The 72,089-nt window shown below is 41.0% G+C and overlaps 2 protein-coding genes across 2 annotated transcripts; both read right to left on the bottom strand.

The window, feature by feature from the left end:
- Positions 1-23,133: 23,133 nt before the first annotated feature.
- Positions 23,134-37,657, bottom strand: LOC142445032 (stromelysin-2-like). The gene is made up of 10 exons (XM_075546523.1): positions 37,511-37,657; positions 36,561-36,805; positions 36,318-36,466; positions 36,063-36,188; positions 33,615-33,779; positions 33,274-33,418; positions 32,289-32,422; positions 28,748-28,907; positions 27,097-27,200; positions 23,134-25,883 (listed from the first exon to the last, which is right to left on the bottom strand). Exons 1-10 carry the CDS (start codon positions 37,610-37,612, stop codon positions 25,783-25,785), a joined length of 1,431 nt encoding a protein of 476 aa, XP_075402638.1. The 5' UTR covers positions 37,613-37,657; the 3' UTR covers positions 23,134-25,782.
- A 22,341-nt stretch (positions 37,658-59,998) lies between these two features.
- Positions 59,999-68,568, bottom strand: MMP1 (matrix metallopeptidase 1). The gene is made up of 10 exons (XM_075548732.1): positions 68,390-68,568; positions 67,676-67,920; positions 66,288-66,436; positions 65,934-66,059; positions 64,918-65,073; positions 64,660-64,777; positions 64,045-64,178; positions 61,444-61,606; positions 60,810-60,913; positions 59,999-60,611 (listed from the first exon to the last, which is right to left on the bottom strand). Exons 1-10 carry the CDS (start codon positions 68,504-68,506, stop codon positions 60,502-60,504), a joined length of 1,422 nt encoding a protein of 473 aa, XP_075404847.1. The 5' UTR covers positions 68,507-68,568; the 3' UTR covers positions 59,999-60,501.
- Positions 68,569-72,089: the final 3,521 nt, after the last annotated feature.

Consider the following 72,089-nt stretch of genomic DNA (forward strand, 5'->3'; position numbering starts at 1 on the left):
GGGGCTGATACAATTCTTTTCACAGTTCATACATATACATACATCAATTGTATAAAGCACATCTGTACAGTCTTTGCCCTAATCATTTTTTTCTCTTTTCTTCTTTTACATTTTATTAGGGACTCCAGCAACTCTTATCACCATCCATACATATACATACATCAATTGTATAAAGCACATCCATACATTCCCTGCCCCAATCATTCTCAAAGCATTTGCTCTCCACTTAAGCCCCTTGCATCAGGTCCTCTTTTTTTTCCCCCCCTCCCTCCCTATTCCCCCCTCCCTCATATGCCCTTGGTAATTTATACATCGTTATTTTGTCATATCTTGCCCTATCCGGAGTCTCCCTTCCTCCCCTTCTCTGCTGTCCCTCTCCCAGGGAAGAGGTCACATGTGGATCCTTGTAATCAGTTCCCCCTTTCCAACCCACTCACCCTCCACTCTCCCAGCATCGCCCCTCATGCCCTTGGTCCTGAAGGTATCATCCACCCTGGATTCCCTGTACCTCCAACCCTCATATGTACCAGTGAAAAAACCATTTTATTAGGAGCTCTTAGAAATGTGATTATAAGCCATCGCTCCTTTAGATCGAGCATAGTTGCACCATTGCTGCCATCATCATTTTCAATACATTTTCTTTCTTCTTGAGCTCCTTGATATCAGCTCTCCTTTATTTTATCCTCCCCCACCCTACCACGCCTCCTGACCCCATTAATATAGTATATAATATTATTATCGTTGTCGTTCCATAAGTTACACCATCCAATGTATCCATTCACCTTAAAATCCTGGTGTTTGTCCCCTCGATTAGGGTTATACAGTCATCGTTGCTATCAGTTCCCTCTTGTCCTCTCCCCCGCCCCTCTCTTCCCATACTTTCTTTAGTCCACATCTTAGGTGAGGTTTTTAAAAAAAATCATTTTATTAGGGTTCAAACAACTCTTATCACAATCCATACATACATCAATTGTGCAAACCACACCTATACATTCTCAAAATTCGCCTTCCGCCTGGGTTCCTGAAATCAGCTCCTTATTTTCCTTTCTTCCCTCCCCCTCCTTCCCAGCTCCCCCTTCCCTCATGAACCCTCAATAACTTATAAATTAATTTATCTTATCTTACACTGCCCTGGTGTCTCCCTTCACCCAATTTTCCGTTGCCCACCCCCCAGAGAGGATGTTATATGTAGATTACCATGATCGGTTCCCCCTTTCTACCCCCTCTTCCCTCCCGGTATCGTCACTCTCACCGTTGGTCCTGTGGGGTTCATAGGTGTTAGATTCCCTTTGTTTCCAGATCCCATCTGTACCGCTGTACATCCTCTGATCTGACCAGGTTTGCAAGGTAGAATTGAGATCATGATAGTTGGGGGGAGGAAGCGTTTAAGAACTAGAGAGAGGTTGTGAGTTTCATTATTGTTACACTGAACCCTTGAGTGACTCATCTCCTCCCCACTACCCCCTGCAAGGGATGTCCAGTTGTCTACAGGTGGGCATTGGGTCCCCATCACGCGTTCCCCTCATTCACGATGATATGATTCCCTCCCCCCCACCTTTGCCCTTTGGTGCTTGAAACCTGGTCCCCTCGGCCCTTCATGATCACACATGTTGGTGTGCTGCTTCCATGTGGGCTTTGTTGCTTCTGGGCTAGATGGTCACTTGTTTACTTTCAAGCCTTTAAGACCCCAGACGCTATATCTCTCAATAGCTGGGCACCATCAGCCTTATTCACCACTTACTTATGTACACATTCGTCTTCAGCGCTTATGTGGGGAAGGGGACCACACAATGATGGTTTTTGTTCTTTGGTATCTGGTACCTGATCCCTTCAACACCTCATGTTCACTTAAGCTTATGTGCTTCTTTTCTATGGGCTTTGTTACTTCCAAGCTAGATAGCCGCTTGTTTGCCTTCAAGCCTTTAAGACCCCAGACTCTATATCTTTTGATAGCCGGGTACCATCAGCTTTCTTCACCACATTTGCTTATGCACACGTCTGTTTTCAGCGATCATGTCGGGAAGGTAGGTATCGTGAAATGACTGTTTAGCTGAGCAAGGTGCTATTGTATTGAGGGAATACATATGAGGAGGCCCAACTACTAACCTATAAATATATGCACATAGGTCTATTTCCCCCATAATCATAAATATATTTACATATGTACATGTATTTAGGTTTCTATGTATGCCCTTTGCCTCCTACTCCTTACATTTTCCTCCTGTCCCACTGCCATATTCAACCTTCATTCTGGTTTCAGTAATTTCTCTCAGTTACCTTGCCCTTGGTCACTCCCTACTAGTCCTCCGATCCCCTCCCTGGCACTGGTTTTGAACCACTCGTTGTTCCCTGGTCCCTGGGTTGGCTAACACCTCCTCACTTCCCCTACCTCCCACATTTTCATGTACCTTTGGGACTGTTGGTCTCTTTATTTTCTTCTCATATTTTTTGTCCAGACTATCTTATCTAGGTGGACCTGCAGATATATTAATATGTGCATAAAATTGGGGATGGCTTTGACAGCACCAAAGTGGCACATAAGAACATGGCAATGATGGCAGCAACACCGACACGCTAACAAACAAAAAAGCCACTAATGTACAATATTTAAAAGAAGAAAAAAAAAGAAAAAAGCATAACAAAAAGACAGAAGAAAAGAAGCTTGTTAGTAGTTTAAGGTCTGTTTTTGACCTTTAGGCATGTTCTCCAGATGAATATCATGGGGTGCCACGTCCAGATCCCAAAGTCTATCCTTTATACTCCCTCGGGACCTCCTTGCTCTGCTCCCCCGCTGCTCCATTGCACGCCCCCAGTGTTTTGCCTTAGTGTGGTGGGGGAAGCTCAGTCGCACACCCCCACTGTGTCTCTGGTTCTGTCCCGTGTAGGGCCATGGGTCAGTGCAGGATGTTGCATCTCGCCATGGGGCCGGCTATATGGTCCTCTCTGTACATTGGGCCCTCCTAGTCGGACTATTGTCCTCTGAGCTTGGTGGGCCAGGAGTGCACTGCTCCGTTCTTCTTCCTTCCTTTGCTTCAGCTTCCTTCTGGGTGTGACGTGGTAGGTCAGTTCCTTTCCCACACCAGACGATCTATTTTCATTTTCTGTGGTACTCCCTTTGATGGTGGGGGTTGGGCTAATTCTGGTTAGGGCCAGCATATGGTTCAGTCTCTTTGTGAATTACTCCACATGTTACATTGCTTTCCTGGTTTGGCATGTCATGGTGGGGTCCGTATGCATGTTCCAGTTCTGTGGGGACACAACCAATACTCTCCCCCGGGTGGGTTAGTACCCTATTCACCCTGTGCCATCAAATCAGTTTCCCCCCACCCCGCTTCTCCCCCTCCACCTGCCCCACTTCCCTGTCTTTATGTTGGACTCTCATGTACCTTCCTACGTGTGGCCTGTCTCCCTCCAACTATCTATGCTTCCACCTATTTATTGCGAGATAGGTGTTTATTCTTCTATTCCTGGCATGCTGATTATACTTACCTCAAGGGACTCATGTTATACCTGTCCTTTTGAGTTTGGCTTACCTCACTTAACCTGATTCCTTCCAGCTTTTCCCACGAAACAACCTGTTTCATGTGATCATCCATGCTTTTCAGTGCTGCATAGTACTCCATTGTATGTGTCAAAGTTTACTAATCCACTCCTCTATCGATGGAAACTTAGGCTGTTTCCAAGTCTTTGCGATTGTGAATTGTGCCACAATAAACATTGGCGCGCAGATGACTGGTCACATTTTGTTTGTTGCTTCCACCGGGTATATGCCCAGTAGAGGGATGACTGAGTCATAAGGTAGATCAATTTCCATTTTCTTTAAGTATCGCCAGATTGCTTTCTACAGTGGCTGTACAAATCTACACGACCACCAGCAGTGGAGGAGGGTTCCTACTTCACCACAGCCCCTCCAACACTTGTTGCTCTCTGATTTGCTGATTTGGGCTAGCCTGAGGGGTGTTAGGTGGTATCTCATGGTTGTTTTGATTTGAATTTCTCTTATAGCTAACGACCTGGAACACTTTCTCATATGCTTATTGGCCATATGGGTCTCCTCCCTAGTGAAAGTTCTTTTCAGTCCTTTTGCCCACTTCCTTAGGGTTTAACTGTTTTCCTCTTTTTGCAGGTCATGATGGTGTTGTAGATTTTAGTAATGAGCCCTTTGCCGATGTGTCATTATTAAAAATCCTCTCCCAGTTTGTGGGTTGTCTTGTCACCCTTTTGGTGAAGTCTTTCGAGGTGCACAGGTGCTTTATTCTTATTAGATCCCATTTGTTGATTTCTAGCTCACCTGTGTGTGTACCCTACCCTATTGCAGTGAGCCAGTGAGTGCCCTGGGCCAGTGCTCTGAGGTTAGTCCCAATTCCCTCCTTGATGGTCCTGACGTTTTGGGGTTTAACTTCTAGGTCTGTGATCCACCTTGAGTTTATTCTGGTGCATTCCGGTGAGGTAAACGTGTTGTTTCATCTTTCTACATGTGGATATCCATTGTTTCCAGCACTACCTGTTAAAAAGGGCATCCACTTCCCACTTGATGGTTTTGGGACCCTTGTTGAAGATCAGTTGTCTATATGCTGGTTTTATTCTTGGGCTTTCTATTCTTTTCCACTGGTCTGAGTGTCTGTTGTTGTGCCAGTACCATGCTGTTTTGACCACTGTAGCTGTGTAATAGGCATTAAAATCGAGTAAGGTGAGTCCTCCAACTGTATCCTTCTTCTTGAGGAGTTCTCTACTAATTCTGGGTTTCTTCCCTCTCCATATGAAATTGGTGGTCAGTTTTTCCAATTCATTGAAGAAGGTTGATGGTATTTGAATCAGTATAGCATTGAACTTGTAAAGTGCTTTAGGTAGGACTGTCATCCTTATTATGTTAAGCCTTCCAATCCATGAGCAGAGCATGTTTTTCCATTTGTGGAGGTCGTTTTTTGGTTTCCTGTAGTAGGGTCTTATAGTTTTCCTTGTATAGGTCTTTAGTATTTTTTGTTAAATATATTCCTAGATATTTCAGTTTGTTCTTAGCTACTGTGAAGGGTAATTCCGTCTTAATCCCCTCTTCCATGGTCCTGTCTGATGTGTATAGAAAACCTACTGACTTCTGTTTATTGATCTTTATCCTGCTACTCTTCCATATTCCTCTATGGCTATAAGTACTCCAGCTGTGGAGCTTTGGGGGTTTTCAATGTACAGGATCATGCCATCAGAAAACAGCAATAGTTTCACCTCATCCTCTCCCATTTGGATCCCTTTGATATCCTTCTGCTGTCTTACGTTGTTAGCCAGAACCTCCAAAACGATAATGAATAGAAGAGGGGACAGGGGGCATCCTTGTCTTGTACCCTTTTTCAGTAGGATTGTTTTTGTCTTTTCTCCATTGACTATGATGTTGGCCATTGGTGTTTCATAGATAGTTTGTATCAGCTTGAGGAACTTACCTTCCAGTCCTATCTTCATGAGTGTCTTGATTAGGAATGGGTGTTGGATGTTGTCAAATGCTTTTTCTGCATCTATGGATATTATCATATGATCTTTATCCTTTTTCTTCTCGATGTGGTGTTTAATATTGATGGATTTTCACATGTTAAACCATCCCTGCATCCCTGGGTTGAATCCTACCTGGTTGTAGTGGATAATATGTTTTATATACTTTTGTATTCTATTGACCAATATTTTGTTAAGGATTTTTGCATCTATGTTCATTAGAGAAATTGGTCTGTAATTCTCTATACCTGTGGGGTCTTTGCCCTGTTTGGGTATCAAAGTAATTCTGGCTTCGTAAAATGAGTTTGGGAGTTTGCCATCCTCTTCTATGTTATGGAATACTTTGTGGAGGATCAGTGTCAACTCTTCCCTGAATGCTTGGTAGAATTCTGCTGTGAAACCATCTGGCCCTGGGCCTTTTTATTTTCTTGGTAGGTTTTTGATGACCCTCTCTATTTCTTCTTTCACTATGGGTTTGTTGAGTTTCTTGATCTCTGTCTGAGATATTCTAGGAAGAGACTGTTTTTCCAAATATTCATCCATGTCTTCCAGGTTTCTGAATTCATTAGGATACAAACCTTCATAGTACTTTGTGATTATCCTTTTGATCTCATTGGGGTCTGTTGTTATTGCCCTTGATTCATCCCTCATCCTGCCTATTGATGTTTTCTCCTTTCTATCCTTGGTAAGCTATGCCAGAGGACTGTCAATTTTGTTAATTCTTTGGTAGAACCAGCTTTTAGTTGCATTTATCTTTTTGCATTGTTCTCTTGTCTTCCCACTAGTTTAAGTCTGCCCTGATTTTTATTATTTATTTTATCTTGCTATTGGAGGGGTTGTTCTGCTGACTCTGTTCTAGTTGTTGGAGGTTTTGTGTTAATGTATCTGTCATATGACTCTCTTATTTTTTCATATATGCATTTAATGATATCAAGCTACCTCTGATAACTGCCTTCGCAGTGTCCCATAAGTTTTGATACGTTGTATTCTCATTCTCATTAGTTTCTAGAAGCTTCTTAATTTCCTCTCTGATCTGGGCTGTACCCATTCATCAAGACCTCTTTAAGTATTGAAAAGCAAGGCCATTACTTTGAAGATTAAAGTGCACATGACCCAAGTCATGGTATTTTCAATTGCCTCATAAGCATGTGAACATTGGATATTGGAAAAGAAGACTAATAAAGAATGCATGCATGATTGTATAACCCCACTTGAAGGGACTGACCAACAATTGTGAGTGGATATATTGAATTGTGTAAGATATGGCAAAAAAACCCCAAAAACCTATTATAGGAAAAGAAAGCCAGAATAAGGGTATCTGGGAGATATGGTGGGGGAGGGAGGGAGGCGATAAAGGGGAACAGATATCAAGGAGTTCAAGATGGAAGAGGTTTTGAAACTGTTGTAGCAATTGTACAATATGGCTTGATGAGATTAAACTCTGGAATGTTGTTTCATCTGTTAAAGATCCCAATAAATTGATTCAATATAATAATAACAAAAGATTTGATGTGCTTGAATTATGGTGTTGGCAAAAACTATTGAAAGCAATCTAAACTGCCAAAAGAACAAATAAATTTGTCTTGGAAGAAGTACCGCCAGAATGCTCCTTAGAGGTAAGCATGGAGAGACTTCATCCCCTGTACTTTGGATGTGTTGTTGGGAGAGACCACTGCTGAAGAAGGACAACATGCTTGGTAAAGTCAAGGGAAAGAGAAAATGGAAACACCCTCGATGACGAGATGGTTGCTGAGAGGGATTGACACAGCGTCTGCGCCAATGGGCTCCAGCATAGGAATGTTTATGAGGATGGGGCCATACCATGTGCAGCCTGGTTCTGTGGGACATAAGTCCTCTATGAGTCAGAACGCACCCCATGGCACCAAACAACAATGATATGGAAATAATGCAACACACAAAGTTATCCTATGTACCACAGGGGATTGGTGTTTCACTTTTTGGGTAGGGCAGGGGAGGCGGGGGAAAGCTCTTCCCTATCGGCTACTTCTCCTTTGCTTCACGAACCTTTTTCCTCGAGAGCATGAATTTGTTACTCAGAGTAATGGGAGTATTCTTTCAAGTTTTCAACCCCCTCTTCTTTGACAGGTATTTCTCATTTTTCCACTAAGTAATTTGATTTCACAGAATCCCGGGGGCCTCTTAGAGTGATCTCTTCTCCGAAAAGCCACCCCGACATGATTTCTGCACAATGGAGAAGCTCATATGTACTTCCAACTTAGGATAGATATGAACTCATTGGGTCTCTGTCAATTTATTGTTTAACCACAACTTCTCCATGGAAATGAAGTAATACATATGGGAAAGCAGAATAAGAGAAGTGAATGAAATTCACTGGAAAATAAAACATTTCCCTTTTCACACAGGACTCTTGGCTGTTAATTGAAGCAAAGAAAGTTAGAAAAGGAGGCATACTCTAGGATTGGTTGCAGACAGCTCATATTTCCTTGACAAAGTGAGATAGAAATTGCGTGATTATTAGGGAAGATCCTGGGTGGGTGTGGAGAGGCTGTCACCTCGGCTCTACTGCTCTTTCCACCCAGGGGATAATCCGGCTCATTCAGTGCCCACAGCCACAGGAAAGGGGCACCATCAACTCCAAAGACCACCACTGTAAGCACTGGAATGAAACAAGCAATCATAGATCATTTTCCAGCATATCTAAAAGTGAAAGAACTCAAGGAAAAACTCAACCTCCAAAATACTGATGTCCAAGTCTATTCCCATATTAATTTAAGCAATATTGAAATATCATATGGGCAAAATAGTGAATGATGCAGGAAGGATCAAAAGAAGGTGGGAAAAATAGAGTCATTGTATGAAATAGAATTAGTTGACATTCAGCCATTTCAGGAGGTAGCAAAGAATCTATGGCAAACAGGGATGTTGTATGGATTTCCCAATAAATGTAAATAAGACCATTGTAGGTCAGCACTTTAGAAATTTTCAAGATAATCTGTCATATCTTTCAGGTAATTATTCTTATTTTACAAAATAGCTTTAGGCTTGCTACTGGTTCTTAGGTGAGACCAGACAACTCCATGGGATAGCAGTGGTCTGGAGGTGCTAACTTTTAGGGTGGGTATGTGCAGCAGAAATGTATTCCCAAATAAAGATGATATCTAAAGAATCAAGCTTAGATCTGTCAGCTGTCTATGTGTCTTCTTCTAATCCCAGCTCCTGTTGCATGTATACAGGATACCACCTGTAGTAGTTATATAATCATTTGTCAATTTGAGGATTAAGAGTGTAGAGGTGGAGTCTAGCCTGTCAATCAGAACACAGCCAATGAGGCCTCTATGGGCATGTCCTCCCACTGAGGATTCTGGGGACTGCTGTATTTTTCCTCCTTTGAGGTGGGAGACAGTCTCTCTCTGCACAGTCCCTATAAGACATCCTAGCTGACAAGGATGCTCTACTGACAAGACACATGGCACTGTGCCCTGGGAGCTGGAGAAGCCACATAGAGACCCCTTCCCATGCTGAGAATTTGTTTCTCTAGTCTTCCTGGACTAACAAACCACCTAAATCCTGCAGCTTGTGACAGCAACATTGCTCTGTTACATCCCATGACATCCTTCAGGATTTGTAGTGGGCTGACTTCCAGAGGTGCCTCGGTATAGTGTCCCATGACACACCCATGCACAGTTTGATAGAAAGCCCAACTGGTGCAGTACCCAGCTCCCTTTCCACCATCCAGGGAGCTGCAGTCAGTCCTCGACAATGAGGTTTGGATCTACGCCTGGGAGTAGCTCTAGCTCAATCCTAACAGAAGATCAGATCTGCTACTTCTGTGTTACTTAGGATTCTCTTTACTTATTACTGGCTAGCCCCTCATGAGTTCAGTCATATTTTGAACTTAATCACTCTTTATAGTAAACATTGTCTCACCTAATGTCTCTGTGGTTTCTCCTGTTTGAATCCTGACTTCTAAAATATGTCTGTGTTTTCCAGGTAAATGTTGCAAGAATGTACAAGAGGGCTTCAAACCCTTCTTGGAAAAGGTAAAACTAAAAGAGAATAATTTTCCCCATGAGCATTTGAAGTCCCTCATAGTAATGAAAATGACACAATCAATCTCTAGAGTACTGATTTCCCATATTAAATTAAGCATGCCAATCTGGACTACTGTAACTTGACCACTAGTATCTTATTACCAATTTTGGTAAAGTGGACATAAGTCTTATCCATTGGGAATCGTTTAGCGACATAAGTATAAAAAACCTACACAAGTTGCATTTTTATACAGCTGTTTAGCTTTGAGGAATCTCTACTTGTTCATAGATTTTGTGCCTTCCCTGTCTGAATCTTGTGCTGGGCTCTGAAAAAATAATGAAATTGAACAATCTGAAGTTTCATTCACACACTGAGACCTGACCTAATATGGGATGGAGGCAGGAATACAGAGGTTTGTTTTAGTTCTATTCCTTACATTGTATAGAAAGTTTTAGAGATGAATGCATTCTCAGGAAGTGGGCAAGTAAGCTCTTTGAGTTTCCCATTGGATGATTTTATCTCTGAGTTCAGTTCAAAAGAAAACGTGTTCATTTTCACATGGCAGTTGAGAAACACAGGGCATTGTGGCATTCTTTCTATGAAAATGATTTTCATGTAAACGTACATAAAAAAGAATATTTGCTATTGCTTTAAAATTATTTTTTATAAATTTGACACTCTACTAGTTATTTAGTTCAGCTGTAAACAGAAATTAATTTTTACACAGTTTAGGAGACTAGAAGTTCAAATTTATGGTGCCAGCCATAGGGGAAGACTCTCTGTTTTTTAGTTCACAGTTTTGAGGGAAAGCCTTGTCTTCTTTCAACGTCTGTAGGTCTGGCATTCCATTAAGATCTCCATGTGTCATTGAAGGCTTCCATCTTCCCCTTGTTATAGGAGGTCCTTAGATCCAGGAAGTTCCTAGCACAAGGACCTGGGTCAAAGAATTTGCTCCACTCCAAGTTCTTCATTCTTGGTAGTAGTAAGTCTCCCCCACCCCCACTCTCTCCTCATGTCTCTCTTCTTTTTATCTCTTGTAAGATAGCATGTTTTATAGGCTACAACAAGGAAAACCTCTTAGATCAAATCAGGTTGATGTCTAATGGGAAAAAGGACTTTGAGGCGAATGGAACCTGATTGTGGTGAGACTCAGAAATAAATCTGAGTCTTGACTCAACCCCTTATAAAACTGATAAAATTAGGCAAGTTGAGTCCTCTACCATTAGATTCCTTTGACTACAAATGCAATGATGAAAACTGAGTCTCCCAAAAGAGTTTTTTCAGGAGAGTAGAATGAGCTAGAGTATGTAATAGATATATCTACCTCAATATTTGCGCAATGGGATTGCAATAAATGTTCCAAAACAAACTATGTATGAATTGTTGAGTGAAAAGTCAATGTGCTCTGTAAACTCATTCTACATTGTTCAATGAATGTGATTCTTCTATTAACTGGGAATTATCTTTTTAAAAAATCACTGAGTGCAATCCTCTTATATGAGATGGGAACAGTGTAATCCAGAAATATTGAGATGTTTTATTTCTTAATGTAGCATGTTGCTTGGCACATAATCAATAATGCTATTTTATGAAAGATAAAGGGGACAATGATTCCTGGGATAGATGTGATCATTTGATGTGGATTTAATTTTTTTTAATTTATTATTAATTGAGAGTTAATGCATTTATATTATTCCATAGCTCAATCACATCAAGCAGAATTGTACAATTGTTCCCACAGTCAGCTTCCAAGCATTCTTTTACTTCCTGGACTCCATGACATCATCGGCCTTCCACCCTTGTACCCTCCCCACCAAAATCCTTATTCCACTTACTGTCTCTATAGGCTCATCAATCCTGGGTTTCATACACTGAAACACAGAAAAGCATGTAACACAACTTCAAGAGGGTGACCCCCCAAAGACATAACACCTCTGAGATACACCCTAATATGAACAAACAAAAATACCGAAATATTTAAAACCAGATCAGGTCCAGCATGCATCAGAGGGGGATCAACGGACAGGTTTAACTAGTGGAGTCAGAGGTACGCTTTTGGTCTTCTCTACTCAACTCTCCAATGCTCTCTCTTTAGTAACCGCTTCCTCCCCTCTCTCAACTGTGTGTACATGGAGATCACTGGAGGCTTATGTGGTAGTCTGGGTTGACTAGAGAAACAAATTTATAGACACTCATGTGTATAAGAAAGAGTTTTATAGCAAAGAGCAATTGAATATTGAGAAAACATCCCAGCCCAGTGCAGATCAAGTCCATAAGTCCAATACCAGTCTATAAATTCCTCTTCAGACTCATGAAACACATACCGTGATGCCAAACGCAGGAAAATCACAGGTCAGTGGGTGGAAAGTTTTGTGGATCCAGTGGCGGTGTGAACATTTCAGTGCTGGCAGGGGTCTCCACGTGGCGTCTCCAGATCCAGGGCTCTAGCATAGCTCCATGGGTGTTGTTAGCAGGAAAATGAAGCGGAGAGTGCATCTGTATCTGGCCTCCAGTGAGTTATTTATCTCCGTGGCTCCTCCAAATGAGGTAATCAAGCTATGCCCTGATTGACAGGCTAGATGCCACCCCTTCGCAATTTGACAGGAGATTATGTGACTACCACAGCTTATTTCCTATGTAGTTCCCACAAATGTATCTTGGGCTCTCACTGTCATCCATAGCTATGTTCTGCAAACTGGATCCTCACAATATAGGCTCTGATACTAATCCATCTTTTTTTGACTTTGGATTATATGATTTACAATCTTCAGTGACTGATGGTGTGCTTCTTTCATGTGGAGTTAGTTGACATCTCACTTAGATGGACTTAGTTGACATCTTGTTTGGGGACAAGACTTTGAGACTCCAGACACTATTGGAAATGCAGCTCTCGAGGAAATTGCTGTGTGGTGAGATAAGACAAAGAAAAGAGAAGTATTTGGGGCTGAATTCACATTTATAACATTGAGTCATCTCCTTAAAATATCTGCATGGTTTGTCTGAGAGACAGACATATTATCAGGTGCTCTTGCATCACTATTTCCATGAAATAATTATTTTAAGAATTTTTGTCAAGATGGCACATTTCCAAGACACGTCATCCAGGTCCTAATGTCAGGACTCATGCATAAGTGTAGGTTCAGCCTATGGCAAAGCAGTCTTTGACACTTGCTGTCCAATTCGCTCTGACTTGGGGCAAGCCAGTGTACAAGGAACAGAATGTTACAGTCCTGCTCCACTTATATATTCATGGGCTTCCTTGAATCTATTATTATGATTATTGTGTATTTTGAGCATCTTCAAATTTAATGGGATCATCTTCCAGGACTAAATTGGATACTATTCCCTTGTGGTCCATAAAGCTTTCACTAGCTAATTTTCAGAAGCAGATTCATATATTGTTCTACTTTGTCTTAATCTGGAAGCATGATGAAACCTGCCAACTGTAAATCTTGCTTGCATATAATATCAATGATGGCTCTATAACTTGCACATTCTATAGGATCATCTTTCTTTGGAATGGGAACAAATATGCATCTCTTCCAGTAAGTTAGCCAAGTGGCTGTCTCCAAAATATCCTGGCAGAGATGAACGAATGCTTCTAATGCTTCATCAGCTTATTGAAACATTTCCATTAGTATTAGGTCAATTCATGGAGCTTTTTTTTTTTTTTAACAATTTATTGGGGCTGATACAATTCTTTTCACAGTTCATACATATACGTACATCAATTGTATAGAGCACATCTGTACAGTCTTTGCCCTAATCATTTTTTTCTCTTTTCTTCTTTTACATTTTATTAGGGACTCATACGACTCTTACCACAATCCATACATATACATACATCAATTGTATAAAGCACATCCATACATTCCCTGCCCCAATCATTCTCAAGGCATTTGCTCTCCACTTAAGCCCCTTGCATCAGGTCCTCTTTTTTTCCCCCCCCTCCCCATTCCCCCCTCCCTCATATGCCCTTGGTAATTTATACCTCGTTATTTTGTCATATCTTGCCCTATCCGGAGTCTCCCTTCCCCCCTTCTCTGCTGTCCCTCTCCTAGGGAAGAGGTCACATGTAGATCCTTGTAATCAGTTCCCCCTTTCCAACCCACTCACCCTCCACTCTCCCAGCATCGTCCCTCACACCCTTGGTCCTGAAGGTATCATCCACCCTGGATTCCCTGTATCTCCAACCCTCATATGCACCAGTGTACAGCCTCTGTCCTATCCAGCCCTGCAAGGTAGAATTCGGATCATGGTAGTTGGGGGGAGGAAGCATCCAGGATCTGGGGGAAAGCTGTGTTCTTCATCGATACTACCTCACACCCTAATTAACCCATCTCCTCTCCTAAACCCCTCTATGAGGGGATCTCCATTGGTCGACACTTGGGCTTTGGGTCTCCACTCTGCACTTCCCCCTTCATTTAATATGATATATATACATATATACACATACATATATACATGTACATATATACACATACATACACACACTTATATCTTTTTTTTTTTGCATGATGCCTTATACCTGGTCCCTTGGGCACCTCGTGATCGCACTGGCCGGTGTGCTTCTTCCATGTGGGCTTATTTGCTTCTGAGCTAGATGGCCACTTGTTCACCTTCAAGCCTTTAAGACCCCAGACACTATCTCTTTTGATAGCCGGGCACTATCAGCTTTCTTCACCACATTTGCTTATGCACCCATTTGTCTTCAGCAATCCTATCATGGAGGTGTGCAGTCAATGATATGATTTTTTGTTCTTTGATGCCTGGTAACTGATCCCTTTGGGACCACTCGATCACACAGGCTGGTGTGTTCTTCCATGTGGACTTTGTTGCTTCTGAGCTAGATGGCCGCTTGTTTATCTTCAAGCCTTTAAGACCCCAGTCACTATCTCTTTTGATAGCCGGGCACCATCAGCTTTCTTCACCACATTTACTTGTTCACCCACTTTGGCTCCAGCCGTTGTGTCGGGAGAGTGAGCATCATGGAGTTCCAATTTAATAAAAGAAGTTATTCATGCATTGAGGGAGTGTTTGAGTAGAGGCCCAAGGTCCTTCCGCCACCTTAATACTTGACCTATAAATATAGACACATAGATCTATTTCCCCATCCTCCTATATATATTTGCATGTACATGTCTTTGTCTAGACCTCCATGAATGCCCTTTGACTCCTAGCTCTTTCCTCCATCTCCCTTGACTTTCCTCCTGCCCTACTACCATGCTTCATCGCCACCTGGGCTAGAGTATACCTCTTCTCTAAGCAACCTTACCCTTGATCATTTCCCACCAGGCCTGTCACTCCCCCTTCTCTACCATTTGGGGTCCCATGTTTTTCCCTTGTCCCTGGGGTTGTTAACACCACTTCCTTACCCCCCCACCCCAAGTTCCCCCAGAACTGTCGGTCCCGTTGTTTTTCCTCCAGATAGTTCATCCAGCCTGTCCTATTCAGACAGACCTGTGGAGTCACTAACATGCACGAAAACTAGACAGAGGAAAACAAAGCAACAGTATATTGCTAACTCATTTAGTTTAGCTTGGACTTTTTCCTTCAGTACAAGTGATTCTTGATCATTCGACCTCTTGAAAAGATTGGATGTTGACCAGTTCTTGTTGGTAGCGCTGCTCCGTGTATTGCTCTCATCTTCTTCGGATGCTTTATTGCATCCGTGAATACTGTGTCCATGAAGTCATTCTCTATTGCAACTTGAACTTTTTCTTTAGTTCTTTCACCTTGAGGTATTCTAAGTGTTTTCTTAGTTTACTTTCTAGCTTCACGTCTCTGCACATTTCATTACAATACTTTTTTTTGTCTTCTTGAATTTTCATGTGAATTTCTGTTCAGCTCTTCCACTTCATCATTTTTTTCCCCATTTGGTAGGATCCAGTTTCTTCATCACCAGTATTAGTGGTTGGTGCATAATTTAAACAGTAGTTGTATTAACTGGTTTCCTTTTCAGGTGTATAGATATTATCCTATCACAGACAGCATTCACAGATATGACAGATACGTTTTGAAATGTTGTGTTAATGATGACTGTGAAACCATTCCTCTTGAACTGATCATTCCTAACAGATTAAACCATCTGGGTGCCTGATTCAAATTGACCCAAAACCCATCCATTTCAGCTCACTAATGTCTGTGGTATCAATTATGTGTTCCATTTAATTTTGATGACTTCTAATTTTTCTACTAATTTTCATACTTCATACATTCCAAGTTCTGATTAATAGATATTTACAGGTGTTTCTTCTCATCTTGAGTTGCACGCCATCAGCAAATAAGGGTTGACTTCATCCATGTCATCATAGGACACTCTTCTTTGAGCAGGCCGTTCTTCCTGCTCAGTTGTACTTTGCATGCCTTCCAATCTGAGGGGCTAATCATTGGGCACTGGGTCTGACCATGTTTAGCTACTATTCATAAGAGTGGACATTCCTAAAAAGTGGGCAATGAATTCCTCATTCCTATTACCCTATTCTTAATCTGTAAGCTCCACTAAAACTTGCTGACCTTGGGTGATGTCATTGAAATTTTGATGAAATAGCTTCCAGCATCACGGCAACACATAAGGCACCAACCACGTCATGATGAACTGACAGACAAATGTTGGTTGGGTGATACAAATGCCAAATTCATTAAATTTCTAACCCCAAAATTGGAATTTTGAATTCATACAATTTGCCTGGGAAGAAAGGTTTTGTAATATATACTTCTGAACAAAATAAGCTATTACAACCTGTGCAGCACCGGTCTCATAGGTGAAGTTGCCACGGGTCAGGGTTCGCTAGATGACAGTTGGTTATGGATTCTCATTGGTCTATGGGAAACATTTTTTAAAACTTCAAGGTTTAGACCCCCAGCCTATCCCCCACCCCATCAGCTTTTGGCAAGTTAGATGTGTCTGTGTAATTTCTTTTCAAATCTATATAAACTCTGTGACTGTTTGAACAATTAGAAATACATAAAATTACATAGCACCTTCATAGATGAATAGTCTTCCTTTCTTAGAACACTTAAAAAATTTATTATTAATTGGGAGCTAACACTTTTATCATATCATTCCATATTTCAATCATGTCAAGCAGAATCGTACAATTGCTACTACGGTTTCCAAACATTCTTTTTCTTCCTGGATTCTTTGACATTGTCTCCATTTTATACCATTCCCCCCCACACCACTGAGCCCCTCATTCTGAATCTTTATTTTACTCACTGTCCCTATAGTTTCATCAATTCTAGATTTCATACACTGAAGCACATAAAAACATACAACTCAACTTTCAGAAGGTGACCTCCAATGACATAACACCTCTGAGATACATCCTAATATGAACAAACAAAAACAAAACTGAACAAAAATACAGAAAATGTTGAGAACCAAATCAAGTCCAGCCTATATCAGAGGAGGTATCAAAGTTGTAACTGTTCCAGTCAGATTTATACCTTTGACCTTCTCTGCTTATCTCTCCAATGCACTTTGTTTAATAGGCAGTTTCCTCCCATTCCTCAATAGTGGTAGAGGGAGTTCACCAGAGGGTTATTTCCTGTGTAAGAACACCTGCCTTGCAGCCCAGAGGTAGCTTGTAAGAATTTTGACTTTCCTGAGGACACACCATGTGAGGAAGCACAAGATAGCCACCTGGAGAAGGTAGAGAGTGGGTCAACTCTGAGACTGAAGGAGGTTTAAGTGACCCCACTCCTTGTATTTTGACCGTAACCACATAAAGTACTGCTCAGAGTCAGTGCCAGAACCACGAGGGATTGCTGTTTGTTTGTTTTTAGGTAGCAACAACGTGGGATGATCTTTCCTGACTAACTCTTTGGGAACCTACGGAAACCCCCACCCTGTACTGATGTTCTTACTTAAAGCTTGTCTACTTTGAAGTTAGTGCCTGGTTGTCACAAATGGTTAAGCACTTGACTACTAGGAGAAAGGTGGGCAATTCAAACCCAGAGGCCTGGAAATTTGCTTGCAAAAGTGCCAGCCTACAAAACCCTATGGAGCACGTTTCTCCAATGCACATGCGGTAGTCATAAGTCAGAATTGCCTCAAAAGCAACACCCCCCGCTCTGAAGCTGCTGGACAAATGTGGTATCCATATAGTAGAGTACTTTGGTCTACTTAGTAGCTGAGCGAGTACATTATTTTTAATTTTCATCCTTCCACCTCAAAACTGGATTTGAATTCAAATTCCACCAAACATGAATAGATGCTCAACATTATATCCATTTCAAATTAAATCCACTGCCATCAATAGTTGATTTCAACCCATAGCCACTCTGCTCAGTGTTTCCAAGGCTTTAATCTGTACAGTAGCAGATAGCCTCATCTTTCTCTCTTGGACCAGCTGGTGTGCTTGAACTGGTGACCTTGTGTTGGCAGTCCAATTCTTACATAACTTCATCATCTGGGTTCTTTCTGTTAGCCATCAAAGAGGTGCAAATCAAAACCACAATAAGATACAATTTCACTGCTGTTAGAGGAGTTAAGATTAAAATATGTAAGTAGAAAAGAAAGAAAATAAAAAAATATTGGACAATTTGATACATACTTTGAGATGGATGGAGCTTCAATTCATTAAGCTCAGTTAAATAAATCCATCACAAAACAGACAAGAATTGTATAAACTCCCTTATATTAAAAGACAAGAAAGTTGGTCATTGAATAAGGAAGACCAAAGAAGAATGAATGGATTTGAATTATGGTGCTGGGGAAGCATATTGAAAATACCACAGACTGCCAAAAGGACCAAGAAGTGCAGCCAGAATGCTCCTTGACAAGGATGATGAGATTTCATCCCACACACCTGGAAGACGTAAAGGCTCCTTGATGCCTGGATAAGAAAGGTGAACTGAAACGTAGAATGGGAAAAATTTCGCAAAAACACATGAGAACATTGATGGTCAATTTTCCTACTTCAAATATTTTTCCTTTGCATCTACTCTAGAAAGTCACATGTCTGTTCATGTCAAGGGCATCATTTTCAGGCTGTGACCTCCAAAGAACTAGACATTTCGGTCTCCGGATCTTCTTGGACAGAGCTAGATTTTGGCCTAAATGATCTGGATAATTGCTGGATATAATCATTCACAGCTACCTTTGAGTGTGTGACCAATTATTAGAAACTTAATGGTTTAAAACAGCACATGTTTAATATTTCAGTTTCTGTGGGTTGGAAGTTTGTTTTGACTTGGTTGGGTGGTTCACATAGGGTCTCCAAAGTTGTAGTGCATGTGTCTGCTGGGCTGCGCTCTCATCTGAAGGCTCGGCTGAGGAAGAATCCACACCCAGGCTCGCTAGGGTTGTGTTTACACATATAGATGTATTTTCATTTCCATTGCACAGCCATTTGTTGACAAGAATCCGTCTGTTTGCAACTTTAGCATCCCTTTATTTTCTGTAAAGGTAAAGCCACTCGATACTTTCCCACAAGGGCAAATATACTCCCAATTTATTGAACCCCAAATGACTAGAGGTCAGAAGCACTGAAATGTCCACTTCACTTTTTTTCCCCTGAGGAATCATATCAATTTGCATCAGTGCTGGTCCTGCCCTGCTCCTCTTGCTGGTCTTATTCCAAGTCAGTTGAATAATCCTTGTGTACACCGTTGGGTAACTTCTCTTTTGTTACCATCTCTTCTTAGAGACTCTTATTCTGACGGTAGACAAGCTATGATGTGTCTCCTCAGATGTACACTTTATCACCTCCTCCTTGCCTGGAATACCCAATGCGGCTCACCTCAGATTACTTGGTGTATTTTTCCTCCCTCCTGGGATTTTCACTGATTTCATCTTCAGACCACATCTACTTGCTTAGTTGATGGCTGCGCGCTGTTTTATACCCTTTGGACTTGCCTTTGCCTGCTATGGCGTAACACCAGCGATCGGTTCTTGATGTGTGTCTGGCCCCATTCCCAGACTCCGGACAGATTTTGATTCGACAAGCTCTACTTTAAGAAGTTGGTTATGCCAAGATCAATCCGCACACTTGCCACATTCATGTGAAAAATGAATCTTACGTGTGAAGATAGCACAAGCAAAGTAAAAGAAAACTGATCTGGTTTTGAGGGGCAGTTGGTTTTTCATAGGTAAAAAGGGACATGGAGGCGTATGACAGTCAGAGGCAACATGAGCAGAGGCGTATTCTTAGAAAACAGCAAGGGCCCAGTGTCATCTTTCCTCTGTGCCCCTTTGTTCCTTCTGCCCCTCCCCTACAGGAGTCCTGTATTTTGCCCTCTCTAAGCATACTTTGGACACGAGATCAAGAACAATAAGTCCTTTGAGGAGGACATCATCCTTGGCAAAATAAGGGGTCAGAGAAACGGAGAAAGACCCTCAACAAGATAGAGGGACACCTGGACACCTTGCAACAGCGGGCTCAAGCCTGAGGATGGGGGTAAAGAAATTAGAACTATTTCTTCTATGGTCAGCAAGGTCAGTCCAAGTTGGAGCCTCAGCAGCAGCAGGCTTGGCACCAGCTGAATTCATGGGATATGACAACTGGGGAAATATTCCCTGTGAACAAAATCAAGAACTCATGATGGCTGAGCCTTCAAGACTAAGATGAGTTGGCGATGCTGTAATAGGAAGCATTCTGGAACACTGAAGAAGCAATAACAAAGAGGAGTCACATTATACTTGCAGAGATAGAGTTTTCCTATCTTCAGGGAACTAGGTGCTTCTGTGTCCAAGTAAAGGATTCTTTTAATATTCTTGAACTCATAGTTCCCAAAGGGCAAGAATTCTAATGAAGTATCTTCCCAGAAGGAGGAGGCAGAAGAAGGGGTGAAGTGAGTAAAGGCTCACTCACTGTCAGAGGGTGGTTTGCAGCTTGGAGCTGCCCTATGGAGCTGCCCCACGGAGCTTCCCCGGTGGGTTTCCAAGACCGTAACTCTCCAAGAGTCGAAAGTCTGGTGGTTTCAAATGGAAAATCTTGCCGTTAGTAGCCCAACACATAACACACTCACCACCAGGTCTCCTGATAATATGATACAGAACAGTAGGAAGTTGAACTGGTCCAGATAACCTAGGAAGCAACTTGGAGACCCGGGACAGCACCCTGTCAGGGGAGCCAGCCCCTAACAAATCATCACAGGCCCTGCAGGCACCATTGTACAGTGATAATAAGTAAAGATTATAGTAAAGTCATAGAGAATATGAGAGATAGAAGAGAGAGTGAAATGAAGGAATCAGACACATTTCATGGTAGCATGCTTACCTCAACCCTGCTTGGTGGGCCATGTGAGAATGTGGAAGGTGGGAATTGCAGGAGTGACTGAGGGGAAGGAGGACAGGGAGAAAGGCAACAGGGGAAAGAGCAACCAGGGGAGAGGGGACCAGAGGAGAGAGTGGGATTTATTACTAACCAAGGCTTATATATCTTTTGGGGGTGTGCAAGCCCCCTGATTACAGGTAAAGACATATGTCACAGGAAGGGGTTGTACTATAGGAAATATAGGGGGATGAGAGGGGGATGATCTAGGGGTACACATGCAATAGGAAGAGGAGGGATTGGGGTATGCATGTGACAAGATGGGCAGATCCTAGATTAAGGATGGCAGCCTAACTTTGGATGTCACTGAGCCGGTTTGACCATTCCTCTGGATCTCCATGGAAACAATTACTACCCTTATCAGTAGGGTGTGAGCCCTACCTACAGTGGATCAGACAGGAGTCTGATGGCTGAAAGCCTTCAGGGAGAATATCTCTAAGCATCAGACCTCCCACCATATGCTGGTATATGTTTTGGGGAGACAAAGCTGGGGAAAAGCCTTTTTATATCCCATAGCACCCAAAGTCTCAATTATGATTGATAGAGACCTTATAGGACAAAGTAGCACTCTCTCTGTGGATTTCTGAGACAGTACATGCTTATGGGAGTGGAGAGCCTCATCTTTCTTCTTCAGAGCAGTTTCCAACTGCTGACCTTGTGGCGAGTAGCATAACACCACCCTAACCCATTATACAACCTAGCATCCAATCAAAATGGATTTCTTCTAGTTTCTTGACATAACACAATCTTTTCCTCCACATCTCTATCCTGTTTTTTGGAGTTTCCCCCTTCTTTCTTTATAGAATATTCTGTCTCCACTATACACAATGGTTAATATAATTGAAACTCTTTTTCATTATTGCCTTTTAAATCACTACTTATAAATCCTACACAAGATTATTATTTTTTAATTGTTTTATTGTGAATTAGATGAAGGTTTACAAGGAAGGCTATCAGTTTTGCAGTCAGTAGTTCATACACATTTTGTTCCATCTCATCCACTGCAATCTTCTCAACGTACCATCACTTATCCCACTTCCCGCTCTGTTCACTATTTCTGTCCTCCTTCTTTCTTGGCCCTCGGAACTTTATTGTTGGATAAATACTGCCTTTTGGATGTGAAGTGGTTGGTTATTCCAACACAGGCGTGATTTCAGCTCAAAAACTGAAGGGTGATTAAAGGTCACAATATCAGGAATGCCGCCAGTCTCTATTCTATAATGTCTATTCTCTTTTTATGATTCTTGGGTTTTATTCTACTTTTTTTCTCCCACTTATCCAGGACCTTCTAATGTGATCATTTTCAAAGAAGTTGGTAGTAATATCCAGGTAACATTTATTTCTTCTGGTCTCGGGGTCGTGGAGGCTATTGTTTGCATGGTCTATTCATCCCTCAGACTAAATGTGTCCATAAATATTTCAAATTTCATCATTTGTCTTTCCTCCAAATGAGAAGAGACCAAGAGTTGTGCTTTAGAAGGCACTATAAAGCAAAATAGGATGCAGAATATTGTCTTCATAAACTATGCTATATCAATTGACTTCGATGTCCCCAAGACTATGATCCTGAGCCTCCAGGCCCCTCAACTCACTACCTCAAAGTTTTGGTATGTCTAAGACATTTTAGTAACCCCCCTTCCCCCATATGCCTCACTGTATTCATGGATCTATTTGCAGCAAAGTTAAATACTGCATGAATACAGATATCTTCTTGTGAAACTGACATAACTGTATTTATGAGCTGGACATGTTATCAGAGGAATCAGTCCTTGGAGGAGGAGATGGTACTTGGCAAAGTAGAGTCAGTGAAAAGGAGGAAGACCTACAACAAGCTCGATGGATATATGGCGATAAGGGTGGTCTCAAACACAGGGATGATTGTGCGAATGATGCAATAATTGGTACTACTTGTTCATTGTAAGTAGAGTCGGAGCCTCAAGAATAGCAGACACGGCACATGTCCTCGACTTCCCACTCTTCTTCCCACACTTCTTCAGTCTTCATGTCCATGCCACATCTCCTTGGTGACCACTACCATTGCAGGATTAGATATAAAAGGATTCTCATCTACCATTGTGCCATGTAATTAATAGCACACTTACCATTTGTATCTACCTATTTTGTTGTTTTTTACAACAATCTGATTTCTTTGTTCCACCAGACAAATGTCAATGAGGCTGTGGTGAATGTGCTCCCTTCACCTGCCTATTTCTCACAACTGTGGCAGCTCCTGGGATAGTGCGTGGTATTGAGCCCTATCAGTGGGGTTGTGGTCCTACAGCATCTGTCAGTAGATCATCTGTCAATGTATCCTTCCACAATGTAGTCTAGGTAGTGAAAAATTATTCTAGAAACAATGGAATATTCCACGAGTAAAAATATTTATTAAATAATAAATACAGCATTCATAGGGATACATTTTTTGCCAGTTGCACATGAGTATTTCCTACTTTTTCAAAAATGTAACCCAACTATGTGGACACCCACATCCATCCCTACCCCCCAAAGCATATAGAAGTAAATGAAAAGGGAAGGAGAAAGAATGGAACACATCCAGGCCCACCAAGCCCCAAGGATGATATTCCTGCTCAGAGCAGCCAATGCACAGAGAAGGCCATAGGGCCCACCCCAATATGAGACATAGTGTCCCTCACTGATCCATAGTGCTATGAGAGACAACAGTGGAGACAGAGTATGCAAATTGTGCCCAGTCTGACATCACCACACTGGGGCGAAACACTCAGGGTGAGCAACAGAGCAGCAAGGGGAGCAAAGTAATGAAGTCCCCAGGGAATATTAAAAATAGACTTTGGGGTCAGGGCATGGCACCCCATCAGACTCAACTGGAAAACACTCATAAAGGTTAACAAATAGCCCTGGAACAAATGAATGTAACCCCAAAGCAACTGAAACAGTTGCTTAATAAATGCTGAAATATATACTCAATAGATGGTGAAATAAATGTTTCATGATACAAGAAACTGTCCACACAAATGCTAGGACCAAGTTTCATCTTTGGCCACTGCACATTGAGGAGCAATGGATGGTTCTGACACATACCTGATGGCAATAGTTATCATATTATTGAAAGTGAGAACGGCTTAATTTAAATTGCCTTCTCATTCAGTGACCAAAATGGATGTCAGGAGATTCTGAACCTAGCTCTTGAATGTGGAATCATGGATATAAAAGTAAGAAACAATAAAGTTTAAAAGTTGAACAGATTTCAAAATACAGCTTGAGAAAAAAGGTAAAACATTATTATGAGCTAATAAGCCTCAAACAAAACAAGCTGAAAGACCTGATGGGAAAAATTCGAGTCTCAAGTTGCAATATTGAAGGATTCTGTGGTGGAAACATTGAAGCTTTAAAATAAGATGGTAAGAATGCATACAGTCACTGTATAAAAGAGGATTGGTCATTAAACTATTTCAGGAGGTAGCATAAGGTCAATAAATCAATAATTGCTGGTATTGAAGTAGGAAGTCCAAGCTACACTGCAGATGTTGTAGAAAACACAATGTTTTAGGAATTTACAGAATACCAACAGAGATATTTCACCAAATGCATGTGCTCTGGAGGTGCTGACCATTTGTATGAAGTAACGCAGAAGACAGCTAGCTGTCCAAACCGACTGGAAGAGATTCGCCTGGACTGTCACTCGAAAAGAAAGATGGTCTAACAGAATGCAGAAATTATGAAGCAAGGTAATTAACATCACATTAAAGGAATGTTTTATTGTGGATCATTTTAAAAATGATTTCCAGCAGTACATCAACAGTGGGCTGCCAGCAATTCAAGCCACATTCTGAAGAGGAAATGGAATAAAGGATATCATTGTTGATATCAGGTGGATTGGCTGAGAATGCTAGAAAGATATTTACCTGTGTTTTATTGAGCCTGCAAAAATATCTGGCTGCGCGGTTCATGAAAAATTATGAATAGCATTTCAAAGAATGGGATTCCAGAATATTTTGTTGTGCTCATGGGTAACAGAAACCTAGAGACAGACCAAGAGACAGTCATTGCAACCGAAGTGGGGGATTCAGCACTTTTAAAATTTGGAAAGGTATGTGTCGGGGCAACATCCTTTCTCCATGCTTATTCAGTCTGTGCTGAACAAATCATTTGAGAGGCTTGACTATCTGAAGATATGGAACCAGAATTGGAGGAAGACCAATGAGCAACCTTGATGACATGCCCTTATTTGCTAAAGTGAAGATGATTTGAAGTATTATTGGTGATGTTCAAAGACTCAGTATGGATTGCATTTCACCATAAAGGAAACAAAGATCCTCACAACTAGACCAATATGCAACATCATACTATATGGAGAAAAGATTTAGGTTGCCAAAATTTTCATTTTCTTTGGATCCACTATAAATATCCATGGAAGCATCAGTCAACAAATCAAACTGCATATTGCATTGGGAAAATCTGCGGCAAAATATCTCTTTAAAATGTTAGAAAGCAAAGCTATCTCTTTGAAGATTAAAGGTACGCTGAGCCAAGCCATGGTCTTTTGAATCTCATGTTGGATAATGAATAAGGATAATTAAAGAAGAAAAGATGTCTTTAAGTTATAGCATTGATGAAGACTATTAATATACTATAGACTTCCCCAAAAAAGGAGAAAATCTATCTAGGAAAAAGTATAGCCATAATTCACCTTAAAATGAGGATGGCAAGCCTTCTTTTCATGGATGAGGGGACTTCAAAAAGGTTCTTGGAAAAATGGAATTAGAAGATAATGGAATTATATTTTGGATATGTTATCAGGAGAGACCTGTTCCTGGAGAAGGACTTGTTGCTTGGGAAAGTAGAGTGTCCATGAACAGAAAAGACCCTCAAAGGTGGGAGGCTGTGGTGGCGATAACAGTAAGTTCAAACATAGCAGTGATTGTAAGGATGCCGCAGGGCCAGGCAGCGTTAGGTTCAGTAGTACTGAGGGCTGCAATAGGCAGACCCGATTGGATGGCACCTACCAAGGTTAGTCTTATCTGTCTCTTGCCTAACAATGTAACCAACTGTTGCTTTTCAACATATGTGTCACCATCTTGGCTTTAGGGTCAAATTCAAACTGCGACGATCCACTGAAGAAATAAAAAAATCCTGCAAATAGAGATGAGGAACATAATCAGACATTCTTCAAGCAAATTAGTTTTGAAACATGCATAAATTGGAATACGAGCATATTAATAATGGGTGGCATTTATTAAGTGCTTGCTTTGTGATGCATTAACGTGCCTTTTTCCTCATTTTTCCTTACAAATAAAGGGAAAAGAATCACAGTAATGGGAGGAAAAGACCCCCAAATTAAGGGGGATTTCTGCACACCCACACCCGGGAAATACCAAAAAAGAAAGATGAAGGGGGTTCTATGTCCTTTCTCTCTGACTTCAAAGCCACTTCCATAAAGCACTAGACTATACTGTCTCCAAATAGATAAAACTCAATAATATTTTGAAAACACGGTTTATTTATCCCTTTCTCCCAATTCCCTCCTTCACCTCCAGGCCCTAGATCATAGCTTGGAAGACAAGCGAACCTAAGAGAAACCAACAAATAATGACTATATCAGAGATTCATTCCCTACATTGCATGCATTTTGGTCAAGTTACCTTAGTAATGAGATTGTCAGCTTCTTAGGCATTATGAGTGATAAGCTGTGGCATCTCTGTTCAACATTGTTTTTTCAGGGAAAGCAACAAAAATTTTTCCTTTCCCATCTGCTCATCACCAAAAATTATATATCTGCTTTGAGCATATGGGAAGGTGAATATTTGCTTAGAATGGCCATTGCAGATCATCCTCTAAGACAAGGCCAGAAAAGATTCATTGAGATGAAGATTCATTGAGATATGAGAGAAAGGATAACAGGATGAGATAGATTTAAAGACAAGAAGACACTATTAAACTTGATTCACATCCAGCTGGGCTTTTTATACAACTGTACAAAAGAAGCCTTGGTGGTGCGGTGGGTTAAGCACCAGACTGCTAACTGAAAGGTAAGGAGTTCAAACCCACCAGCTACTCTATAGTATAAAGAGCAGGCAATCTGCTTCAGAAACATTATGGAACCTCTGAGCCCCTATGGAGCAATTCTACTCTGTCCTGCAGAGTTTCTGTGAGTTGGAATCAAGTCAGTGGCAGTGGTTTTATAATATAAGAAAGTTACTATAATATGAAAGAGTATCCTTTGATTTTCATGTGCAGAGATAAAAAGTACTTGTGACATTGAATAAATATAAAATGTAAATTCAAACTGCATAAAATTTAATGCTATAAGATATCCCCTTTGACAATAAACAGAGCATCTTCTTACCAAATGCCTCTAGGACAGCATCAATCTTTGGCTCAACTCCTGGGAAGTCCTTAGCTATTAGTCTGGGGAAGCCTTGCTCCATGATCTGGCGGTTTTCATCAAATCTATACCAAAAGAAATAAAGTCCAGCATGTGTAGAGCCTCTGTTACATAGACCCATATGATGCAACATCAGTGTTCCAGGATGAAATCCTGGGTAGACTTTGCAAGCGTGAAAAAGGAACGCCTAAAGTAAGTGACTTCCCTTGGCTTGCCAATTCAGGTCATAAAACAATATTTATTTTCCCTAAAGATAGACATTGCGTTCTTCTACAACAGTTCTATACATGTTTCTAATGTCAGTTTTCTAAACCTGGGCCCTTTTTGTCACAAATACATGGGGATTATACACACATCGGATGCAAAGTGAAACACATTATTTGGCTAAAAATAAACTTCTCATTTTCTACCATGTTGGGTCCCCCGTGGGCCAGTGTCTAGGCAGAATCCTGAGAAGCGAGGCACTAAGACTTTGTCTTATGTATTTGGAGCATGTTATTAGAAGGGGCCAATCCTTGGAAAAGGATATGCTTCCTAAAGCAGGTCAGACCCTTTACTTCGGTGTAAAGTACGGCCCTCGGGAGATGGATGGACACAGTGGCTGCAGCAAGGCACTCAAGCATAACAATTGTGAGGATGGTGCAGGACTGGGTTGTGCTTTGTTTTGTTGTTTGCGGGGTTGATATTAATCGAGCTGACTCAGAAACCTCTAGAAACGAGACCACCACTACACTGAGCCTCCTGAAAGCCTTGTCTCCAGAGCCTGCTGCTCATAGGCTTCCCATAGGAATTGGATGTTAACTGACAGCAGGATGAGAAATGAATAAGAATTTTCCTGCTGTCTGAACCTTAGTTGGTCTTGCCTGAAATATTCTGTTACCTGGTACATGACTTAGTGGTCTGCCTTTTTTTTGGTTTTATTAAACAGTTTTATTGTCACTTTGTCCATATATCACACAATTCAATAGTTCAACCATATCAAGGAAGAATGGTACCATCTTTACCACATCAATTTTAGAACATTTTCTTTTTCCCCATACTCATCGTTATTCATGTAATTTTCCCCGCCCCAAAATTTTGTCAGAAATATACACAACAAAGCATTCACCAATTCATCGGCTCCTACATGTGTAATTCAGTGCCCTTGATTATATTCTTTGCGTTGTACAGCCATTATTGTTTCCCTGCTCCTAATTGTCCCACCACCATTAACATGAACTTAATGCCCCTAAGCAAGAACTCTTTCCTTTATCCCTCGTCATCATAGATCAAGTTTTTTTAAGTAGTTTTCTTGATATAATATTCACATATCAAATCCTTCCATAGTTAACCACTTCTAAAAAGAATTGTATATTCATCATCACAATCAACCCTAATGATCCCATCCAAACTCCAGGCAAGCTGCCTCGGAGCAGCTGGGAACTTTGACCTTGCAGCTAGCACCCCCATGTAACCACTATGTCACCAGAGTTCTTTTGGCATGCCTTTATGAGAACCCTTTGTTTGATATGGAGAAAGTTTAAAGCTAGGAGAAGTTAACAGATAGGGATGGGGAAATCTCCTTTGAGAAAGAAAACAACTTCCCTAATGACGATTCTTATTTCTTCTTTACCTCCAGTATTTGTCTTCTACAAAGAAGTAGGTTTTCTTCTCTTTCTGATAAGACATGGCTGCATCAATTTTCTTTACAGTTGGAGGAAAGCCCAGGGAACGGATGCTTCGTGGATAACCTACTTGTATCTTATTTCCTCTGGTGGCCCAGAACTTATTTCCTAATGAAAAAAATAGATACAAGAGAGTGAAATTTTTGGTTTTAGAAATGTCTTAATTTCATTATTGTAATAAATATGAAGTGTTAGTCTTAATTCCAACCACCAAGGAATTCCAAGCTCATAGTAGATACTTAGTAAGTATTCTTTAAATGGATCATGAATAAATGATTAAAATTTTATGTTTATTATTAATAGACTATAGTGACAAGTGTTTGTTTTGTTTTCTTGTAATTGTTTATGAATTCTTAACCCGAATCAACAATCTAGACCTCTCTCCCAAGCTTCACATTCATGAGTAAATTGCTTATTGCACATTTGCTTTTGGATATATCATAGTCACCAATCTAATCTTGACTTCTAAATATTTCTAGAATCTACCCAAGTCTAAGGGAATTAGGATGATGGTCTTCTATTATCTTCTCTGGCCTGATTAACTAAAATACCAATTTATTGTCCATCTCTCTTTCTGCACTTGAATTGAGTGACTTGTACTTGAGCAGATCCAAATACTCTCTTACTTTTCTTTCAACAACTTCTTTTGTCTTGAAGAACTTTTCATTTTCTGCATAATCTCTCTCTACGAAGCAAAATTCTTCTTTTACAAGACTCATGCTAACCATCATGTTTTCTTGGGGAGCTGCTGAACCTCAGATTCCTTTGAACTCCCATGAGCCCTGGCTTCCCTCACCCCCAGGATTTACTGAACAGTGACCCAAGGAGTCCCCTCTACTCTGCCCTCTGGAACACCGGCAACTGTGGGTACAAGCCCCATCATGTCATTTGATTTTGATATTTTAAAATCCTGCAAGTAACTTATGATTCAACACAATCAATAGGAAATGGATATTTTAAAAATGTTAAAGTTAACAATGATGAAAATGCTGTTTATCAAAACTTTCAGTATTAAAATTGAGATAAAAGCTGGGAAGAGAGAAATATTGATAGGCTTAAATTCTCATATTCAAAAAAAAATTAAGCTACATATCAATAAGGTAAATATCAAGCTTCAGAAGACAATAGTAAAAATATGACAGAACCCAATAAAATAGAAAATCAAAATAAAAGACTAAACCAAAATTTTGTTTTTTTAAGAAGACCTCTAAAAGTACTAAATATTTTATTAAATTGATGCTGGCTATTAGGAAGGCCCAGGTAATCAATATTAGGAATTTAGAGGAAATGAAACTTCAACAATGATTACAATTACAACACAGTAAAATCATGAAAACTTCATGCCCACAGCAAGGCTCTGAGGGAGGAGAGATAAGTAAACTCCCTGTACTTTCTGTGGATCTTTTCCCCATAAACCCAAAACTAACTAAAAGATATTAAGGCTGTTCATTTTTAAAAGGACATCAATAGGCTTTTAAAAGGCCTTATGCCATTTAATATGAAAACAGCAAGCTCACATATTCCTAAATGAATGTAATAAAACCCCGGGTAGGATATTGCCAACAGAACAGTGAAACAGTAGTTTACAAATCTCTGAAAAAGTGACCACCTACCAAATCAAGATAGTTCCGTTGGTCAATGTATTTGTCTCTGTCCTGGTACTAAGTTAGGAGCTCTGAGTGGTGCACTGCTTAAAATACTTGGCTGCTAAGTGGTCATTGTTTTGTACCCACCTGTCACTCGATGAAAAAGAGAGTTGGCATTTTCTATAATGATATTGGATTGGAAACCTTATTGGGCAGTTCTACTCTGTCATAGCTAAAGTTTGCTATGAGTTTGAATTGGGTCATGGCAGTAAATCAAATTTCTCCAACCCCTTTGTTCTTCCTTTAACATGATGGGAACAATTTTTCAATTTCCATTATAAATGTCTGGGCATTTGAATTCAAATTGTTTTGTGTCTATAGATAAATTGACATTTTTACTATAATAAGCTTTTCTATAAATATAGAATATCACCTGTTACTTAGGTCTCATAGACTATTTTCAAATCAAAATGAAAAGATAAGTAAGTTTTTTGTTGAATGTAGAAAAAAGAGCAGTAAATTCAAGGTGGGGAGAATGTTTATTCTGCTAGGATCAGAGGATCAATGTGCAGTATGGTCCTAAATACACAGTAAGCCATGTTCAGGAACTTGTGTGTAGTTTAATGACAAGCAGGTCAGCACAAGTTAAATATATAAAAGACACATTCATTCAACAAATGCTTACTGAGAACCAAATGTTCATTAAATATCAGAGGAAATAATTGCTTACACTCTGTTGATGGCTGTCTAAATAATGAATAAAAATACAGAATAAGAGATGTGCTAAAGATAAGGAATAATCATTTGAGAGGCAGGAGAAAGAACAACTAGTGTATGTGTCTAAATAGGCCAAACTTTTCTTTTAAAATAATCCCTTATGAAAAAAGGAATTTACAATATTCTAATTCTGACTACTCACTTATTTTTTCAATTCTTGCTTTTCATGGAAAATATTATTTGGAGAAAGACATTGTGTCCTAATGTTCTCAGACAAACTAATGCAGGATGCTCATAGAGTTAACTTAATGAAACCAGTGAAAAAGAGGCAAAGAAAGAGAATTTATAGTATTCATTATTCCTGGGGAATTATATCACGTGGGACATTTTCCCACATCAGATCATTATAAACAGTCTTTTGAATGCACAGAAAGAATCGATACAATACATGTTTATGTTGTACAAATACTCAAATAACCATATTTAGATAGGATTTGAAAAACAAATGCTTCTGTTTTTTTTTAAATGCTTCTTTGTTGTTTAGGATTAAAAATCAAGATTTATTTTGGAGTCAATGAGGCTGGATTAATCACCCAAACTATTTCCCTGAGAAAATTTTCTACCTTCAACCAAAATATATCCTCTAGTATCTAAATTAAAGTCTGTCTCCCTTGAACATATTCTTTTAAGATCAATATGGAATCAAATTGAGAACAGCAACTTGGAAAGGTTCGGTAGGAAACTTCAGGGACAGTAGATGTATGTTGAGGGGGAATAGCCAAGGGGAGAAGAGGGGGAGGATGTTTGCCCAATTTGAAGACTCATCAGTGTCACTGAACTGTGAATGTAAGCATGGTGAGCTTGCTGTAGGTCCTGCTCTGTATATTCTCCATGACAAAATAGAACGACTTTTTCAATCTAATGACAGCTACATGGGACTCACAGCTGATTCTCAAACAACCTAGGTGGAATGGATGGTGATATATGATGGAAAAGCCTAATTCTTTATGATTACATAGTGGCCTATATCCACTGTCTGCAGAATAATATTAAAACGCCCTTATAGATCCAATCATGTACTTGGTGATTGGGTTCTACCTGTCCTCTGCATGTCTACACTCCATACCATACACCCTCCAAGCATTGGCCACTTTTAAACCCTTACTGTGTTATACATAGTATTTACCTTTAAAAATAAAAACCGTGTCCTTGCTAGCCACTTCACATGCAGCATCCAACTCTGATGGGAGAGAGGGCCAAAACGTTGAAATGAAATGAAATTCAGGCCTGTGGTTCCAGTGGATTCTACGCCAAAAATATCTGTAATGCATTAAAAACACACTGAAAATGTTTTTCTCCTATCGATTTTTGGGGCAAAATGAACATATTCTCCGGCTTTCCATAAATGGCAATTTATCCCTTTGTTCGTATGACTATATTAAACTCTTCCCTTCCACATGAGTCTCTATTTCTGAAATCTAGGGCAAAAAATATGCTAACAATCATTATGATTCAGCTTGGTTTAAGTTTTGAAGCTTGTAACAATGCATACATGGTCCACTCATTCATGCATTTTTTAAAAAGTAGAAAGAATATATACATATTAATATTTGCATTGTGAAAGATCATCTTGGAAAAAATACAAAGGAAATTGGCAGTAATGTTGCACATATGGGAAGAGATGGTGGGCCGAAAACCAGAGATGTGAAATTGATTTGCCTTTCAACAGTACATCTTTAGCTATTTAAATCTTTTTTTCATATTTTGAATATGTTTGGCCTAAAATTGAAATTAAATAGCTTCATTTGTTAGCAAAGGTAAAGGGATCGCTCTGATTCTTAAATTCATCACTGGTTTTTAAAGAAATTCATAATCTATTTTATATGAAATAATAATTACTCATCCTTTCAATATTTCCCTTGACCATTTCAGGCCTATCCTAGCCTCTCAGAAGATGAAAGTGAGCCAAACAGATAAAAGTCCCCACTTTAATTTAGTTTACATCACAGTGACCAAGAATCATACTTAGTAAGCCTGACTATGTATATATAAATAGTATATATATATATATATTTGTGTGTGTACATCAAAATACAATTTTAAGATGAGGTTTAATATTCACCAAGAAGAATCAAGTTGCAATGATGAAAAAAACCATTTTCCAATCTCACCTGTCTTTAAAGAACAAGATTTCTCCCCTCAGAGTGGTTACTGCATCGAAGGACAAGTCGGGGTCACACATGACTGGGAACTTGGGTGCTGGAGGGTTGGATTCCGGGGGCATCACAGGTTCATTAGGGGAGACCGGAGGAGGTCCTACAATGAGCAGATTCAAGGATGCAAACATAGGCGAAGTGGGATACTCCTATCAATTAGATGCTTTCCAAGTATCCTCAAAGTGCTTTAAGCTGAAATCTTAGGTAGCAATCTCAAAAATCTCAAGTGGCCTTAAAGCCAATATTGTCACGCTTTCCTGAAGCGCTACTACCCCCGATTTCCCAGCACTGCTCACCATAGAGGGACTGAATGCCAGTCACGTCATCTTGAGAAAGACGGAACCGTCTTATGTCTGTAGGCGGCTGGTAGAGGGAGTACATCAAAGCTTCAGGGTTGCTTGAATGGAAGAGGCCCAGGGAATGGCCGAGTTCATGCGCAGCAACAAGGAATAAATTGATCCCTGTTTTAAAAAATCATACATGCTCAGAACCAGACAGCTTTCATTCCATCCATGCACCTGTAGGCCCCATGCCAGCTGTGCAGGCCATGCGTGGAGAGAACCACACCGGGTCTTCCCCTTGCTTCGTGGTTTGTTCGCTATTTGACAGGTTCCAGACTGCATTGCAACCCAACCAGGTCACTTTTCCCACGACCAACACCAGTGGCATATCAGCGATAACTCTCCCTTGCATCTAAAATGAATGGCAGGCACTTTTCAAATTTAGTAACATGGATTCATGACAAACGGTCAAAATTACTCACATGGCATTGTGTTCGCCCTCAAAGTTAAAAAAATAGATATGTGGTTTTGGTTAAGGCTTACACACAGTTTAAGTGACCATTCGGCGGTGATTGCTACACAAACAGCTGACTTCTTCACAACACGGGCTGCATTCTTTACAGTGCATGGACATTCTCATTATTTCCATGATGGTCGCCCCACTCCTTTAGTCTTTGTTTATCTGATCATCTGATTTGTTTAATTGATTGTAGGCCTTTGTCTCATGCAAGTTCTTGTAGAAAGGATCAGAGTAGTTGTTATGAGTGGGTTATTATTTTATGAGGGTATCTGTTAGCTGTAAGAGAGCCCTACGAGTTAGTTTCTGTTCAAGGTTAGAAGGATATCATCAAGCAGTATTTTGGGGAGCCCTCCAGTCCCAATCTCAACCAGTCCTATAAGCCTACTTGCTTTTTCACTTGTTTTTAGTATCTGAAATGCTGTTCCATATTTGTATCCCTTTCTATCAGAGACCCCTGATTAGTGTGGTCAGTAGTGGTAGCTGGACACCATCTAACTCTTTGAGTCTCAGGATATGTGAGACTATGCTTTGTATAGCCCAGGGGTAGGCAAACTTCTGGGATGAGAGAGTCAATCATGTCCCTCGGAGCAATTTAAAATTTATTTGAAAGCCATAAATACAATTTTACAAACAAAGGAAATCACCACTATCTGGATGATATCCTTTAAAATGTTATCAATGAAACTCTGATATTTTTATCTTCAATTCTATTTCAGAACCACACGTACATACCCATAGAGCTGCATATGACTCTCGATCCAGTTTGCTGACCCCTGGTCTAGACGATTTGCTTTGTAGACTAACTTCTTTGGATCTGTGATTTCCTTTCTTATCTTTTCCTCCAGACTAATGGAGACCAATAGTTGTGGCTTAGCTGTTCACTCCCAAGCTTTGAAGACTCCAGACTATTCTTCAAATTCTTGAGCTACAAAAATTCTGTTATTTTCCAATGGAGATTTACCTTGAGTTGTTCTTTTTCCTCTTCATTGTAATCAAATAATTATTTAATTTTATTTATGTGATTTAATGTATTTGATTTTCCCTGTAGTAGGTGAAACTTTATGTGCACCATCTTCCATTTAAAAGAGAAAAATGCCCCTAATGATTTTTGTTGCATTAATTTAGCTGGATTCAGCTTATCTCCATAATATCAAAAGAGGAGTATTGAAATAAGCATTGGAAACTATTTAATGAAGTCTCCAAGCAATTATATAAAAATCAAAATCGGTTCAAATAAAGGTATACCATTTAAGCAACACAAACATCACATATGTATTTGTAATAAAGATAATAAAGACCAGAACTAATCTCAAAAATAGTATTTTATCCAAAAGAATGTTGCCAAACTTCCAAAGCCATTTGAAAATTAATATATGTAATAACATAGTTGACAACAGTCCTTCAGTACTAGTTTAGAGGAGGAAAAGAAAACCCTTCTAATCTATGGATAGTAGTTTGGTTATGGAAAAAGAAAAGTGTTTATTAGAATGTACTTGATGAGGCAGATAAAGAAATGCAGCTATTTTGTACCATTCCTCAATAAGGATTGAAACTAAGAGTGTTTCTGGTTACCCCTCAGGTAATCGGAAATTTCAATTGCTGAGAAAATTCAGAATTTGTCTCTTACCTTCTCTAAGTCTTAATTTCCTCATCTGTAACATGGAGATAATAACCATAACTACCTCTCATGATCGCTATGAGTATAAATTTGAGATAATATATTAAAAAGACAGTATAGTTCCTGGAAACAATAATATTTACAAAACTCTTACTATGGACTAATAGAACTCCAGCTGATCTAAATTGGACATATAGCATCAATGAGAAACATACTTTAATGTTCGAAAGCCAGAAAAATAAAATTCTATTTATTGCTCGTTCACGATCATCGAATTCTTGATGAGGCATTATTTTTAAAGCATCCTGAGGGATTTATGACCAACCTGATGTGTCCTCTGTCCACTGCTCATCATCATCAAAGTGAGCATCTCCGTAAATCCCTTGTCCAGGAGAGTAGGCGTGAGCCAGAACGTTCCCAGGTCCATCAAAAGGGATAAAATCTCCATGCTCTAAAAGGAAGAATATTTATCTATTTTCAAGCTGGAAAGATGGGTAGGTAGTTAGGATGTCTTTGACCGTTTTCCAATAAAACCACACCAGATCAATGACTACATTTCACAACGGGTTGGCTATTTCACCTCTAACTGCAAACGAGATCATGATGTCAGCCTCCCCTGCGTGCACCCTGGAGAAGGTCAGCGGAGACACTTCCGCCCAGACTTTCAGGGCTTTCTCAATGGCGGCATCAACGGCAGCTCTCGACAGATCCCGCGTATAGTCCACGATCCTGTACAAGGAAAACACAGAAGAGAGCATTTCCTTCTGCAGCAGCAACTAATGAAGTTTACATCTTATGTAAACAACCTCTTTGGGCCCATTACCTGTAAGTAAGGTGAGTTTTCTTCCACTTGGGTGAGCCGGGAAAGGTAGTGAAGTGGCCGACGTCAGGGACTCCGCATCTGGGCTTGTGAATCGCCTCCATGGTGTCGGAGTCCAGCTTCCCGGTCACCTTCAGCCCCAGGAACCTCTGCATCTCTTGTATTTTTTTCACAATAGGGCTGCTGTCCTTTCTTCTCAGAGACTGCTTCATATCCTTTGCTAGATTGTAGTAGTTTTCTAGGTATTGCTAATGGATTAATAGGCACAGATTAGATCATTTTTATAGCTGCTTAGATTTCATTGTCTTCTGTGTTCTCTATGGTACTGAAACAAAAATAAACAGTACATTTAATTTGAGTTTTCATTAAGACTCCCAATTTCATTATGTTTTATTTGTACTAATTTTTAAATTGCATTGCAATTTAGCTTGCTAGCAAAGTATGGAATTTGAAGTTGAGAGTTTCAATACAGTTTTTTTTTTAAGTAAAACCTAATTGTGTGAATAGTTTGCGGGCACTTATCTAATCTTTTGACTTTATATGATTAATATAAATTGGGTAGGAACTAAATCGGACAAAGATTGTTGTCCAAACATGACCAGCAACATAACAACATTATTATTTGATATTATCATAAGATCAAAATTACCATGCTGCCTTCCCCTTGCATTTATTTTAACCAAAGAAATTCTAAAACCAGAGTAGTTTCAAAAGTTTTAACAGCAAACTGCCTCCATTATTCTATAGTGTGATATTTTTTCCTAAGCTTAAAAAAAAATCTCTTAAAATGAAGGAACCTTCTACTTCTAACACTTTAATGTTCTCTGATCCTAAGTTATCTCAATACAGTAAGTTCCAATCAAGTAATTGTGCTTCCTGTGGCGAGACCAAGCAGACACCCTTGCTCCCCCCACTTCTATCTGCTAGGGCTGCCTGGCTCCACCTTAATTTACCTGGACAAGATCCATCTCGGAGTTCTCCTTCGCTGCCCCCTCCAGGGGATAGGCCAAGCAAACTGGCAGACAGCACAGCAAATGAATGACAAGATGCTTCATTTTTACTGTTTCACCAAAATAACACTCTTCGTCTGTCTGTTGACTTCTCTGCCAACCTACTAGCATCTGGACTTATAAAGGGTTAGCACATTCTTCTCCACATTCTTCTTAACCATGTGTTCGGTGACTCACATGTGTGTGTACTACTTTTTTTATCAGAATGACATAAGCTATGTTTGCTAAAATTCATCATGAATATGGTACAGACCTCATCAGTAATTTCCCCGGACCTTCTAAATTTGTACAAGAGAATGATTAATTTCCAGGAAATGGTTTTCAAGTTTAGAAAGGGAAGAAAGAAGTAACTAGATAATTCATGTTTGTGTGTTTATGGAGGGGAAGTTGACCAGCCTGGTAAAATACCACCAGTACAGATCTTAACTGGAACAACGGGGGAGAAAGAGAGTCAGAATAGGAAGACAATAGGGTATGTGTGGTGATTGCTTTCATGAACAATCGCTTCCTTTGCCGCGAGACCAGAAGAGTTACATGGTGCCAGGTTGTTAGAGATTCCACAGAAAAATGTTGAAGAAAAGGAGGAAAATGTAGAACAGACTTTTAAAGTCTCATGACTCTAGACTTTCTGGATCCATGGGGGGTGAATGAATCCCTGGCATAATCTTTAAACCTTAAACCAAAAATATTTCCTGAAGTCTTCTTAAAATCAATCATATTATGATTTAGCATAACAAGTAAATTTTTAAAAGCCACCCATTTAAGAGCAGAGTGTAGTGGCTACACATTGGGCTGCTAAGTACAAGGTCAATTATCAGCAACCACCAGCAGCTCCTTGATCATCAAGAGAAAAATGGGGCTTTCAACTCCCATAAAGAGTTAATCTTGGGCACTTCTGCCCTGTCCTATAAGGTCACTATGATTCAGCATCAACTCAATAGCAACGATTGTTTGTTTGGGGATCAGATTGAGAACAGCAACTCAAAAGATAGGGAGTAGTGAGTAGATGTTGATGAGGGAGGGACAAGTCCGTGAAGGAAGGTGAGAGTGGTTGTACAATTCACTACAATCAGTGTCACTGAATTGCACATGCAAAATGGTGGAATTGCCGCCTGTCTTTCTATGTTTGCTTCAGTTCCAACACTTATGGGACAGACATGGATGGCAGGGAATAGCAAGATGCATCCCAGACCTTGCAACACAATAGCAAACATGCCGGAAATCTCAATGCCAAATTACATCAGAACTCAGGTCTGACTTTATAGTCAGAGAGAATGCAGCCATTCCTTTATCAAAGCTTTTTTTTAAATGCCGGGGTATTATTATAAGTGCTATAGAGATGGTTTTACAGTGAAGAAACTTACATTCTAGTGGAGAAAGTGCAATGCAAATGATTAAGCAGTTAACTACTAGCCAAATATATATATATATATATATAAAACATGTAAAGGAAAGCCACCCAGAGAAGCCTTAAAGTACAATCCTTGCCATCTGATTGCAGAAGGCCTTGAAAACTCTATGAAGTAATGATACTATACGCAAACAGGATTGCCATAAATTGGAATGAACTGAAAGGCCAATTACGGCAGTAGGAAGTACTACATGAAATTTTAATATAAAGGGGGTGGACCTTTAAAATGCTCCCTGGTTAAAGAGTACAGATTTTGAGGTCATATATTTGATTTTTGTACATCAAATTTATACCCACCAAGCATACAACTCCTTCTCTGCATTCATTGTTCTTTCACCATAATGGTGTTCTATTGTACAATTTTGCATCCAGATTCATGAAAAACGTGCTCTGTAACTTGAGTTTCTGACAGCCCAGTTGTTGTGCTTAGGTGTCATTCAGTCTGTTCTGTCTCAGAGTGGTACTTTGTACAAAATATTGAAACACTGTGTGGTCCTGTTCTAGCCTGAAAATTGCTCTTATGTATGAGCCCATTGATAGCAGCTAATACACATCGATTTCCCTGGTCTCTTCTGATACGGGAGAGAAAATTTGCCATTCTTGCCAGAGGGGAGCATATTGGTTGTACTTCTTCCAAGCCAGATTTGTCTGTTCTTCTGGCAGTTCATGATATTTTCAATATTCATCCCTAGCACCATAACTTAAATGATTTGATTCTTCTTCAGTCTTCCTTATTCCATGTTCAACTTTCACATGTAAATGAGATTATTGAAAATACCAAGCATTGGCGTCAGGCACAGTTTAGAGGTCTTCTGCAGCAGATTTACCCAACGCAATGTGTCACTTGATCTCTTGACTGCTGCTTCCACAAGCATTGATTGTGGATCCACATTAAGATTAAATCCTTGACAATGTCAATGTTTTCTCCATTAATCATGATATTATCTAATGGTCCAGATGGGAGGATTTTGGTTTTCTTTACATTGGGTTGTCATCGAAGACACATACCTAAAGAGGATGGCGTCTGGTTCATTGACACCAGTCAGGCTCTCTACCAAGCTGTCTGACCACCGTGCCAGCAGACTGGATGCCCTGCAAGCCTGACCTTGTGCCAGTCCTATTGCATGTTCCTCCAGCAGTGGGCTCATCCAGTTTTTATCCTTTTGTGATTGACTTAACTTCACTCGGCATTACATTTTCCAGATCCCTCCATGCCATGAGGTATTTCAAGGTTCCGTTGCTGTTTTAAGGAATAAGTAATATTCCTTTGTGTGCATATACCAGAGTCTTTTTCCCCGTTCTTCTACTGATGGGAATTTAGACTGTTTCCAACTTCTTGCTATTGTGAACTGTGCTGTAAAGAACATGGGGAGCATATGTGATCTGTCTCTTATTTCTTTGGGGTATGTGCCGCAGTAATGGTATTGCTGGGTCATGTGGGATTTCAACTGCCATCTGCTTTAGGAATCACCCTATCGTTTTCCACAGTGGCTGTGCATATTTACAAGCCCACCCGCAGTGAATGGGAGTTCCAGTCTCTCCACACCCACTCCAGCATTTGCTGTTCCGTTTTCTTTGAATTGGGATATGGTTAGGGGTGTTACATGGTATCTCATAGTTGTTTTGATTTGCATTTCCCTGATGGCTAGTGAATAAAAGCATTTCCTCATGTGTTTATTGGCCATTCCAATGTCATCAAGATAAATCTTGAATGTCCTTTTTGATGATGAATGAGATGCCATTCCTCTTGATGGTTTCATTTCCAGCATAGTAAACCACATGGTTTTCTGATTCAAATTGCCCAATACCAGTCAGTTTCAGCTCACTCAGTCCCCAAATATTGATTTTTTTATGGTTTCCATTTCACTTTTGAGGACATCCAATTTTCCTATATTCATTCTTGATGCATTCCAAATTTCTATGCTTAATTCATGTTCGCAACTGTTTCTTCTCATTTCAAATCATGTGCCACCACCAAATGCAGGGCCCAAAGTCTGTACTCCCACAGGTTTTGAGTCCATTCGTGTCGTTAGGGTAGTCTCTGCTTTGAGAAGGCAGCTCGTCCTCAGTCCTATTTTGAGAGCCGCATCTTCTGGCACTACCTCTGACAATGTTCTACTTCTTTTCATGGGGGTTTCAGTATTTGACAATGTTTCAAGGCTGTCCATAAGGTTTTCAGTGGCTAATTCCTCAGAAGTGGACAGCTTATTCCTTTTTCATTGTCTGTCCTTAGTCTGGAAGCTCTGTTGACACCTGTTCACTCTGGGTGACCCTGCTGCCATTTGAAATACCAGTGACATCATGGCCAGCATCACAACAACACAGAAGTCACCACAATATGACACATTAACAGACAAGTGGCAGGGCAGCCTAGTTCAGATCTAAATTCTCACCTAAGTCCCTGAGCAGGCAGAGAGTGAGGGACTCTCTCCCTACTTTTTCCCCACTGGCTGGAATTTTGCGGCTGTATTTCTGAGTGATTCTGGATTGGGCACCGAATCTCAGCAGCATTATCAATGTTAGATTTCTGGACTGGGGTACACCTCGGCTCTGGCTACACGGCGCTGAAAGAATTCACGGCGCAGAAGCACTTTTGTAATCCAAGTGAGTTTTTATGAAGGAAAGGGAAAGTTTCGGGTTTTACATTTTCAAAGGGGTTCACACTATTTCTGGACAGCATGCCAAGCTGTGTGGAAGCCGCACTGAGGTTCACCACTGGGCATGAAAAACCACATGGAAAAGAGCACCCAAATGTGTAGATTCGGGGGATCCCTGGGACAAAGAGAACAAGAGCATGTGGGCCCCAAGTAGACCCAGATCGGGCACATGTGTCTGCATGAGGAGAGAGACCCCCCTCCCTCCACCTGTCGCTGAACATTGGCAGAGTAAAAAGATATGTGGCCTTCCCAGGACTGGAGTATTTAACACCTCTGGCTGGGGAAGCGTGGTTGAAGCTATTGTTTGACCCCATTGGCTGAGTAGGCCCATCTGTGTGATGCCTTGGTCCTAGGTGGAGGCTAGGTTTTAGTTTCCACCTGTGCTAGGGGTCTTTGCGTGCTCAGTTTGGGTTTTCCATAGGTGTCCATTTAGTGCCTGGTTTCTTTCCAATCCTTCTATGGGGCCTTTGCAGGCACTGGGGAGACCACCCCTTTGTCCCTAAATCTAGCTACCTTTCATTTACAACAGGTAGACATTTCTTTTCAAACATCAGTAACCTGACCACTAATCTTGATTTTCAATAATGATTATATCTATTGTGATTGTATCTATTTTTCTTCAAACCATTTTGAATATTTCTTGGCAAGACTGAAACTTTGTGTCATCTTCCCTGCTGAATCGTAGATTTATGTGAAAGCAGTTTAAAAGATGAGTTGAAATGGGGAAATGTGGAGTTGGGGAAATTTTTAAATTATTTAAGATGATGTCATGGGAGTTAGAAGGAGGCCACTGATTATAGAAAGACAAAAGACAGAAAAGGGAATAATATTTAGACAAGTTCAGTAAAAGGAAAACTGAGGGGAGAAAGAAGAAGCCCATCACAAGGTTGGATATATATCCCCCACCCCCGAGAGGGACAAATAGCAAAAATGTGGGTGAAGGGAGACAACAGATAGTGTAAACCACAAACTATACAATAATATATAATATTAAAAAACATTTTATTGGGGGCTCATATAACTCTTATCACAGTACATACATACCTTCATTGTGTCAAGCATATTTGTACATTTGTTGTCATCATTTCCAAAACATTTTCTTTCTACTTGATATCAGCTCTTAATTTTTCCACTCTCTCCTCCCGAACCCTTGATAATTTATAAATTATTATTTTTTCATGTCTGACACTGACCAATGTCTCCCTTCACCTACTTTTCTGATATATAATTGATCAAGGATTCCTGAGTGTGGGGTGGTAGGGGAGGGAGGGGCAAAATAGGAACTGATACCAAGGGCTCAAGTAAAAAGAAAATGTTTTGGAAATGTTGATGGCAACATATATACATGTATGCTTAATACAGTTGAATGATGGGTTGTTATAAGATTTGTAAGAGCCCCCCCCAATAAAATGACTAATAAAAATAATAATAAAAAGAAATTAAAAAGTCACACTTAGGGTTATAGGACCAAGCCTCTTGTCAAAGCTAATGTCTATGCCTTGTCTCTAACCTGGCTTATCAATTCAAACTGCTTCCCTGGGTTTTCAATGACTGAGATTTCTGAAGTAGATATCTGAACTTTCTTCCAGGTGCCTCAGGGTGATCTCAGACCTTTACTCTTTCCCCTAGTAACTTTCCTCTAAGTATGTTAACCTTTTGCACCACCCAAGAATGCCCAAATGGTATGTAAATCACTGCTATCAAGTCAATGTGGGCTCATCACAAGCCTATAGGACAGAGAAGAACTACCCCTGCGGATTTCTGAGACTGTCCATCTTTATAGAGGTTGAAAGTCTTATCTTCTCCTGAGGAACAGCTACTGGTTCCAAACTGCTGGTCATCGGGCTCTCTTCACACACACACACACACACACACACACACACTCACACACACACGGTATATAGAAAGGAGTAATTAAACAGCAAGCTCTCTGAGGAAGTGTCCCAATCTTGGCCTGCTTGGCTAAAACATCATGTACTTGCCTATAGAAAAGTGTCATTTATATACAAATCCTTGTCTTATGTGCCTATCTACTATGAGTAAATGAATACTCCTTAGAATGCTCCTTAGAAGAAGCAAAGATGGAGAGACTTCATCTCACGTACTTCGCGTTATCCAGAGAGAGCAGTCCCTGGAAAAGGCCATCATGAATGGTGAAATAGAAGGGCAGAGAAAAGAGGAAGAGTCACAACATGATGTGTGGACACAGTGGCTGTAACCATGGACTCAAACCAAGCAATTGTGAGGATGCTGCAGGACTGGGTGGTGTTTCATTCTGCTGCACATAGAGCTCACCATGAGTCAGCACTGGCTTGATGTCACCCAACAACCACACGAGTACCTGGACATTCCTTTTGCTGGACGTCCTCTTTGCTTGCTCCCCAAATCTCCTTTGGTTACAATTGGACATCCTCTATACATCATGTTATCTATTGGTCCAGTTCTGAGGACTTTTGTTTTCTTTACACTCCATGGGAGAAAGAGGAGAGAGGGGGCTTTCTACTCCGTTAATGTTACAGTATCAGAAACTCAAAGGGGCAGTTTTGCCCTGTCACATAGGATCGCTAGGAGTCGCCAACCACTAGAGGGCCCTGAGTGAGGTTTTACATGGAGATGCAATGATGCATACTGGAGGCTGTGGTCTTTAGTTTTCATCAGCAAGTGTTTCAGGTCGTTGTCACTTTCAGCAAACAAGCAATCTATATTGCAAGTTGTTAACAAGCCTTCCTCCAACCCAGATACCATGATCTTCTTTGTACAGTTCAGCTTCTCGTGATATTTGCTCAGCACTCAAAATGTATGCATACAGGGAAAGGATACAACCTTGATAGACATCTTTCCCGATTTTAAACCATGCAGTTTCCCCTTGTTCTGTTCATTCAAAACCCCTTGTTCCACGTACAGGATTTTCAGAGTACAGTGAAGTGTTCTGGAATTCCCATTCTTCTCAATACTCTCCGTAGTGCCTTGGGATACACATATTCAGATGCTTTTGCATAGTCAATAAAACATATGTTGGTAGAATGCTTCAATTACTTCATCACTGGTTTTAGAGGTAGGTGGGTGAACTTGAATAACAGTTGTATTAATTGAACTTCCCTGTAGATGTATAGATATTATCTTATCACAGACAGCGTTGTGCTTCAAACTGGATCTTGAAATGTTCTTTTTGATGATAAGCGCCACACGATTTCTCCTGATTTTATCACTCCCAGCATAGGCAACCATTTGATTGTCTGGTTCAAAATGGCCACTACTACTTAATTTAATCGAGCATTTCCATCACCAGTCTATTCCGCTGAAAACACCATCAGTTAAAGGAGTCAAGTGCCATTGCTGGGGTGTGACATATCTCAGCATGTGGGCATCAGTGATGGTTGTTGGACAGCATAATTACATACTGTGGCCTTTAAAAGCCATTTATTAAAAATGGCTTGTTTTATTTTTTTGGTGGTTATTGAGATATGCAAAAAAATTACATGTACAAATTTCAGTTTCGACGAGTCCAATTTGGTGACATTGATTGCATTCTTCCAAGTATGTAACCATACTCACCCCCTTCTGTGAGTTGCTGCTCCCTCACTAACATGAACTTCCTGTCCACTAAGACGTCTGTCTAATCTTTTGAGTTGCCATTGTCAATTTGGTCCCATATAAGTAGATCTTCAAAGAGCATAACACTCAAATCAGACATACTTTAGCAGTTAAGCTAAACTATGGTTTGATTTTCTGATGTTTTCAGGGGATATTTTGGGTTTAAGGTTTAAAGATTTTCTGAAGACAACAGTTTCAGGGGCTTATCCAGGCTCCACAGCTCCATAAAATCTGATTTTTATGAAAATGTGATTTTTCATTCTGCATTTCCCCCTTTTAATCAAGATTTTTCTTTTGAATCTTCAGTTAAAATGTTCAGTAATGGGAGCCAGGCACTATCCAAACTGGTCTTATACCAAAAGTTGAAGTTTTTCATGAGGCAATTGGCTGCATATCTCATATTCTTTCTTCTTCTTCTATTACTTCAGGGAAGTAGACACCAAGTGCTGGGGCTTGGAGAGCCTAAGATTAGAGTTGAGAGATATAGTAGGTGGTTTGGCTTACACTCTAATTCATTGTCCAGAATGTACAAGACACCATAGTACGTGGGATAAGTCTAGAGAAAAGGCATTGCTTATTTTCATATTAGTGTTTGTGTGTGTGTGTGTGTGTGTGTGTGTTGGGGGTGGGGGAAGGAGGGAATATATCCTCCAAAGTGCTTCCCACCAGAAAATTTAGCTTTGAATAAATCCCAAACAAAATACTAATGAGAAAGTCCCCAAATTTTTCATGAATTTTGAGCCTTATGGAAAATCTCAGTTTATACCATGTTTCTGAGGCTGCGTTGGTTTGTTCCAGTAATTAGTCCTACCTGACACAGTAATTGTAATGGGAGTTAACCATCAACCAGTTGGCTTCTGAAAGGTATGGGAAGATGAATGGAATTATTTTATGTTCTTTGTCATAACTAGAATTTAAACTTTGTGGGGACCTGATATTAGTTATTGACCAGCGTCTTAGGCTGGGACCTCTAAAGAAGAGAAACCAGTGCAGCTGGCAGGGGTGTGTGTGTGTGTGAGCATATGTGTGTGTGTGTGTGTGTGGGGGTGTGATCTCTAAAGAAGAGAAACCAGTGCAGCAGTGTGTGTGTGTGTGTGTGTGAGAGAGAGAGAGAGAGAGAGAGAGAGAGAGAGAGAGAGAGAGAGAGAGAAAGAGATAAAAAGAAGCAATTTATCTCAAGGAAATGACTCACATTGTAGTGATTAGCAAGTTCTAAGTCCATGGGTTCAATGTCAGGTGATCGCCTGCTGACTATGGAGGCAAATTAACCCAAGGTTTCCAAGTAAGATGACAGGATACCCACTCAGGCTGCAAAGGATAAAAATCCCCAGGATCTGCAAACAACACAGCAGGCCACTGACTCATGTCCAAAGGACTGAAGGTCTGATGTGGGATCTAAATCCATCAAAAAAGCACGTGAGCTTTGCCAGAGCATCTCCATATATCAGAAGCAGACCACATCCCCAAAGAAAGTCCCTTTTAATTGTTGGGCTGCTCATAGCCTATCTCATAGTGAGGATGACTACATTGTATCAGATTACATCATGAAAGATGACTGCATTATAATTGCCAAGTCACAAAAAGTCATTGCCTGGCCAAGTGGACACATGACGTTAACTATCACAGTCAGGAAATGAGGAGTGGTGGAGGCAATTTGGGAGCAAAACAAGAAGGATCTTATATGATACTGACACAGAGGACACATTTGCAGAATCGTTATCAAAGGTAGATGGCTTTCCTTTGTCAAGAGTAAGGAACTACACCTACCGAGAGAATGTATATGTTCAAGATTTTCAATTTTATTCACCTGTTATTCCAGCTACCAAGTGTCTTCCTGTGCACTTAGATTCTGGGTCTAATTTTAAGCACAACTTTTAATTATTTATAATAGATTAGATTTCTTTAGTTACAATTATTATTTCTTTAGCTATTGTCATTAAAGTTTGTTAATTTGTAAAGTGTGTGTTAAGTTGATAATTTACCTCTTTTATCAAGTTCTTAATATAGTTAACAACCTGCCTCAATAAGTATAATACCATTTCTCTCATACTTTCCAAGTGTCACCAGCCTCAGGTAACCCAACCTCTCACCATTCACCTTTGCTTCCTTAAAATTAACTACAGGTTTGAATGTTAATAATTGTGATGCTACTAAATACCAATAAGTGGCACTACCCCACTTCCAGGACAGTCTATCATATTCTGGCATTCCTGGAAAGCAGAGTCTGAGACAAAAGTGTGTCAATGGTCCGTGGGATTCAGGGAACTGAAGTAGAAGAGATCAAGCAAAGATGCATTGGTCACTGGCTAAAGATATCAGAAAAGTGTTGATCAATTTATGGGATTGACTGAGGTCTTGATTAAAATTAGATTCTTTTGGGGTAATTAAGGGAGATGCATTTATTTGCTAATTGCACCCACATTAAATATATGCTCTGCAAGTGAATGTATGCCTCCCACATTAAATAGATGTTAGACATTAAATATATGCTCTTCACATTTTCAGGTGGAATATACTGTGTTCTGACTTGTATACACAGGAAACATTGACACAGACACAACATTTTCTTTATCAAAGTTTCCTAGAGAAACAAGGAAATGGCTCACCTTGGTCAATGACTAATGGACATGAGACTGCAAATGTTAGGCTAATTCTGTGGTGCAATTTTTGCATCCGAGCACTCTCATGAGATCTAAATTTTTTACATCTGAGATCACATTGCTGTCTAGGTTGCTTCCTCACTCTAAAATATTTCCTTTGTACAGAGCAAACTCATATGACTGGACATTATTTATACTTACAAATCTTCCAATAATATTCCTTCCCAACAGCAGAGCCACACCTGCCAGCTTCATACATGCTACAATGAAGCCAGGGGGACACTAAAGTGATAAGCATCTGGGAGCTGCTGGCTGCCATTCATTGGGCACCTGCAGCCAAAGTCCAGTGCCCACCCATTCTGTGCCCTTGGGCTCGTAATCATCTACTTCCTCTGACACTGGGGTGTGTCAGCCTTTATCAATGGCTAGAGGTGAATTTGAGGTAAAGCCCAACTCACTTAGTGCAGCGGTTCTCAACCTGTGGGTCACGACCCCTTTGGGGGTCAGATGACCCTTTCCCAGGGGTTGCCTAAGACCATCAGAAAACACATAAATATTTCACAATATATAATTAAATATTGTTTTGTGATTAATCACTATGCTTTAATTACTTTTAACTATGTTCAATTTGTAACAATGAAAATCCATCCTGCATATCGTATATTGACATTACGATTCATCACAGTAGCAAAATTACAGTGATGAAGTAGCAGCAAAAATAATTTTATGGTTCGCGGTCACCACAACATGAGGAACTGTATTAAAGGGTCATGGTATTAGGAAAGTTGAGAACCACTGACTTTGTCTTTGTGGGATTTCCACATCAAGTCCCTATGGTGTGGCCTACGTTGTTCACTTCAAAAGAACAGAGTCTTCAGTCCCAGTATTTCAGTTCTTTGCTAGACTGCTCTCATATAATTTCCTTTTCTCGGTAGTCTTTTAAATTCCATACCAATGGCTAAACTAATGCCACTATCAATAAATCATGATTAAACATTGAGCTGCTAAACACAAGGTCAGCTGATTGTTCCTAAGTTAGTTATGAAAAATCAAATAACACTCATCTAGATAAATTAGTCAAAGGCTCACTCCCCAGCACTCGCAACTGGAAGGAATCGGAGAGTGGGGAAATGCAGTTTTCCCATGTGCTCCAAAGAGAAAGGGTAAGCTAGGAAGCTCTACCACTTTGTCTTTGGCTTCTCTAAAATTAATTTAGAATCCCATGAGACAGGAAAATAGTCGATCTTTTCTCCTCTCTACATAATTCCAAGGTGGTACACCTGGTTAAAATGTTGGGGTGTGCTAACCAAAAGGTTAAAAAATTGAATTCACCCAGAGTTGTGTAGAGATAAATGCTTGTTGATCTACTTTGGGAAAATTAGTTGCTCAAAACTCTACAGAACACAGTTCTACCCGGACACACATCAGGTTGTCATGAGTCAGAATTGACCCCGTGCCAGTTGGTCTACTTGTTTTGCATGACTTGGAATCCACGAGGATGTGGGCTGTTTGAGCTTTTGTATACACCAGCACCGCAGCAATGTTGTGTTTATTTGTTAGCTTCCCATTTCGGATTTTAAAGTGTATTTGTGGGACTTTATGATTAGGAAATAACAACTTAAGATAAGAGACCCTATTTACACATTAGCACAAGACACTATTTCCTGTAAAAAGAATTGGCCTTGTACATGAGAAAGACACCACGTTCTCTGAGTGTCTTCCCTCTAGTGGAGATGGTCTTTCTTCTAAGAGCAAGTGTTTGTCCTTTCCTCTGCCACTCAGGATCACTGCTAGTCATATTGTGGAAAAGACCTACTGTCTTTGCAAAACGAATTAGTCCACATGCATCTATAAGCCATAAACTTGAAGCACCTTAGTTCTCATTTGTGTAACTAAATTATATCTGCACATAAAAATTATATTCTGAAAAAAAAATTATATTCTGATACATAAAATGGACTTCAATAAAGTTGCATGCAATAACACTGTGTATGAGTGATCCTTGGGGTTAAGTAGAGTACCTAAAAGGATGTAACGATTAGGCAAACACCTTTCTTTATTTTTAATTGTTTTATTAGGGGCTCATACAACTCTTACCACAACCCATACATATATCAATTGTGTAAAGCACATTTGTTCATTCATTGCTCTCATTATTCTCAAAACATTTGCTCTCCACTTAAGCTCCTAGCATTAGGTCCTCATTTTTCCCCTCCCACCCTGCTCCCCCCTCCCTCATGAACCCTTGATAATTTATGAATTATTTTGTCATATCTTTCCCTGTCTGATGTCTCCCTTCACCCACTTTTTTGTTGTTTGTCCACCAGGGAGGTGGTCACATGTAGATCCTTGTTATTGGTTCCCTCTTTCCAACCTACTTTCCCTCCACCCTCCCAGTATCACCACTCGCACTGACGGTCCTGAAGGTATCATCTGCCCTGGATTCCCTGTGTTTCAAGTTCCTATCTGTACCAGTGTACATCCTCTGGTCTATCCAGACTTGCAAGGTAGAATTGGGATCATGACCGAAGGGGCGGGGAGCATTTAGGAACTAGAGGAAAGTTGTATTTTTCATCATTGCTACATTGCACCCTGACTGGCTCATCTCCTCCCCGAGACCCTTTTGTTAGGGGAATCTCCAGTGGCCTACAAATGGCTTTGGATCTCCACTCATACAGTATGGTAAGATTTTTTTGTTCTGATGATGCCTTATACCTGATTCCTTCGACACCTCGTGATTGCACAGGCTGGTGTGCTTCTTCCATGTGGGCTTTGTTGCTTCTGAGCTAGATGGCTGCTTGTTTACCTTCAAGCCTTTAAGAACCCAGATGCTATCTCTTTTGATAGCTGGGCACCATCATCTTTCTTCACCGCATTTGCTTATGCACCTGTTTGTCTTCAGCAATCATGTCATGGAGGTGAGCACAGAATGATATGATTTATTGTTCTTTGATGCCTGATAACTGATCCCTTCGGCACCTCGTGATCACACAGTCTGGTGTGCTTCTTCCATGTGGGCTTTGTTCCTTCTGAGCTAGATGGCCGCTTGTTTACCTTCAAACCTTTCAAACCCCAGACGCTATATCTTTTGATATCTGGGTGCCATCAGCTAGGAAAACACTTTTCTTGGGCTCACAAAATAAAGTATTACAGTTGGGAACAGTTGGCCAATTCTTTCTGCAGTTGAAAAGGTCGACAGCTTTCAGAAGAGTCAAAATCTTCTTAATTTTAGGATGGTGTGCATATTGTGTTCCATGGAGGAAATGGAAAAGTCCTAGAAATAATGAAAAGATACTTAACAATAGAATACAACCGGATTTTTGTTTTAGTTTTAATTCTCAAATATTCCAAGTCATTTCTTGACACAAAAATTTCTGGCATTTTTCTGTTCCAAATAACATCCTGATGTTATTATTCTGAGAGGGGGAGGGGTGCGGGGGGGATAGGAAAGACATCTATTCACTTAGCATATTCTTTTAAAACAGAACATCATTATTGTGAATTCCAGGGAAATCATGATGCCAGTAGGTTATATTGGGATAACCTGCATTCATGAAACATTTATATGCATCCCACCTTTGTAGAGAGAAAAAAAGACAATGTCTGACGCTTATACGTGCTGGTGACATTATGATTACAAGTTGGGCTGCTAACCACAAGGACAGCAGTTCGAAATTACCAGCTACTCCTTGGAAGAAAGATGAAGTTTCTACTTCTGTAAAGAGCTACAGTCTCAAAAACCCAAGAGGGCAGTACTGTCCTGTCTGATAAGGCCATGATGAATTAGAATAGACTCAATGGCAGTGGGTTTAGATTTGGTTTTAAAGAGTCTTCCCACAATTACCATGGGTAATTCTGTGGCAGTAACTAAGTAAGAGCTTCACATTCAGTAGGTCATTGCAAAAATGGCTTGAGCAGTGGGAGGGTGGTGGGGGAACTGGAAGCCCTATACGATCCCCTGGGTGCCAATGTTTGCTCTACTTTTCCAGTAGGCTCCGCAGTATGCCCTATTGAGAGGAAATCCTCTCAAAGATAAGTTCCTTTTGGTTGAAATAGCTCTTCAAAAGACGTGAATGCCCCCATTTTCACATTTTGCTTTTTAAAATTCACCTCACAAGTTCCCTGTTGTCCCAGAACAGGTGTGGCATAGATTCAATTGATCAGTACACAAAAGGGGCCCTGGTGGTGCTGTGAATACCAGGTTTCTACCCAGCGGTGGTCTGTTCCACATGCTACAACAGTGTGCTGGCTCCACATTAGAATTTTCTGAGGATATATATATATATATATATATATATATATATATATATATATATATATATATATACACACACACATATACATATATGCCAGGATCCTATCCTAGACCAATTAAGTCAGTAGATGTTTTAGGCTTCCCAAGGGATTCTCAACTATAGTGGGTTTCAAAAAAATGACTGGTTTGTGAGGTTCAGACCTCTTTCCAAAGCCCAATGCCTAAATGACCTCCAATAGGAAGCTCCTTTCTCTAGATTGCCTGTGAGTGGCAGAGGTCACATCAATGCTCCTCTAAGATGCATCGTGTAGTAACCACCACTGGTCTGTCAGTTTGTCATACTGTGGTGGCCTGTGTGTTGCTGTGATGCTGGAAACTATGTCACTGGTCTTTCAAATGCCAGGAGGTTCACCAAAGTGAACGGGTTTAAGCAGAGATTCCAGACTAGGAACATACTATTGGTGCTGTCCAGGGGGTGCGGGGGAGTGGGGCGGAGGAAATCAGATGCCCACTTCAGAGGTAATAGCCACTGAAAACCTCATGTACACCATGGGGAAACATGATCATATCCCAAAGGCCTAATGAATAGAAGCAGAAAATTGTCAGAGATAGACCGGAGGATGGTCCCCTCGGGTCAGAGGGCACTCAGTAGGTGACTGAGAAGGAGCCGAGTTATCAAAAACCTGTGGGAATGAAGCCTTCCAGTTCTTGATTTGCTGATGGGGCACAACTAAAGGCAAGGAGAAGCAGCAGGGGGGAATCTACTAATAATTGGAACTTGGGATATTTGAAGTATGAAGCCAGAAAATTGGAAGTTATCAAAAATAAAATGGAACACATAAAGATAAATATCCATTGTGTTCATGAATTGAAATGGACTGGTACTGGCCATTTTGAATCAGAAAATCTGACCGTTTACTATGCTGGGAAAGACACAACCAAGACAACTGTGGTTGCTTTCATTGTCAACAAGGACATTTCAAGGTCTATAGTGAAGTACAATGGTATCTGTGATGGCATTGTATCTATCCAACTTCAAGAAAATCCAATCAACACCGTTATTATTCATATTTATGCACCAACCACTAAAGCTAGTGATGAAGAAACTGAAGAATTACGGTATACCAACCTCTTCAAAACATGCAATTCTAAAAAAAAAAAACACCAACATCATGCAATTCTATCAAACATGCTATCAAAAACCATTGATAGTTATTGGGGACTGGAATGCAAAAGTTGGAAATAAAGAGGACAGGACAGTAGTTGGAAAATATAGTCTTGGTGATAGAACTTGAGGAAGTTAGTTCATTGTGCCAGCCTGGCCGATAAACACATGTGGGATTAATTGAAAGGCGGAGAGATAAATGGCTCAGTAAGCCTCACCTTTCTTGTCTCTTGCTCTTTGATCACTGGACCGGTGTGCAACTACCTTGCTTGTTCTGTGACTCAATTTGCAAGCTATACTACCTGTGGGACACCTAACCTGTGGACTGTGTCGCTGTAATTTGAGGTTCCTTCAAGACCTGCTTTGCCACACCATTGGCATTTACATCTCTTGACTGACTGTTGGTGACCTGGCTGACTGTTGGTGACCTGCCTTGCTGCTTGCTGCCTATTCCGGGATAGCCTGAATCTCTCTACAGAGGACTATCCAGTGGCCCTCAAGACTCGAAGGACTGCCAGTGTCTCACGGGAGTGAGTTGCACTGAGCCATTTGTACTGCTTTATAATTTAACTGTTTATTTCTTGTGTTATATATCTATCATAATTATATATGTATATAATTATTAGCAATCTGGTTTTGTCTCTCTAGAGAACCCTGTCTAACACAGAAATGAAGCTGGAGATTGCATGATAGAATTTTGCGATACCAATGACTAGTTCATAGCAAATACCTTTTTCAACAACTCAAATAATGACTATACACATGGATTTCTCTAGATGGAATGCACAACTGACTACATCTATGGGAAGAGACAGTAGAGAGGCTCAATTTCAGCAGCTAAAATCATGTCAGGGGTTGACTGTGGTACAGATCATCAAAAGCTCTTGTTGTGCAGTTGGATACACATCGTGCTGCTAACCACAAGGTCAGCAGTTCAAACCACCAGCAGTTCTCTGGGGTAAATATGAAGTTTCTACTCCCTTGAAGAGCTACGGTCTCTGAAACCCACAAGGGAAGTTCTACCTTGTCCTAAACATGAACGCGAGTGAGTGCGAATTTCAGGTTGAAGCTGAAAAAAATGAAAACAAGTCCAAAAATATAACCTTGAGTATATTCCAGTTGAATTTTCACAACATGTTCAGAATTGATTTGCTTCATTGAACACTAGTTGCAGAATATCTGATGAGTTCTGAGATGACATTGGGTGTCATTTATGAAGCAAGCCAGAGGATATTAGAAACACGGCAAAGAAAGGAACAACTGTGGTGTCAGAGGAGACTTTGAAACTTGCTCTTAATTATAGAGTAGCTAGAGCAAATAGAAATGATGGAGTCAAAGAGCTGAACTGGAAAGGTCAAAGGCCAGCTCAAAAAGCCTAAGTAAATGATCATAACAAAGGGTGCAAAGACCTAGAATTATAAAACCCCAAAGGGGAAGAACGTGCTCAGCATCTTTTAAACTGAAGAAACTAAAGGAGAAAAAAATCAAACCTCAAGTTGCAATATGGAAAAATGCAGGGAACATTTCAATGGGCTATTCCTTCAATTCCTGGAGCCTTGTTTTCACCTCATGCCTTCGGAGCAGCTTGAACTTCTTCCTGGAAAATATGTCCTTGGTGATAGAAATGAAATTGTACCCCCACAGACTGCGCTCATTGTACCACATACTTGGACATGTTCATCATGCTTGGTCAATTCGATGGGGAACACAAAGAAGAAAGCCCTCATGAAGCTGCATTGACACAGTGGTTGCCACAATGGACTCAAACGTAAAAACAATTGTGAGGATGCTGCAGGACCAGTGCTGCTTCCTGACCCATAGGGTCACTGATTTCGACCCAGTTCGATGGCACCTAACAGCAACGACAACAGACATACAAGACTTGTTCACTTCTTTTCTGCACACCAGCTCATAAGGTTCACTGGAAGCGGTGTGCTCTTTGCTGTCGTGAACAGCGGTATTTCTTCACAGTCATGTGTCTCAGAGTTAGGTCAATTTTGCTCCATTGCACAATGCATCACACTGGTTTACTGCATTGGCGATTTATTTATTGGATCTGACGAGCAGAAAATAGCATGTGTAGTAAATGCTATCTATTAAGATATGTGAACCATAAATGAAAATTCCCATCGACATTACAATTTGTTTAAAGAATGAAGCAGTATTTTTAAAAGACACATGGGCACTAAAGGGTGAGAGTTAAAGTCCTTACAAATGCACTGATGAACCGTGTGGGCATTGCATTCACCAATGACCTGGTAGCCTATAGCATGATAAGATATCTTTTCTAAATTGACATACATGTTCTCTCTTACATGACTAGAAAAACAAAAACTGTTTGGTGGGCACTTTCAATTTGGAGGCAACACATATCTCCCTTGAGAGTGCTATGCTACTTAAATCCCTCCACAGAGTCACCCTAATCCTCCCAGTTTCACACAACAGAAGGAGCAGCACCAAATTCAGGTTGCAATTGGATGCCCCCTGTCATTTGGACCTAAATCTAACAGACACAATGATACTCAGGGTGTCTATGGAAAACAGGGGTGCTGGACAGGCCCTCTGATCATTGCAAATAGGACAATAAAATGCAGACCTTTAGGATTTTGTAGCAAATCCATGTCTTTTCTTATAGACAACTGTCCCTATTTTGAAGTAAAATAAAACAGGGTTGGGGGGGAACAGCTTTTGGCTCGCTCCTAGGTTCTGGGTACAAATTATGCAACTATACATGAGAAATTAGGTGATCGCACAGCCTGAACTTTCTTTCCATCATGCTCTAGAAAACTCCTGTAGTGCGTACATGCAGCAGTAATATGCCAGCTAATGGAACTGATCGCTAAGAGACCAAGCTTGGGTCAGGACACTGTATACGGTTTCTCCAGCACCCTGTCCCTGCGTGTGTGACAGCCAAGAGCGGTCAGTTAATCCCCTTGATCTCCTTCCAGACTTGCAGTGGAGTGGCTCACCGAGCACCCGCTAGAAAAAGCTTCCGGTGGCTCACCCTGTCACAGCTTTGTAGGAAGTCCTGCTGGTGTGGCACCTCAGTAGCTGCTCCAGCCAGTGAGCTATGTCCCAAACCCGGAGGTTTGGATTTAACCGTAAAGTAGCAAATCCCGCTGTAGATCTAGCTCGGTCCTACAGGTCGATGATGGGTGCCATTCCTGTAGTGTTAAAGAGTTCTCTGTACTTCCTCCTGGCCAATTCTCTCCGACCTCAATGTTCTGTTAGCGTTAGTCACTCCTCATATTAAACTGGTCCTCTCCAAATTCCTCGGTAGCGTAGGTCTCCTGTTTGTATCCAGTGGATATAGCACGCACGTACTTTGCAGGTAGGTAATGTTCACAAGAACATACCAATCAAGATGACAGGATCAGCCTCCTTACTTCTAATTTTGTCTCTTATTGTGAAAAAAATAATCTCATTTGACACGATAATTTTGTGGAAATGTATTATTTTCCATTCACATCAATTTAAATATTTATTAAAAGAAAAATATTATTAATAAAATAGTCTTCATTGTCATTGGTGTTCTACCCTTCACGAAAAGCTGCTCTAGCCCATGGGCTGTTTCTCTCACTTTGCTACACGTAGCTTATCCCTCAAGAGTATAAAGCTGTCTCCAAGGGAGAGGCTCCTTTGTAGAGCCGCCCACTCCATCTTCTTTGGCAGGAGTCTCTCCCTTTTCCACCCAGCAATTGGTGGCAGTGAGTGAATTAATTTGGTTTCACAGACTCCCACAAGTCTCTGAAGCCTCTATTCTCCAAAAACTGACCCCCACAGTACCTCTGAATACCAGAAAGGCCCATATGGACTTCTAACAGATGCTAGATAAGGAATCATTGGGTTCCTGAGAATTTATTGTTTAACCACAACCTCCACCACCTAAATGGAGTAACATTTCAGGGAAGTCAAGAAAAGAGAAGTGAATTAATTTCTCATAAGCAAAGTACCCCTTTTCACACAGGACTCTTGGCTGTTGGTCGAAGCAAAGGAAGTTAGGATAGGGGATATTGTTCTAGGACGGATGGAATACAGGCGATGTTTGCTCAACAAAATCAAACCAAACTCATCACGTTGACTGAGATTCGTGGTGATCCGATAGGACAGGATAGAAACCCCTACAGGTTTTGGAGCCGGTAACTCTTAGCCACCTCTTTCTCCCTTTCCTGACAAAGTGAAGCAGAAACGTCCTGGTCACTAGAGAAGACATAGGGCGGGTGTCCAGAGGCTGTCATTTCAGTGATCCCGGCCTTTCCCCACCAGATCATGACTAGGCTCACTCAGACGAGACCAGGAAAAGGGACAGCAGGAACTCAGAAGTCACCATCGTGATGCCTGGGCCGGAGCAAACATTACACACGATGTCACCTTAATAAAGGCGTATATCATTTTAAAATCTAGGGTTTATCGAGTGTAGTCCTTGGTAACTTTCTTTTGTGTTGTGCAGTCTGCTCAAGGAGAACCCTTTGTTTCTGTTTGCCATATAAATCCAGTTCAAGCAGAGTTATGATTGACATGAAAGTAGTGGTTTATAGCCCTATCCAACTCCAGCCTCGTCACCAGTCATCTCTCTCTTTTTCCTTCTTCTAGACATGGTAACAGTCTAAGAGACTGTTTTTAAAAAAAAAGTTTTTATTTTATTGGGGGATCTTACAGCTCTTATCAGAATCCTTACCTATGTCAATTATGTCCGGCACATCTGTACATATGTTATCATCATCTTTTTAAAAACATTTCCTTTCTACTTGAGCCCTTGGTATCAGCTCCTCAATATTTTTCCTCCCTCCCCCATGTGACTTTGATAATTTAGAAATTATTCTTTTTTATTTTCATGTCTTACACTGACCATGGTCTCCTTTCACCAGCTTTTCTGCTGTCCATCCTCCTGGGAGGTGGGGGCCATACGCCAATTACTGTGATTGGTTCCCCTTACTCCCCCTACTTCCCTTATCCTCCTATTATCGCTGCACCCCTTATTGGTCCTGAGGGGTTTATCTGTCCTGGATTCCCTGTGTTGCGAGCTCTTATCTGTACCAGTGTGCATGTTCTGGTCTAGCCAGATTTGTAAGATAGAATGGGGGTGATCGTGGTGAGGTAGGAAGCATTAAAGATCTAAAGGAAGATTGTATGTTTTGTCGGTGCTATACTGTACCATGACTGGCTCATCCCTTCCTTGTGGCCATTCTGACAGGGGATGTCCAGTTGACCACTGATGAGCTTTGGGTCTCCAATCTGCCCTCCTCCTCATTCCCATTGATGTGATTTTTTTGTTTGTTTATTTGTTTTGTTTTGGGTTTTTGCTGCCTGGTACCTGATTCCATCGACACCTCGTGATCACACAGGTTGGTGTGCTTCTTCCATGTGGGCTTTGTTGTTTCCTAGCTAGATGGCCGCTTGTTTATCTTCAAGCCTTTAAGACCCCAGACTTTATATCTGGGGCACCATCAGCTTTCTTCACCACATTTGCTTATGCACCCATTTTGTCTTCAGCGATCATGTGAGGGAAGGTGTACATCACAGAGTGCCGTATTAGTAGAACAAATTGTTCTTGCATTGAGGGAGTACTTGAGTGAGGGCCCGATGTCCATCTGCTGCCATAATACTTTATGAATAAATATATCCACACAGATCTATTTCCCTGTTATCAAATATAAATATATTTACCTATGTACATGCCTGTAATTAGACCTCTATAAATGTCCTTTGCCTCCAAGTTCTTCACTCTACTTCTTTTCACTTTCCTCCAGTCCCTCTGTCATGTTCAGCCTTCATTTGGGTTTTGGGAATTCCTTTCAGCTACATTTCCCTAGATTGAGCCCCGCAAGCATCCTATGGCATCCTCGCCATCAATTTTAGATCACTTGTTCCTCTCTTGTCCCCGGGTTTGTTGGCAAAAACACAGAGCAGTCACTTCTATGCACTACCCACTGGCCAGAAGTCGTCAGAGGCTCACTCACTCCCCAGTGCCTGTGACTCTGAGGCATGGGGAGTGTGGGGAAATGCAGCTGTTCCACGTGCTAAGACAAAGTTCAAGTGCCATTCACAAGACAGCCTCGCCACATTGCCCTTGGCTTACCTAAAATTGAGTAGTAATCCTGATTATGAGAGAAAATAGCAAATCTTTTCACCCTCTATATGATTTAAGAGCAGTCAGTAGTAGTACAAAAGTTTATGCCCTTGCCTGCTAGCCCCCAAATTAGAAGTTGTGATCGCACCTCGGAGGAAAGGTCTGGTATCTGCTTCTGAACACTCAGCCATTGAAAAGATGAGAGAACATCATACCACTTGGCCCACACGAGGTCACCAGGAGTCAGAATCATTTCTACAGCAATTTGTTTCATGTGACATAAGTTATTTGTGAATGAGGAAAGTTTAGACTCTGCATAGTCTCACTTGCCTCTTGTCAAATTTGAAAATTAATCTGCGTGGCTTTATAATTAGGAAATAGCAGCTTAACCCATTTGCGACCTGTGTGGCATAGTGTCCACCTACATTTTTGCCCCTGGAGGGCAGTGTGAGCCTGCTATCACACTGTCAGTGTGTGCAAGGTTTTGGTGTGCACCAGTAGTGTTGCCTGAATCTGAATAAACCCCAGGATCTGACATCCGGTAGGACATATATGTCCCCCTAATGGTATCAGAATCCATAACCTGAACTTTTTTTCATTCCACTGAAAATTTCTTTCAATAGTGAAAACACACTATTGACTGGTTGAACAAAAAAGTCCAAGTACAAAATGATCAGTCTTGAAGAGACAAGGATAGCTTTATTATAAACATAAGAACATGCCGTGACACTAATTGTCCCTTGAGCCTAACAATGATAGCAATTACTGGCCAGATGCTTTAGAAGTGTCTTTCCTCTGACGGAGACAGCTGTCTTCCTGCTCTTCGTCTTGTGAGAAGAAGTGTTTATCACTGAGCCTACAGTTTAACATTACTGTCACAGTCTCATACTATGGAAAAGACATTCACTATCCACAGCACTAAGTCATATGTATCTGTAAGCTGTAAAGTGAACTCCCTGAATCAGTCCTCAATTACATAATTAACTTAATATCAATACATATAAAATTAAAGCCTAACATATAAAATGAATGTCCATAAAGTTATACTAATAACTATGCACCAGTGAGAATTGTGGCTGAATAAAATACAGGAAAAAAATATGTAGCAGCTCTCCATGAAGACATCTTCCATGGGCTCGCTCGCACAATACAATTTTCCATTCCACAGTTCATGAGAGTTGGTCAATTTTTTCCACAATTGAACCAGCTATCAGCTTTCAGGAGAGTCAAGATGCGTTTTGTTTTAGGATCAAATTTGTATTGCCTTCTTCCATGGAAGAAATAGAAAAATCCTAGAAAGTAAACAAAAGAGATTTACTAAATCACAATAACAATAGCATTGTGTGCATGATTTCTTGTTTTAACTAGCAGCATCAAAAATCATAAGTCATTTCCGAATACAATGTTTTTGACATTTGTTGTGCCAAATAATGATCATGACATCACCGCTGTAGGGAATAAAGGAAGAAAATACATGCATGTTCTCTTACCGTCTTTCTTAAAAACAGCATCAACTTTGTTGCCAATCCCAGGGAAGTCATGAGCTATCATTTTGGGATAACCGACATCCATGGATCGTTTATATTCGTCATACCTGATCAAAAAAGAATTAGCAAGATCAGAACCTTTTTGCCAACCCTGTAGTCTTATCAGAATCATTTTAGGGGATTCTCCAGGAGGAATTGAATAAGAACTTTTCATTTAAGAGGTCATTTTCAAAACTAAAAGGGCAGGCGGCGAGTTAGGATGCTGGGTGGATTAACAGTTCTACCAAGCCCCCCCCCCCCCTGCATGCCAACATTTCAGTCTAGCTTTCCAGCATGCTCACATTATGTCCTAGTTAGTGGAAATGCTCTGAACGTTAAGCTCCTTCTGACTGACGTAGTTCTGTAACGATGAATGCCCTAATTCTTGCATCTCCTTTTAAAAACTCAGCTTTACAAGTTCCCTGGTTCCCAGGACCGGTATCAATAGATTAAATGGATGCTGGCGTGGCTATTGGAACCCCCAGAAAAGGAAGCTGGCCCTGGCTGTGTGAAGCTCACTTCGGAATGCACAGAACACACTTTCTCTACAGAGAGCAATGGAACCGCCCCCCCCCCTTTTTCTGTGACCAGTCTTTACCTCCAGTACTTGTTAGCAACAAAGAAGTAAGTTTTTCCAGTATCTTCCTCAGAAACAGCAGCATCGATATTCTTCACAGTTTTGGGGAAGCCAAAGGATGTGTAGATGTCCTTGGGGTATCCACGTAGAGCATCCTGCCCCTGAACAGCCCAGTACTTACTACCTGTTAGTTGAGAAATAATGATGTAGATATCTTTATTTGCGCCAAGCTTCAATAGCCAGAAAAAAACCCTGGAGATACAGTGTTAAGGAGATTTCTAGCAAGTTCTCTGTGTCATATGTTGAAGTAGAGTACTGGGTACCCAATACAATTTTCTGGGAGATTTAAAAATATATATATATATATATATTGATGTCAGTATCCTACCCAAGAACAATTAAGTCAGTATACATTTGAACCGTTCCTACTAGGTTCTAATTTGTAGTAGGCAGTGAGAATGACTGGTGTATGGGGGTGAGAGCTTTTTCCCAAACCCGATACTGAAATGACTAGAATCCATCATTGCCACTCCCATTCTCTGTTGGTAGAGGAGGTGGGAGTTCACAATAACTCTAGTCCAAGAGGCTCGGTGTAGTAATGACCCACAACCTGTAATGACCTTCAATCCTGGGTCAAATCACAGCATCCAACTAGAATAAATCTCAAACATTCTGACTTATGTTCTGTTCCAGGTTGTGTGTCCAGCAAACCCTGCATTACAGGAAAGTGGCCTTATAATCATATTAGAAGGTCCTGAGTAAAAAATGTGAAAATAACTCAAAATCATTAGAGAGACTAAACTTACTAATGGGATTCTCAAGACAATGACCCCAAGTTACCCTTTTGATCGGAGACTGAATTCACTCCCATTTAGGATAATCAACCATTTAAGGCCAAAGGGACAACATTTACCCAAGGACACAGGTCAGAAGGGTAGGAAAGAGCAGGGATGGAAACAGAGAACACAAGGAAGAAGTTGGCTAGGTGATGGTACATTGATGGGATTGCAATGGGTGAGTTGAAACGAAACGTGTGTGGATTGATAAATTGTTGAATGTAGGACCAATGATCTGTCTTGTCTGTCCTAGACCTCCACATACTTCACAACAAAAAGTGTTTTTAAAATGGTCATACACACTGCAGCCAGGATTGCTCTCTTCTCACAGATATGCTTACATAGTTCACATGAAAAGTTTGAAACGGCTTTAATTTTATGATAGAAATTTTATTGAAAAGCTCTTTGCCCATTTCAACTGGTTTTCTAGCATTTGCTTTTACTGGTCAAGGGCGTGCAATGTGCCAAACATATATTTGCAAAAACGCATGCGCTTGGCACAGTGTCCTCAGAGCTCTTTACTGGATTGCGTTGCATTCCGGTGGCATCGAAGAGCTTTGTCCTGTTCAACTGACAATAACTCAACATGTCTCATACTTTATGTACTTATAAACTGCCTGGAAATCTTGTTAACATTCATATTTCCCAAAAAGGGTAGTACTAGAGATTCTGTATTGCTAACAGACTTCTGGGTATGACAGGCTATTAATAGATTTGGGGGATTATATTCGGAAGAAAGGCTGGCAACCTCTCATGTGGCCCTCTCCCCTACCCACAGAAAGGTACTTTATATTAAGATAAAACTCTCACAACAAATCATGGTGACCTCATGTGCTATAGAGTTGTCCCACTGTCTGTCCTGGCTCTCATCTTTACAAATGTCGATCACCAGGGTGGTCTTTCACAACACTGCTAGGTGGATTTGCACCCCTGCATTGAGGTTAGTAGAGAAACACAAGCAGTTTGTGCTAACCAAGAGTTCTTTTGGATGAGATGAAACCCAAATGTACTGACACTGAGTCAATACTAACTCTTAGTTACCCTATAGGACTACCCCATAGGTGTCCAGGGCTGTACATCTTTCTGAAAGCCGACTGCCACATCTTTGTCCACAAGAACAATTGATGGGCTCTATCTAGTGACCTTTTAGTTAGCATCCCGATGTTTCAACACTGTACAACCTCCTGTTAAGATAGCCTCTGACTAGGAAGTTGCATGAACTCCAAATTTCCATTCTGTACTCTATAGAATCAGCTTGGCCCTCTAAACGTTATTCTGGAGCACTGCAACAAACAGTGTGAGTTTTAAATACATGGGATCAGTAGATGATACAAATGGAAGGCCTGGGGGTTTCTGTTCACCTGAAAATACTTGGAAATAAGGTCTGTGATCTACATCCTGAAAAACGGGCATTGAAAGTCCCATAGAACACAGTTCTACTTTGACATGCATGAGGTTATCATGAGTCGTACACAGTTGCAAGGTCAACTGGTTACATGCTTTACAAACACAAATCATTTGCACAGAAACTATTCATAAAGTTCAGATACACATGCACAACAGAAAGTTTATATCTCCGTTGATTATTTTCAAGTCAAAAATGACTCCCAAAGACAGGATTTAATTTGTAATGAAGGTGATGGACCTCTCCTGATTTGCTACCTGAGGCTGTCAGCTTGTCGAAAGTTCGTGTGGAGAAAACACACAAAACCCTCACGTTTCTCAGCCCACAGGCTGGTGAGAAAGTCACACATGTGACCCGTGAATAAATGGACAGAAAGCTTACCTTTGAAAAACCGAATCTCATCTCTACTGGCAACTTCATAAGCAGCTTGGAGCCCGTTGGGCAGATGAGGCCAAAAAACAGAAATGAAGTTGAGCTCAACCTCTGGGTACTGGGAGTTTATGCGCATGTAGAACCTGATTGCGGAAAAACCAAAGCAAGCATAAACACGTGGACCTCGTGCTGGCAATCCCTGGCTGGCATTCCTCTTGCTGGTATCCTGTAAATGTTTGCCATTTATCTTTAAATGAATGTCCGTACTTTGAGATTTGTGGCAGTGCATTTTCTCTAATATTCCACTGTGCGACTACCTCAGGAACATAGATAACATGTAATAAAGTAATTAGGAAGAGATGAGTCTTGATTACTTATCAAGTACTTAATGATACATTTATATAATTCATTTTTAAATAATGGATCTATTTAACAACAGCTCTCTAAAAGCAGAGCCATTAGAGGTGAATTATCATGTATAGGTGCAAGCAATTATACCACATAATGATAAATATAAACTAATATGAGGCAACTAATATGCAAAGCAGTGGTCCATGGAGTTCATAGTAGTGAATATTGTTCTTACAAATATATACATAGCACAAAGAATAACTGATATCTTACCTGTCTTTCAAGAACATCACTTCTCCTCGAATTGTAGTTATAGCATCAAAAGTAAGCTTTCTATCACAGGGTTGGGGGGTTTGGGGGGCGGCTGGCTGGTCAGAATTTGGGGAAGCTCCTAATGAAACAAAGAGACATGTAGTTGGCTTAGGCTGACCTGAAAAGAACATCAGCAACCAAAGTCAGCACCTTAGGATATAACTAGAGGCTGTCATATTAGACATGGCCTCTTTCCATGGCGTTTTCCTTTGTACTCACCATAGATGGCCTGGATGCCATTGATGTCATCCTGAGAGAGCTGCACATCACCACTGAAGACGTAGTTGGGGTACATTAAAGCCCCAATGTCAGTAGAATGAGAGAGTCCAAAGGAATGGCCCAACTCATGAGCTGCCACGCGGTACAAGTTATAATCTAAAAATTTCAACAAACCAATTTTGCAATTATTTGAAATATATTTAGTCTTGGGGCCGTTTAAGCAAAACCAATAACACTTTGCAGCGAGTAATGTACATATCTTCAAAGTGAAATTTTGAAGTAAATACAAACAAGTTTTGAAAGAATGAATTGCCAAATAGAGAAGAGTTAAATCTCACTGTGATTACAGTGGTAAAATTAAAGGCAAACTCGTGCAACTGACAGATTAGTCAAACTTGTCACTAATTAGAAGCCACATATTATTTCTCAGACGAACCACTGATGGTTCAGTGGGTTAAACACTGACCACTAACCAAAAGATTGGGGGTTCGAATCCACCAGCTCTTCCATGGGAGAAGGCTGTGGCAACTTGCCTGGTAAAGATCACATCCTGGAAGACCCCGCGGGGCAGTCCAGTCCTGTAGGAATGCTATCATCCACTTGGAAGCAGTAGATCATGGCATTCCCCATTCCTTCTTTCCCGAGAAGCAACAGCATTCTATTACTCTTTTCCCTATTACAAAACTGGCAGGGCTGCCTTTCCTGAGGTTCCATATAAAATTGCTACACTGTTGAATTTTGCCATGCCTTTATATAAAGAGTCTATGATGGTGCCCTACAATAAATACATGATTTTCAACACTTGAAATAAAAATTTTAGGAGAGGCATATTTTTAGCTACTTAAGTATGATTAGTAGAATAAACTACCTTTTGACACTTTTAAATGTATCAATTATTTTATAAATGACAATATAAAAACGAGTACCTCTGTTAGTGGGTATTTCGGCTAAGTCAAGTAGCATCACAAAGAAACAGTGAAGTGTAGGAAGGAGATGGGCGCAAAATTGGCACTCACCTCTGAAATCGTTGGTCCACCCTTCATCTTCGTCAAAATGGACATCGCCTCCAATATTTGGGCCTGGTTGAAACGCGTGAGCAAGGTTTCCTCCCGGGCCGTCAAAAGGGGAATTGTCGCGATGATCTGCAAACAAGCAGGATTCAGCAAACCATCCTCCTTGGTCCCCGTTTAGCCCGAGGCAGCAAGAGGAGCACAGCTTTGTTGCGAGGCCAGCGGATTCCCTCGACTCCCTAGAGTCCATGGCATTCTAGCTGCAGAGCTGGGGCGCTTTAGGAGGAAAGTGAAGCTGCTGCTAAGGATGCTCTCACGATACAAGATATAGGGATGCTTTCACGATACACGAGGACGTACCTCCCCACACGAAGGATATCATTATGTCCGCCTGACCCTCATAGAGCTTGGTGAACCTCAGGGGTGAGGCATTACTCCAGAGTTGAAAGGCTTTCTCCATCGCCCGGTCCACGTCTGCACGAGGCAAATCGGGTGTGTAATTTTCAATCCTTCAAAGGAAATGGGGGAGAACAAAGGCGCCATCACGTTCTTTCTTTCTTTCTTTTTTTTTAACATTTTATTAGGGACTCATACAACTCTTATCACAATCCATACAGACATCAATTGTATAAAGCACATCTGTACATGCTTTGCCCTAATCATTTTCACAGCATTTGTTCTCCACTTAAGCCCTTTGCATCAAGTCCTCTTTTTCTCCCTCCCTCACCACTCCCCCCTCCTTCATGAGCCCTTGATAATTTATGAATTATTATTTTGTCATATCTTGCCCTGTCCGGCATCTCCCTTCACCCCCTTTTCTGTTGTCCGTCCCCCAGGGAGGAGGTCACATGTAGATCCTTGCAATCAGTTCCCTCTTTCCAACCCACTCACCCTCTACCCTCCCAGTATCGCCCCTCACACCCCTGGTCCTGAAGGTATCACCCACCCTGGATTCCCTGTGCCTCCAGCTCCTATCTGCACCAGTGTACAACCTCTGCTCTATCCAGATTTGCAAGGTAGAATTCGGATCATGGTAGTTGGGGGGGAGGAAGCATTTAGGAACTGGAGGAAAGCTGTATTCTTCATGGGTGCTACATCGCACCCTGACTGACTCATCTCCTCCCCTAGACCTCTCTGTGAGGTGATCTCCAGTGGCCGACGAATGGGCTTTGGGTCTCCACTCTGCACTTCCCCCTTCATTCACTATGGTAAGATTTTTTTTTCCTGAGATGCCTTATACCTGATCCCTTCGATACCTTGTGACCGCACAGGCTGGTGTGCTTCTTCCATGAGGGCTTTGTTGCTTCTGAGCTAGATGGCCGCTTGTTCACCTTCAAGTCTTTAAGATCCCAGACACTATCTCTTTTGATAGCCGGGCACCATCAGCTTTCTTCGCCACATTTGCTTATGCACCTGTCTGTCCTCAGCGATCCTATCATGGAGGTGTGCACCCAATGATGTGATTTTTTTGTTATTTGATGCCTGATAACTGATCCCTTCAGAACTGCGTGGCCATCACTTTTTTATCACTCTTATGGGAAAGGGAGCTTCCATGGTGTCCGGGGTTGCCCTTTAGCCTAGTAAGGGCATCGGTTTGAGCAACCAGCTACTCGGGAGACAAATGAGATTGTCAGCTCCTAGTAAAACGTATGGTTTCTGAACCCACCTGCTCTGCAACCCATCCTACTCTCTTATAGAGTCAGAATGAACACAGTGACAATAAACCCATTGCTGCCCTGTCTGGTTACCTGTAGGTCAGGTTTGTGCGCTCCCACCGAGGCTGCCCAGCAGTGACAGCAAACTGAGCCACATCGGGCACGCCGCATCTGGGCTGCTTCATCACATTGAGTGTTTCAGCATCGGGCTTCCCAGTCACCTTCAGCCCAAAGAACTCCTGCATTTGCTTCAGCTTTTCAACCACTGGGCTTTTGCTTTTCTGCCTTGCAATTTGGTCCCCGTCATTCTTCAGCTCATAGTAGTGTTCCAGGTATTTCTGGGAAAAGATTAAATTTTTGAAACACTGGATGGGAAATTTTTCCCATGGGGGAAAAAATCGACAGCACAAAGTCTTAGCTGAAGCAGAGAACTACTTTTAAAGTTTATATTTTGATTTCATGAGCCTTATTATGGGTGGGAAATATGGCCACAAAGTAGAGTAGCGCTCTCCCTACCACTAGTGGCTGTGCAGAGGGAATTACAACGTATAGAGACAGATTAGCGCGCGGTTCCTCTCGGTTCCTCTCACCTCACACTGAAAATGAAAGGTCTACGCTTAGCTGCATATACTTCTGAGGAAACTATTACTTCTGACCAAACAAACAGGAAAAAAGGGTTCTCTTATGGGATATGTATATCCTTCATAAATTCCTTTTACTGCTATGGAAAAACCCATGTCTTTTTTTTCCAGACGAAATGAAATCTTTTACTACTGTGGGAAAATGCATGTGAAATTCAGTATTTACCTTGACTATCTCCACATCTTGCTCTGGTGTTCCTGATGCGGCTGGGAAGCCGTGAGAGCCTGCCGGGCAGAGCAGCAGGGGCAGGAGCAGGGGCAGGAGCAGGGGCAGGCTGGGCATGCTGGCCTCGGGCTTCTTTCTAGATGCAGGATGCACCCAAATCTGCCTACCTGTCTGCTGTCTCAGTACTACAGCCTGGCAGCTCCGTCTTTATATAGCAGCCTTGCACTTCCAACAAGCCGAAGGCTAACTGACTCATGTTTCATAACATCCTCTGATCAGCAATAAACAGCCTGAGCAATCCTCAGACACGGTGACTCCAGCAGATTAGTTCCGTTGGTTTGATGTTGCAATGTCATGATTAATACCCAACAGGACATGTGGCACTATGCAGATAGTTCTTGTCTCCAGTTCATTTCCATGCTATTTGAGCAAGGTCGCTGTTATCTAAAGAAATCATTGGAGCACATTATGATCTCTAGAAACAAACACTCTGAGACTTCGCACTACTGGTGGTGCTGTACACCTGGATTCAACACCTCTCAGGCTTCCGGGGCTGAAGGTCGCCCAACGGTGTGGCCTGTGGGTGGTCCGCACCTGCAGTGCCAGAAGCTCAGCTGCTCAGCCTGCCCTAGGCAGGGACTCCCCTGTGTTATCTGAGTTTCCCTCCTGCCTTTGTTAACCTTCCAAAGAAACCCAAATAATAAAACACTCCCATGCGGCTGAGCTACAGAAGTATGCACCCACCCATGCAGTTTCTGAGACAATACATCTCTATGGAAGCAGAACACCTCACCTTTCTCCCATTGACCACCTGTCGGATCCAAACTGCCAACCTTTCAGTGGGCAGTTGAATGCTTAACCCACTATGCCACCAGGGATCCTGTTTCCTTTCACCTTCATTCATGAATGTAGAGGATGTGAAGGTCTGACTGTGAAGCCCCTGGTGCGCTGGTGGAGAACAAGATATCTCCCTGTGTAGGAGGCATCCTGCTGATCAAGGTGTTTACTAATGGGTGACCATGTAGTCCCCTGTAGTCCCCTGTGCCTCTGTGTCTTTGCAGACAAAAGCATTGCAAAATGACTGTTATTTGTGACCTTGCTGCTAAAAGCATTGAGAGATAACTCTGTTTATGATCTCTTTTAAGATTCTTTTGAATCTTGCATATCTGTGTGATTGTCTTTGAACTTAGTGCTTTTATTATTCTAAGGTTAAGAAAGTGTGACTGGTTAAGTAACATTTGCATAGATAAGAGTTTAGGAATGTTTTTTAAGTTCTTTGATGTTTGTTTTGTAACCAATCCCTTGTAAGAAGAGTATAAAAACCAAGCTTCAAATATACTCGGTACTTCAGTCCATCAGACTGTCATCCTCCCGATCCCATGCTTTGTACATGTCTCTTTCTTTTCCCTTCATCCGCACGCCTCATCTCAGACACAGCTTGATGCAGAATAGCTGGTCTAATCCCCCCCCCCCCAATCCCAGTCCTGTCCTAGCCGAAAGATAAATGAGAGCCCTTATCTGAGCCCTTTCCAAAGAGCAAGGTAAAGCCACAGCTGGGCAGCTGGTTAGAGACCTAGCGTGAATTCAGTTCTTATTTTTAACCAGTCTTGCTCCCACCACCACCTCCACCAAGTAGACAATCCCTTCCCCCACGCCCCCTCCCCCTGCCCTTGGAGGTAGGTGACTTTAATATCTCCATGACTTTCTGCATTCATTCTTTTAAAAGATTTCTATCTACTCTCTTCTGTGCTTTAATCACTAAGGGAAAACCAAACCATACACTGGACGGTGTCTCCCACTCTTTCTATTGTGGAGGATTGACTTTTCTCTCCTTACTGATTTCTAGTTTCTTCATAAAAACAGTATCCTGTGTAGTAACAATGGTTCAGTACGCGTTGAATGCGGTGCCCAGGTGTGGCGGTGGGTGCGTGTCCTGCTCCTTACTGAACAGTGTGTGGTTCCCAAGCCCCAGCTGCTCTGCGGGAGAAGAGATGTCTGTCTGCTCCTGTCAAGAATTCATTTTTCGGTTGCCTATGGCACCGATGAAACATACAACTTTTCACAAGTTCTTTAATGCTTTCTCCCCCATCCCCCACCACCACTACCACTCTCATGACCCCAATTCTACCTTACAAATCAGGCTAGACCAGAGCATGTACAAGGGTACAGTTAAGAGCTGGAAACACAAGGAATCCAGGACAGAGAAACCCCTCAGGACCAATATTGAATGTAGCCATACCAGGGGGAAGGGGAAGGTGGGGGGTGATGAGAGCACCATAGAACTTCCTTGCAAGACATTGAGCCACCTCAAAAGAAACAAACACAAGAAACTCCACTTTCAAGAAGAAATAAAATGTGACATTAGGGCCCAGCCAAAAGTGTGGGGAACTCTCAGAAGACTTGGCGGAACCTGACTGATGCCAAAAGCCAGCCAAGCCACCTAAAGTGTGGAGAAACCCGATAAGACTTAGGGACATTGGTGATGTCAAAGAACCAGCCAAACTGTCCGTTTAGCCCTGGATCGTGACACTGACTTTTCAGAGAACTAGGAACCAAGGAGACATCAACTCCTGCTCTCTCCAACTCTACTCTCCCCGGGCTGAGTCCACCGATGAAGGCGATGCGTACGGGGACTGTGATGCTGGGTGACATGTGGGAAGAGTGCTGTTTTATTATGCTCGTTTGCTCATTCTCATTCTTGCCCCAATAGTTTTATCCTTAGTCGTTTGAGTTATTTTTAGATTGTTTGATGTGTGTTTGCAATGAATAAACCAAGCATTTGAAAATGTCTAAGAGTGTTAAGTAATTATTGATCACACCGCTCATGACAGGGGAGAAACGGAGAACTGATCACAATGATCTACATATAACCCCCTCCCAGGGGGATAGACAACAGAAAAGTGGGTGAAGAGAGACATCGGTCAGTGTAAGACATGAAAAATAATAATTTATAAATTATCAAGAATTCATGAGGGAGGGGGAAAAGGAGAAGGGCTCAAGTAGAAAGAAAATGTTTTGAGAATGATGATGGCAACAGATGTACAAATGTGCTCGACACAATGGATGGATGTATGGATTGTGATAAGAGCTGTACGAGCACCCAATTGAAAAAACAATGAAACTTTTGTCATCTATTTGATTCCAACTCAAAGTGACCCTACAGGACAGAGTAGAATGCCCCATGAGGCTTCCTAACCTATCAATCTGTGTTGCTGGGACAAACCTGATCACACCCCTATGAATAAGGCAGACGTCATCAGACCTATGGGCTGGCTTAGAATTTCTGATTTTGTGTTCCTTATGACTTTACAAGCTATTGATTGGTTCACCACTAACTGGTGATGATGCTCAGTATCTATTGGGTAGCCCTGGCATCACTCTTTGGCTATGTGGAATCAGTCTTTGGTCCTGGCTGGAATGAAAGGCACACTCTGAGCTTCAGCTGGAATCAAGGGTATATTTTAACTGAACTACCTTCACCAGCTAATGTAACCATATTAAAACTCCATAGTCTTTCTCAGTCATTGTTTCAGTGTTTGGACCTCAATTAGGGCTTGAAGGTGTTATGGTATATGTAGAAATATTAACCAAATATATGCAAAATGACCTAAATGATGGTGCTCGTGGGTTTCAAGAGATCAACATTAAAATGACAATACAGCGAAAAGTAGCATTCCAAAACAGAATGGCCTGTGGCCTT

This window comes from Tenrec ecaudatus, chromosome 4 (assembly GCF_050624435.1).
Source record: "Tenrec ecaudatus isolate mTenEca1 chromosome 4, mTenEca1.hap1, whole genome shotgun sequence".
NCBI lineage: Eukaryota > Metazoa > Chordata > Mammalia > Afrosoricida > Tenrecidae > Tenrec > Tenrec ecaudatus.

Excerpts from the sequence above, each read along its gene's own strand:
- LOC142445032 (XM_075546523.1), bottom strand. The coding sequence starts at position 37,612 with ATGAAGCATCTTGTCATTCATTTGCTGTGCTGTCTGCCAGTTTGCTTG. Across the intron at positions 32,423-33,273 it reads ATCTTGTTCTTTAAAGACAG|ATATTTTTGGCGTAGAATCC; the intron begins GTGAGATTGGAA and ends AATGCATTACAG. Across the intron at positions 28,908-32,288 it reads CACGGTTTTTATTTTTAAAG|GAAATAAGTTCTGGGCCACC; the intron begins GTAAATACTATG and ends TTTTTTCATTAG.
- MMP1 (XM_075548732.1), bottom strand. The coding sequence starts at position 68,506 with ATGCCCAGCCTGCCCCTGCTCCTGCCCCTGCTCCTGCCCCTGCTGCTC. Across the intron at positions 66,437-67,675 it reads CGCACAAACCTGACCTACAG|GATTGAAAATTACACACCCG; the intron begins GTAACCAGACAG and ends TTTCCTTTGAAG. Across the intron at positions 64,778-64,917 it reads TGGCATCCAGGCCATCTATG|GAGCTTCCCCAAATTCTGAC; the intron begins GTGAGTACAAAG and ends TTGTTTCATTAG.